This window comes from Hakea prostrata, chromosome 2 (assembly GCF_041222555.1).
Source record: "Hakea prostrata isolate BN-2017 chromosome 2, UWA_Hpros_2, whole genome shotgun sequence".
NCBI lineage: Eukaryota > Viridiplantae > Streptophyta > Magnoliopsida > Proteales > Proteaceae > Hakea > Hakea prostrata.
In genome coordinates this window covers 21,136,039-21,208,127 of record NC_142601.1, presented here as the reverse complement: position 1 = coordinate 21,208,127, position 72,089 = coordinate 21,136,039, and the positions used below count along the sequence as shown (strand labels likewise).

Sequence of the window (72,089 nt, the reverse complement as noted above, 5' to 3'; positions counted from 1 at the left end):
TGTGGGAGGCATGGTCCCTCGATTCTTGATCCTTGGACTGTGGATCACATTTCCGGGTATGCCAGATAGGGTACCGGCTGGCTGGATGTGACAGATTGGTATCAGAGCCCAAGATCAAGTGGAACCCTGACCACAAAAACAATGACGGAACATTCTGAGTCACGGATCCAAAAGTGACTCAAGTGCTCTTAGAGGTGAATAATAGATAACTCGGGCTAGCAACCAAATTAATGAAGCACAAATTGAATTTTGAATAAGATACAATAATATAAACAAAATAACTGAACTTCATTAATCACATAAGAGAGTTTTACAAGTCTGAAAAGAAATACATCTAAGAAAGCATAAAAGGAAACTCCTAGTACTATCTCTCTAGGTGATCGACTTCGACGATCTGTCTGATCTCTCCTAGATCTGAACTCCTCCTCCAGTCGTGCAAACCTCTCACCTAGGGTGCACATGTATAACTCCATCCTCCTCTGTCCAGCCTCTATAGCCTTCTGACGAGCCTCGATCCTCTCAAGTATGGAATGAATCGATGACTGATGAGAAGCCACACCTGGAGCCTCAGAAGTTGTGTGAGATGGACCTCCGACCTCAGAGAATCGTGGAGTAGGAATCTCCTCGTGCCTCAGAATCTCATTCTGATCCTGATCATCATCATCCCCATGCTCATCATTGTCCTCATCACAACTATCATCACCATCATCATCGTCGGTATCCTCATCCTCTGAGTCATCATCCTCTGATGCCTCATCGATGTCATCCTCATCCTCTGATCTGGCGGCATCATGGAGCCCCATCTTTCTAATCAACCATGAGCCGATGTCCTCACCTATGTCTCGGCCTTGAATCACTGATGTATCCTCCAAGTCCACATCAAAGTGCTCAAAAATACAAGTCAAGAGTCAATCGAAAGCCAAGTTCCTGCCCCAGGAAACTCAATCCGATCAATCATGACGTTCTGCATGATGTATGCTAAGTCTATCTACAGTCCAGTGTACATGCTGTAGATAACCAATGCCTCCATCGCCGACACCTTGCTGTGGTGCCTTGCCTTCGGAAGGATGTTTCACTCGACGATGCGACCGATAACCCGAGCTGAAGGACGCATCACGGTACCACTCCGGGGCATATAGCAGTTAATGTCATCCCATAGAGTCATGGATACCTCGTATGTCTCATATGGAAGAAGAGCCTCAGTGATGTATGTACCGGCGGGAATTCACCAACGGGAATGTCGTACAATCGGGACATCCAAGATGCGAGCCAGTGTCCTAGTAGTGAAACTGATCTCCCTGCCCCCAACCATAGAGTCCATGATGATCCTAGAACCATCTCGTGGGTCATCCTCGATACGGTATGTCAGGTTACTATAGAAGTACCTGACGAGATCTGGATAGACCGGATATGCCGTAGTGTACAAATGAAGCCAATCCATAGCCTCCAGTCTCTTTCGTATGTGAAACATCTCTAGGTCATCCACAACAACCAACCGTCCATGCTCGATCGGTATGTCATGGAAGTAGTACTCATGTAGAAACTCAGCCATGGGAGTGGTGAAATGCTCCTCGTCCGTAACCTCCGACCGGGGAACGTGTCCTCGACCTCTATCAGCCCATCACCCTCCTCTAGGCATAGTGGATCTGTTGAAACAAAGAAAGAATTTCATTTGGATTAGTCCCAGTGTGTAATTGCTAAATGAAGGGCATTTTCGTAAATTTTTGACCTTGGTAAAATTTCGAATCGATCATTCTAACATGTGCATAAGACCTGGATAAACATGCTGGAACACTTTGTTTGGTGAAAATCCATCATTTTGGCATCTTCAAAGTGAAAATTCAGCAAGTAGGAGAGAGAAAATCCCTCTTTGGGCTTGCGTTTAGGAAATTTTGAAAATTGGAATTTGACCAAACGGAAAGTGGGAACACCTTTCCCATAGTGAATCAGTCATGTAGAAATTTGTTTCATGTTAAAATTCATTTTGGTTTGAAAATGGAACAAGTTTTTGTAAAGTTGGATTTTTGTGAGATGAATAGTGATTTTGGAACCAAAGTGTGTGCAATCTTGTGTTTTAAGCTTAATCTTGCTTGGAAACTAATGGGAACATGTTTCTAAACACCCCTATGCATGATCCTAACCATTAGCAACAAGCATTGTTCAGTTTTTAAGAGAAACACATCAATGGTAAATGAAAGTTTCAAGAAAAGAGAAGAAGAAAGAGAGTTTACTTGTATAGATGATCAAAGGAGACTTGCAAGTGTTGATGGAGCCTTGAATCAAGCCTTGGAATCCTTAGAAACCCTAGAGAGTCGTTTTCCCCAGAGCCAAACTCGAAATGGTAGTGTGAGAAATGAAAACGAAAATGAAATGAGAAGTGGGCCCTTTAAATCTGATTTTTCGTGCAGAATCATTTTGGTCGATACCATCGATCAAGGAGCATCGACCAAAATAGGTCATTTTGCTGCCTTGGGCTGTTTTGGGAAAATTTTGATTTGTGAATTGATTTCCTTGGATTTTGACCAATGTTGACTTATTTGCTTACTATGTTGATAGTTCTAACCATGATTTGAGTATCCTAATCTTTGATCAAGTTGTTTTGACATATTTGAATTTTGGTGTCCTTATCTTTGATTCTTGCAAAATGGTCCTACTTAGAAATCGTTTCGTTGGGTCTGATAGCGCCGGAAAGGAGGAACCACCTGCTGGAGGCTCTGACCAGCAAACGCAGGAAGATAGCCACACCACGAATGGCATTCCTGGTGCCCCCGATATCGGAAGTTTTAGAGATATCGCCAGCGTCATGACCAACATGATGCAACAGCAAGCTGCCTAATTTAACCAGATGATGGCTGGTTTAGCTACCCTTCACAATGAGAACTGTGCCGGAGTTGGGACTTCTAGTGCCGCAACCCCTCTTGTGGAAAGATTCATCGGGACACCCCACACCCGTTTGATGGAAAGTTTCCTAAAGTTACAAGTGCCTTCTTTCACTGGAGTAACAAAGGACACTCTCTTTTCAAACAAGTGGCTTCGAGAATTGGAGAAAGCCTTTAGACATTTGCAATGTTCGATGCTCGAGAAAGTGTTGTTTGCGAGAGCGAAGCTTCAGCATGAAGTTGATGCATGGTGGACCTCTACCAGGCCCATCCTCGAGAATCTTAATGCCGGTGTTGTCTCCTCGGAGAAGTTTAAGGAAGCATTTTGCAAGAACTACTTTCCAGAAGCCGTAAAAGATGCCAAGGAGGCCGAGTTCATGGCTTTAGTGCAAGGTCCCTTGTCTGTGCTTGAGTATCGGCAAAAATTTGAAGAACTTTTGTTCTTCCCCCCAAATCCATAAGTCCGATGATGCTAAGGCGAAAAAGTTTTTCAAGGGTTTGCGGCATTCCATTAAGGCATACCTCACAGTCTTGCCTCTGAAGGGTTATGCTCAGGTTGTCCAAAACTCAAAGAAGCTCGAAGAAAATGAGAAGGAAAATGCTCGAGTTCAGAGACCCTGGCAAGCTAGGCCCCCTGGCTTTGTAGATCGCATTGATTGGCGCTTTGCTAGACCTGCTCCTTACCCTGCTCCTGCCTTTCAGCCGAGGAATTTTGGCCAGAGTTCTAGTTCTTTTCCTGTGGGCCATCATGGTCAATCCAGTGGAGTCAGACCTTCGAGAGTTACACATCCACCTAGACCTGGGATGGTGAATCCTAGGCCTACATTTCAGAGACTTCCCCCTATTGCAGCTCTTGTTGGACAGAGAGATTCCACCTTGCTTCCTCTGCAAGCAGACAGGCCATTATGCCCGCTTTTGCCCAAAGAAACCAGCCCAACCTTATGCTCCAGTCATGAAGAGTGCTCCTGTTCCTGCCCCTGCCCCTTCCTCTGGGCGAGTATTCAGCATATCTGGTGCTGAACATGATCCTTGCCATGATGTTGTCACAGGTACATTGTTGGTTGCTTCTTTTCCAGCATTTGTTTTGTTTGATACGGGTGCATCCCATTCATTAATATCATCTACTTTTGCTTTGAAGACTAACCTGACACCTCGGTGTTTATCTAGTTGTTTGTCAATTAGTACCCCTGTTGGGTCTGCTGTTAAACTAGATAAAGTGTTAGAAGATTGTCCTGTATTAATTTGTCGAAAGAACCTGAAGGCAAATCTAGTGTTGTTTGACATGAGAGATTTTGATGTGATCTTGGGAATCGATTGGTTGACATTCTATAATGCCATAATCTTGTGCTCTTCAAAGAAGATCCAGTTTCGAGTGGAAGAGAATTTAGTTTTCGAGTTCAAGGAGAGAAGGGAAGAATTAGCAAGAAGACCTTGACCGCTTTAATGCAATTCCATGCTTTAGTGGAAAGTGCTTCACCTGGAAGCAAGGTCAAAGAAGGGAAGAGAGTTGAAGAAGTCAGAGTTGCTTGGTGATTTTGCTAATGTATTTCCAGATGACTTGTCAGGATTGCCCCCTGATAAGGAAATTGAGTTTTCCATAGGCTTAACTCCTGGAGCGGCTCCGGTATCTAAAGCTCCGTACAGAATGGCACCTACCGAACTAGAAGCGTTGCAAACACAATTGAATAAGTTCTTAGAGAGAGGTTTTGTGCAGCCAAGTGTATCGCCTTGGGAGCTCCAGTCTTGTTTGTAAAGAAGGATGGTAGCATGCGTCTGTGCATTGATTACCGGGAGTTGAACAAGCTGACGATAAAGAATAGATACCCGCTGCCCCGGATTGATGATCTTTTCGATCAGTTGAAAGGAGCGGCTGTATTCTCAAAGATTGATTTGAGATCGGGATATCATCAGTTGAAAGTGAAGTCAAGTGATATCTGTAAGACGACGTTTAGAACAAGGTATGGACATTATGAATTTAGAGTTATGCCTTTCGGCTTAACTAATGCTCCTGCCGTGTTCATGGACCTCATGAACCGAGTATTTCATGATGTCCTCGATAAATTTGTAATCGTTTTCATTGACGACATCTTGATCTACTCAATGAATGAGAAAGAGCATGCGAAGCACCTGAACTTCACATTGCAAAGGTTGAGAGAAAAGAAACTCTATGCTAAGTTTAGCAAGTGTGACTTTTGGCTCTCAAGGGTAGTATTTCTCGGCCCTGTTATTTTAGCATAAGGTATTTGTGTGGATCCTGAGAAGGTGCAAACAGTTGCTGATTGGGAAAGACCGAAGACCGTAACTGAGATAAGAAGTTTCCTTGGATTGGCGGGATACTATAGAAGATTTATTGAAAACTTTTCTAGGTTGGCTGCTCCTATGACTAAGCTAACTAGAAAAGAAGAGAAGTTTGTGTGGACCAAAGCTTGCGAGAAGAATTTCAAAGAGCTAAAGGTTAGATTGACAAGCGCTCCGGTTTTGACTATACCTGATAGTTCCGGTGGATTGACAGTCTACACTGATGCTTCCAAGATCGGTTTGGGTTGCGTGTTGATGCAACATGGTAAGGTAGTGGCATATGCCTCTCGGCAATTGAAAGATTACGAGCGGAACTACCCCACTCATGACTTAGAGCTTGCCGCCGTTGTCTTTGCTTTGAAGATTTGGAGACTTTACCTGTACGGTGAGAAGATCGCCATCTTCACGGATCATAAGAGTTTGAAATACTTCTTCACCCAGAAGGAGCTGAACATGAGAAAAAGAAGATGGTTAGAATTGGTCTCTGACTATGATTGTGACATCCAGTACCACCCAGGTAAAGCAAATGTAGTTGCGGATGCTCTTAGTAGGAAAAGCCAAAGGAAGGATTTAGACTTGAATGCTTTGAGTCGGCCTTTGTTGTCATGGATGGAAAGATTCGGTTTGGAAGTGGTTCCTAAGGGTTTGGATTTTGTTCTTTATGCCATGACTGCAAGATCCACCCTTAGAGACAAAATTGTTGCTTTGCAAAGTTCTGATCAAGAGTTGAAAGAGAAGATTGAGAAGATTGCCTTGAATTCAGAAATGGACCCTGCTTTTAGTACATCTATGGATGGTACCTTATCGTTTAGAGGTAGACTCTATGTGCCTGCTATTGATGAAATCAAGAAGGAAATATTGAAAGAAGCACACCAGTCCATCTTTATAGTACACCCTGGAAGTACCAAGATGTACAAGGACTTAAGGGAACATTTTTGGTGAATGGTTTGAAAGCTGACGTTGAAGATTTCGTTGCCAAGTGTGAGACTTGTCAACGTGTGAAAGCCGTTCGCCAACCTCCGTCTGGATTACTTCAGCCCCTTCCTATTCCTAGTTGGAAGTGGGAAGATATCTCATTGGATTTCGTGACTAGCTTGCCCCGAACAAGTAAAGGAAATGACACTGTGTGGGTGATTGTTGATAGGTTGACCAAATCAGCCCATTTTATTCCTATGAAGATCACTTACACTTTGGATAAGCTAGCTAGGCTTTATGTAGACAATGTAGTTCGTCTACACTGAGTGTCTGTGAGTATTGTTTCTGACCGCGATCCTAGGTTCACCTCAAGGTTTTGGAATGGTTTGCGAGAAAGCCTTGGGAACCCAATTGAATCTCGAGTACAGCTCATCATCCACGGTCTGATGGACAATCTGAGTGGACAATTCATATATTGGAAGACATGCTTAGATCTTGTGTGGTAGATATGGGTGGAAATTGGGATGAACACTTAGCTTTAGTTGAGTTTGACTATAACAACAGTTATCAAGCAACAATAGGCATGTCTCCATTTAAAGCTTTGTATGGTAACACTTGTTGGACGCCTTTGTATTGGACTGAGACATGTGAAAGAAAAGTCTTGGGTCCAAAGATGATTGAAGCTACAAGTGATATGGTTGACATGATTAGAGAAAGGATCAAGTCCGCTTGGTCTAGACAGAAATCTTATGCCGACAAGAGAAGAACCGACTTAGAATTTCCAATTGGAGAGAAAGTTTTCCTCAAAATGTCACCTATGAAAGGGGTGACGAGATTCAATGTGAAAGGGAAGCTTTGCCCTCGCTTCATTGGACCTTTTGAGATTTTGGAAAAGGTTGGACCTGTAGCATACCGCTTGGCCTTGCCCCCATCTCTTGCTAGAGTTCACAATGTGTTTCGTGTTTCAATGCTTCGAAAGTACATAGAGAACCCGGAACACATACTATAGCAAGCACCCGAAGGACTTAGTGTCGATCTTTCTTACGATGAAAGACCAGCGGAGATCCAAGACAGAAAGGACAAGCAGTTGCGGAATCGACCATTCCTTTGGTGAAGATTCGATGGAAGAACCACACACCAGAAGAAGCTTCTTGGGAGAAGGAAGAAGACATGAAGGATAATTTTCCTCATCTTTTTGGAAGCACAGGTACGCTTTCAATTTCGAGGATGAAATTTTTTTTAAGGGGGGGAGAATGTAAAATCAAGCCCTATCCTAACCCTGACTCTAACCCGGATCCACTGTTGTTTTTTAGTCTGAAGACCCAAATCGGTGGTAGAAGAGACTTATGGACCCTTTTGATTGATAATTATAAGTCGGAGATCGAGCCCATGGACATTGATGATGATACCCCTTACTTGAGTACATTGTCGGTGTTTAGTGGAAGTCTGCACATTGGAGAAGAATGATTTAGTTGAAGTACCTAATAGACTCCCGTGCACAATCCGAAGGTATTCCCCGAAACTAGACTTCTTGATTGAATTATAGAAGAAAACCCCATTCAATTGGACCTTGTATAGCCCTCCAAATCCCTGTCCGAAGTTGCTGATCAAAACCTGATTTTTCTATTGAATCACATTTTGGTCGATCCTCTTTGGTCGATGCCATCTTCCAAGGACCATCGACCAAAGTTCCCCAAACAGACAAGTTAATGATTCTTAGAATATTCTCCATTCTATTTATACTAGCCTCGTGTTTTGAGCCCTATTGCAATCATTATCACTCATGAGAACGTGGGGAGAGCTTCCCAAAGCAACTCCTAGGCATTTGTGAAGAAGATCACACCAAAACTCATTGTTAATCATTGTTCCTTGTCTCCATCTACAACTACAATGTATGATTCATCAGTTCCACTCTCTATTCTATTCTTTTCTATCCCTCTTTTGCTGTTAAGACCTTGGAGATGGTGCTACAACCTTGCAACCATCACTCCAAGTGTCCATTCATGCTTAACCTATGATCCTCTCACTTGTCTATTGATGCTATGCTCCTATTTCAAGCCTTGCATATACATTCTTTGATTTTCTCCTTAACTTCATGCCTTCTTGTACAAAACTGAGGTATATAGTGTGCTATGTACATGTTTATCACTAGCATATGATCCTAATTAAATTCCTATAAGTTTCCTTAGCTAATGCATGCCCTTTCAATGTCAATGCAATCAATTTCAACTCATGCTATGATGCTTGCCTCTTGAACTTAATAGCTCAATTTGGCGCATTCTATTTAGACCATTAGGTTATGTTAATTCCTTGATTTGTAGTGTCCTCTTACTGTTCTTAAGCATCCCTCCAAGTTCCGGATCTATCCGAACCCCGGAAGACCAATTTCGGACCAAAATCCCCAAAACCCACTATTCTGTCCCGAAGACGTTTTGGTCGATGCCATCGACCAAGGACCATCGACCAAACTTGTTGCTGACAGCAACCTCATCCGGTTTTGACCCGTTCGACATCCGATCTTCTTGATTTCATCTCTAACCTTTTATTTATGTTTGTTTAGGGTCTTAACACTACTTTTGGATCATTCCTTGGTAATTCTTGATTCATCATCAACTCAACCTAAGGTAAGGATGGTTATTTCCATAAACACTTAGGCCATGAACTTATGTTTGGTGCTTGTATTTAATGAACATAGTCTTTTAATTGCTTTTGATTATTACAGGACTCCTATACTTGTTTTAGAACAGTAGTATTGTGATTTCTTATACTCTTGTTAGAATGGTTTATTGTTCTTGTATTTATATTCATGATGGATCAATTCAATATTATTATTTAACTTGTATCATGATGATGTATCAATTGTATGAGATATGATGGACTTGGGTATGCGATTGCCTAGGTATAACTTGGGATTGGGGAGTGTCCTATTGACACTTTTGTCCTTGGGCATCGAAGGGAATAGTATGGGATGTTCTCTGAAGGTGCCTATCGACACTTTCCTGGGTTATTGGATGACATACATAGGATTGTCTACTGATGTGGCTAGGATTGTCCTTGTCGTGTCAAACCTGAATCAGAAGGGCATTGAGACCGAACGACCCGTGGTAGTGTATGGTTGGATGGGCGATCAAGAACGGTAACCAACCCAGGAGAGGACATGAACCATGCTACGGATACTCGAAAGGGGCCATTTATTGGTAGGGTTGTAAATAGCTAGACTTGGGCTCACAGACGCTCAAGACTGGTAACCAACCTGTGAGAGGACGTGAGAGCTTCCCGTTTACTATTTGTGGATGACCAATAGGGTTGATGAGTCTGTAATCCGGGATTACGCTGATTATAGTGTGAAGGATATCGTAAAGGACCGCCTGGGGCGAGGAATGGACGTATCTAGATCTGAGTTGATATGACTAAGTAGATGACTTGCATTGGGCTAGGCTTTACCGCGACATGTGCCAATACTTATACCAAATGGTGATGTGAGAGAGCGGTGACCGAATCCCCTACCATGGTTTGAGAGGACTTCACCCAATTACCACGGTTGTCTCAAGATACGGAATTGGTTGAGGGAGAGTGACTGACGACCCAAAGAAGTATGGTGCTATGGCTTAAAGCATGTCTACCATAGAGACTAGCATTCCTAGAGTTAGAATCATATTTGCATCATATGTCTCATATCACATTGCATTATGTTATGATCTGTATTTGTATGATTTTAAATTATGGAATAACTGCATTGCTGAGCTCTTTTGAACTCATTCCTTTTGTGCAAATGTTGTTAGATTTTTCCGCAAGTATTGAAGACTCTGATGGCACACTCTACGAGACGGACTTTGATTCCTCATACTACCCTCCGGGTGGTAGCTACGGTGAAGATCAAAGTTATGGGGCCAAAGAGAATTATTCTATGTTCCAGGGTTAGCCCCACTATTGTGAGGGAGCGACCGTGATGGGCTTTCTTTGTCCACACCTATGAAGAGACAATCATTAGAATAGAAGAAACCCTTGTCTAGTGCCCCATTTCCCTGGATTATTGTTGAACACTTTGGATATGTAATTAACATTCTTGGAGTTACTCTTTAACACATGGATTGTAACTTAACTTGGTTTTACTATCTTTCCGCTGCTTTGAGAGAGTGACTTTTACTCATTTTTCTCATTCTCATGATTACACTTATACACTTGGTATTTTATATTTCTGTATTTTGATTAGTTGATCTTATCTTATTCTTGATATCTATTATTTGTTGCTTTTACCTTGATTATTATTGTTCATGATTGTATTATCGTATATGTGGGAGGCATGGTCGCTCAATTCTTGATCCTTAGACTATGTATCACATTCCCGGGTATGTCAGATAGGGTACCAGCTGGGTGGATGTGACAGGGCGTGTATGAGGAATTTGGACATGTGGCACGGATCCAAACCATTCATTGGATGTTGGCTCCATGTACCAGTTTTTAGTGCCACAACCTTCTATTTTTAATTCAGAGTTGAAGTGTTTTTGACTTGGCAAAGTCATAAGAAAAAGAAGGATTTTATTAGAAGGATTGCTAGGTTGATAATGACCGGCACCTCTTAATGAAGAGGTTGAAGTCACAAGTTTGATGCTCCTAGTAGTATATGTAATAGTCTGCACCCCTTAATATAGAACTAACAATTTCCAAAAAGGGATAAGAAGGATTTTAAAATTTAGAGCAAATTTATGCCATTCGTCTCTACTTCAACTCTATTGACGAAAATTCCCTTACTCAAACTTTCACATCTGGTTCCCCCAATAAACTAAACTCTCACCTCTCCTCCTTTGATATGTTTAACTATCCAAGTTAACCCTATATTTTCCTAATCCAACTTTTTTTTTTTACTTTCAACTTCAATCGGTTCATATTATCTAGTTCAAATTTACTACTTGTGCCGCCAAACTATCATCATCTTCTTAATACTAAAATCAACTTCTTAAAAAGAGGAACAGGAAAAAGGAAGAAAAAAAAAGAGAGGCTGAATCCATTTTTAACTCGCCCCCCAAGATATTGATAATGGGGACCTCCAAAATAAAAAAATAAAAAACACAAATTTTGAGAAAATTTTTTTGGTAATAAATTTTTAATTTCTCTTGTTGTTTTATTTGTTTTGGTCCAACGAGGGGTTTTTTTTTTATAAAAAAAAAAACATTTTTTTTTTTTTTTTTTTTTTTTCCCTTTTTCCCCTTTTTTAATTTTTAAAATTTGTGTGGTTGTTTTTTTTTTTTTTTTTTTTTTTTTTTTTTATTTTTTTTTTTTTTTTTTTTTTTTTGTTGTTTTTTTTTTATTTTTTTTTTTTTCCCCCTGTTCGAAGGAGGAGGGTTGGTGCGTCGGGTCGGCAGCCGGCACCGGAAAAATCTAGCCAAACCTTTTTTCATGGATTCGACCTTATATGATAAAAGCTATGCTAGGGCGTTCCCCGACAAAAGAAGCGACGCTCTACACTATGGCCCGGGTGTAGTGATAAGTGGGCAAGGGTTAGCTAGGGCTCCCCGTAGCGACGTCGCATCGGCCCGGATCGGTGATAAGTAGCAAGGGTTCCGGTGACGAGTCGGGTAAAGAAGCTAGTCCATAAGCGTAGGATTAGATTGGCATCTTGGAACATAGGATCTTTAACTGGTAAGAGCTTAGAATTGATTGATGTTATGAGGAGAAAAGGATTAATGTAGCTTGCATCCAAGAGACTAGATGGAGGGGTAAAAAAGCCAAGAGTTGGATGACTTTAAACTTTGGTATACTGGGGATAAAACAAATAAAATGGAGTGGGTATAATAGTGGATAAAGATTTAAAAAATGATGTGGTGGATGTTAAAAGAGTGGGTGATAGGATTATTGCTATCAAGCTGGTAATGGAGAAAGAATGCATAAATATAATTTGTGCATATGCACCTCAAGTAGGATTAGATGAAAGTCTAAAGCTAGAATTTTGGGAAAGTATGGATGGATTAATGCAAGGAATTCGTCAAGGAGAAAAGATTATTATAGGAGGTGATTTAAATGGACATATTGGAAAAGATCAAAGAGGATATGAGAGTGTTCATGGAGGAAATGGTTTTGGAGAAAGGAATGAGGAGGGGATTTCAATTTTGGATTTTGCTATTGCTTTTGATCTATCTATATTAAATACTTACTTCAAAAAGAGAGATGAACATTTAATTACTTTCAAAAGTGGACAGCATAGAAGCCAAATAGATTTCTTCCTAACTAGAAGGCTGATAGATTGTTGTGCAAGGATTGCAAGGTGATACCGGGGAAAGCTTAACGCACAACATAGACTTGTGGTCTTGGATATGTGCTTAGTCCCAAGAACACATAAAAGGTCCAAGGTAAACTATCCGAATAAGATGGTGGAATTTGAAAGGAGAGTACTCTAAATCCTTCATTAATGAAGTAGTCAAACAAGGAAAATGGGATTTTAAAGGGGATACCAATGCAATGTGGAATGAGATGGCTAGTGTATTAAGAAGGTGGCTAAAGATGTTCTAGGTGAATCAAAAGGAAAGACTCATTCTTATGAGAGGTGGTGGTGGGATAGTGAGGTTCAAGTTGCCATTAGGAATAAAAAAGCTAGTTTTAAGGATGGCAAAGAATAAAGATGTTGAGGATCTTCATAGGTATAGGTTGGATAGAAATGAAGCTAAGAAAATTGCAGGAAAAGCAAGGGAAAGGAAATATGAAGAGTTGTATAATAAATTGGGCACAAAGGAAGGGGAAAAATCTATTTATAAGATAGCTAAGATGAGGGATAGGAAGAGTAGAGATCTTGTCCATGTTAGATGTATTAAAAATGGAGATGGTAAAGTATTAGTTTGTGAGGAGGATATTAAGAAAAGATGGGAAACCTATTTCTCTAGTTTACTAAATGAGCATTCTTCAAGCACTTAGTTTGGACGATACACTTTTCACCAAGCACCAAGGTCCGAACTTATATACGTAGAATTGATGCCGAAGTAAAAGAAGCTTTAAGGAGGATGAAAGGAAGCACAAGGTCCGATGAAATCCCAATTGAAGTATGGAAGAGCTTAGGAACCCATGGACTAATTTGGTTGACTAAGTTGTTTAATAAGATTATGAGCAGGGAAAATGCGGATGATTGGAGGAGAAGTGTTGTGGTTCCAATTTACAAAAATAAAGGAGATATTCAAAGTTGTAATAACTATAGGGGCATTAAATTGATGAGCCATACGATGAAATTATGGGAGAGAATAATTGAAAGTTGAGACACTTAACTAGACGGAGAACCAAGGGTTTATGCCAGGAAGATCTACAACGGAGGCTATTTACTAATTAGGAGACTTATGGAAAGGATAGAGAATGTAGGAAAATCTTCATATGGTATTTATTGACCTAGAAAACTATGATAGAGTCCCTAGAGCTTAATTTGCAAGTACTAGAGAAAAGAAGGTTGCAAGTAAATATATAGATATAGTTAAGGATATGTATGATGGTTCGGTGACTAGTGAGAAGGGGGGACAAAGTAATGAATTCGATAACAGTTGAGCTACATCAAGGGTCAACTTTAAGCATATCTATTTGCATTGGTAATGGATGAATTAACCAAAGACATTCAAGATGAGGTCCCGTGTATGCTTTTTGTGGATGATATTGTGTTGATTGATGAGACCAGTGGGGATTAATACCAAATTAGAATCATGGAGATTAGCTTTGGAATCAAAAGCTTTAAACTTAGTAGATCGAAGACGAATATTTAGTTTGTAACTTTAGTCATGATCGGATGATGAGGTGGTGATACTGACGATAAAGAGATTTCAGAGTGATTGTTTTAGGTACCTAGGTTCAATCATAAGTAAAAGAGGTGATTTGGAAGATGAGGTTTCCCAAAGAATTAAAATAGGGGGATGAAGTGGAGAGGTGAGTGGGGTCTTATGTGATCGGCGTATTCCATTAAAGCTTAAAGAAAATTTTATAGGAGTGTTGACAGCTATGATGTACGGTGGAGTGTTGGGCTATTAAAAGAATCATATAGATAAAAGGTAGAGAAATGAGGATGCTAAGATGGATGAGTGGCAAAACAGGATGGATAAGATAAAACGATCATATAGAGTGGGTGGGAGTTGCTCCCATAAGTGATAAGCTTAGAAAGTCGTTGGTGGCACGGCCACGTTCAACGGAGACTAAAAGCTCCTATACGGAGAAGTGATATAATCCATATTGAAGGAACTAGAAGAGCTAGGGTGCTAGAGGTTGTTGTTGTTGTTGTTGTAGAGCGTAGGATAGGGCCTTCTGTTTGCCTTCTCCATTGACGTTTGGTACCTTCTCCTCTCCACCTTTAGAGAGGAAGAAAAAAAAATAAAAAAAAAAAAAAAAAAATAGTTATTTATGGCTCTCTCTCTCTCTCTCTCTAATTTCTATTTTTCTCCAATGGTGGGACACCCTATGCTCTTTCGCCTCTCTATTTGCCTTGTCCATCTCCACCGACCCTATTCTACTCCCTACCTCCTCTCTCCGTGAGGGTTGAGAAGGAAAAAAAGAGGTCGGAGTAGATGCGAAATACAGGAAGGTTAGGAGGAAGTATCTCCGTGGAGGCGCCGCGAGAGTTGTGTGGTGCCAGGTGTCTGGCCGTGGCTGTTGTTTCCGCCCTTGAGGCGTGTTATCTTCCGTGGCATGTCTAGCCACAAAAGTCTCTGAGCGTGTGATGAGGATATGTATGTGTGTCGTGAATGTTGTGTGGTTGAAACCACTTCTAAGTGGGCTCAACATCCAGGACCTGTCTATGATGAGACATTTGGTACTCACTGTTTGGATGAACCTTGTGTTTCAGCATTTATCTTTGTATTTCTTTATTATTGTGCGTTTCTCAGTCATGAATGAAGCGTCATACAAAAAAAAAAAAAAAGGAAAAAAGGTATATCAACACCTCCATTTGTAACTGGTAGTTGTAAAACTAAAACTCCAAACTACCCTAGCTAAGAATATTTTTATTTAAACCATAACGTAATAAAAGTAAAAACAAAACCTCAATAAAAAATTATAAAACCAAAACACAAAAAATCCAAAATATAATATAAAACAATACCATCTTAATACAAACAATAAAAAAACTACATCAACAAATAAAAATGAATAAACAAAAAAGGTATGTGTAAAATAAACACATACACATTTGGGAATGTGTAAATTGTATGTGGCTAATAAATAAAGATGGGTAACAAGCATGGAAAAGTAAAGGGAAAGATACAAGGGGAAGGTAAAAAAAAAAAAGGGAGAAAAAAGAAAGAAAACCAGAGGACGGGGAAGACCAAAGGGGTGTAAGCTATCAGGGGCCAACAATTTTTTTTTTTTTCCTTTTTCTCTTTTTTTTTTTTTTTTTTTTTTTTTTTCATTTTTTTTTTTTTTTTTTTTTTTTTTTTTTTCCCTCTTTTTTTTTTTTTTCTGGTGTTTTTTTTTTTGTTTTTTTTTTTTAAATACTATCCTCTTATCTCGTTTTTTTCCCTTGTTTTTTTTTTTTTTTACTTTTTTTTTTGAGAATGTTTAGTTGGTCCTAATAGACTCTGCACAATCCAAGGTATTCCGAAACTAGACTTCTTGATTGAATTATTGAAGAAAACCCCATTCAATTGGACCTTGTATAGCCCTCCAAATCCTCTGTCCAGTTGCTGATCAAAACCTGATTTTTCTATTGAATCACATTTTTTTGATTCTCTTTGGTCGATGCCATCTTCCAAGGACCATCGACCAAAGTTCCCTCAAACTACAAGTTAATGATTCTTAGAATATTCTCCATTCTATTTATACTAGCTCGTGTTTTGAGCCCTATTGCAATCATTATCACTCATGAGAACGTGGGGAGAGCTTCTCCCAAACAACTCCTAGGCATTTGTGAAGAAGATCACACCAAAACTCATTGTTAATCATTGTTCCCTTGTCTCCATCTACAACTACAATGTATGATTCATCGCTTCCACTTCTTCTATTCTATTCTTTTTTATCCCTCTTTTGTGTTAAGACCTTGGAGATGGTGTTACAACCTTGCAACCATCACTCCAAGTGTCCATTCATGTTTAACCTTATGATCCTTCACTTTGTCTATTGATGCTATGCTCCTATTTCAAGCCTTGCATATACATTCTTTTGATTTTCTCCTTATCTTCATGCCTTCTTGTACAAAATTGAGGTATATAGTGTGCTATGTACATGTTTATCACTAGTATATGATCCCAATTAAATTCCATAAGTTTCCTAGCTAATGCATGCCCTTCAATGTCAATGCAATCAACTCAACTCATCAGATGCTTCCTCTGAACTTAATAGCTCAATTTGGCGCATTCCATTTAGACCATTAGGTTATGTTAATTCCTTGATTTGTAGTGTCCTCTCACTGTTCCTAAGCATCCCTCCAAGTTCCCGATCTATCCCAACCCCCGAAGACCACCCCGACCAAAAATCCCCAAAACCCACTACTCGTCCCGAAGACGTTTTGGTCGATGCCATCGACCAAGGACCACCGACCAAACTTGTTGCCGACAAGAACCCCATCCAATTTGACCCGCGACATCCGATCTTCTTGATTTCATCTCTAACCTTTTATTTATGTTTGTTTAGGGTCTTAACACTACTTTTGGATCATTCCTGGTAATTCTTGATTCATCATCAACTCAACCTAATGGTAAGGATGGTTATTTCCATAAACACTTAGGCCATGAACTTATGTTTGGTGCTTGTATTTAATGAACATAGTCTTTTAATTGCTTTTGATTATTACATGACTCCTATACTTGTTTTAGAACAGAAGTATTGTGATTTCTTATACTCTTGTTAGAATGGTTTATTGTTCTTGTATTTATATTCATGATGGATCAATTCAATATTATTATTTAACTTGTATCATGATGATGTATCAATTGTATGAGATATGATGGACTTGGGTATGCGATTGCCTAGGTATAACTTGGGATTGGGGAGTGTCCTATTGACACTTTTGTCCTTGGGCATCGAAGGGAATAGTATGGGATGTTCTCCCAAGGTGCCTATCGACACTTTCCGGGTTATTGGATGACATACATAGGATTGTCTACCGATGTGACTAGGATTGTCCTTGTCGTGTCAAACCCGAATCGTAAGGGCATTGAGACCGAACGACCCGTGGTAGTGTATGGTTGGATGAGGCGATCAAGAGGTAACCAACCGTGAGAGGACATGAACCATGCCACGGATACTTAAAGGGGCCATTTATTGGTAGGGTTGTAAATAGCTAGACTTGGGCTCACTGTACGCTCAAGACCGGTAACCAACCCCGTGAGAGGACGTGAGAGCTCTCCTTACTATTTGTGGATGACCAATAGGGTTGATGAGTCCGTAATCCGGGATTACGCTGATTATAGTGTGAAGGATATCGTAAAGCGACCGCCGGGCGAGGGAATGGACGTATCTAGATCTGAGTTGATATGACTAAGTAGATGACTTGCATTGGGCTAGGCTTTACCGCGACATGTGCCAATACTTATACCAAATGGTGATGTGAGAGAGCGGTGACCGAATCCCCTACCATGGTTTGAGAGGACTTCACCCAATTACCACGGTTGTCTCAAGATACGGAATTGGTTGAGGGAGAGTGGCTTGACGACCCAAAGAAGTATGGTGCTATGGCTTAAAGCATGTCTACCATAGAGACTAGCATTCCTAGAGTTAGAATCATATTTGCATCATATGTCTCATATCACATTGCATTATGTTATGATCTGTATTTGTATGATTTTAAATTATGGAATAACTGCATTGCTGAGCTCTTTTGAACTCATTCCTTTTGTGCAAATGTTGTTAGATTTTTCCGCAAGTATTGAAGACTCGATGGCACACTCTACGAGACGGACTTTGATTCCTCATACTACCCTCCGGGTGGTAGCTACGGTGAAGATCAAAGTTATGGGGCCAAAGAGAATTATTCTATGTTCAGGGTTAGCCCCACTATTGTGAGGGAGCGACCGTGATGGGCTTTCTTTGTCCACACCTATGAAGAGACAATCATTAGAATAGAAGAAACCCTTGTCTAGTGCCCCATTTCCCTGGATTATTGTTGAACACTTTGGATATGTAATTAACATTCTTGGAGTTACTCTTTAACACATGGATTGTAACTTAACTTGGTTTTACTATCTTTCCGTTGCTTTGAGAGAGTGACTTTTACTCATTTTTCTCATTCTCATGATTACACTTATACACTTGGTATTTTATATTTCTGTATTTTGATTAGTTGATCTTATCTTATTCTTGATATCTATTATTTGTTGCTTTTACCTTGATTATTATTGTTCATGATTGTATTATCGTATATGTGGGAGGCATGGTCGCTCAATTCTTGATCCTTAGACTATGTATCACATTCCGGGTATGTCGAGATAGGGTACCAGCTGGGTGGATGTGACAGGCCATGTATGAGGAATTTGGACATGTGGCACGGATCCAAACCATTCATTGGATGTTGGCTCCATGTACCAGTTTTTAGTGCCACAACCTTCTATTTTTAATTCGAGTTGAAGTGTTTTTGACTTGGCAAAGTCATAAGAAAAAGAAGGATTTTATTAGAAGGATTGCTAGGTTGATAATGACCGGCACCTCTTAATGAAGAGGTTGAAGTCACAAGTTTGATGCTCCTAGTAGTATATGTAATAGTCTGCACCCCTTAATATAGAACTAACAATTTCCAAAAAGGGATAAGAAGGATTTTAAAATTTAGAGCAAATTTATGCCATTCGTCTCTACTTCAACTCTATTGACGAAAATTCCCTTACTCAAACTTTCACATCTGGTTCCCCCAATAAACTAAACTCTCACCTCTCCTCCTTTGATATGTTTAACTATCCAAGTTAACCCTATATTTTCCTAATCCAACTTTTTTTTTTTACTTTCAACTTCAATCGGTTCATATTATCTAGTTCAAATTTACTACTTGTGCCGCCAAACTATCATCATCTTCTTAATACTAAAATCAACTTCTTAAAAAGAGGAACAGGAAAAAGGAAGAAAAAAAAGAGAGGCTGAAATCAATTTATACTTACGACTCTCAAGATATTGATAATGGGGAACTTCAAGAATTAAACATTAGAAGCAGCATATATTGAGATAATTTTTCGTATGAAATTTCTAATTAATCTCATGTTGTTATTGAACTTGTTCAAGCAAGCTGGACTATTTATATAAATCAAAAAACTATATCTTGCTTGTAATGTTCTTTCCTTAAGTAGCCCATTATCAATGTCTTAAAAGTTGTAGGCTCAGTGTTTTATTTCAGTTTTTTTTTTTTTAAGAAAATTTTATTTTATTTTACTTTGATGGAAGTTGATTTCAGCATTTTAGAAGCTGTAGGATACAACTCAACCAGTGTTTTGCTGCCGGTCCCAAGCCCGGGTAAAGGAGGAGGGTTGGTGCGTCGGGTCGGCAGCCGGCACCGGAAAAAATCTAGCCAAACCTTTTTTCATGGATTCGACCTTATATGATAAAAGCTATGCTAGGGCGTTCCCCGACAAAAGAAGCGACGCTCTACACTATGGCCCGGGTGTAGTGATAAGTGGGCAAGGGTTAGCTAGGGCGTCCCCTGTAAGCGACGCGTCGCATCGGCGCCCGGATGCGGTGATAAGTAGGCAAGGGTTCCCGCGCCGTGGACGAGTGCGGGTAAAGAAGCTAGTCCATAAGCGTAGGATTAGATTGGCATCTTGGAACATAGGATCTTTAACTGGTAAGAGCTTAGAATTGATTGATGTTATGAGGAGAAGAAGGATTAATGTAGCTTGCATCCAAGAGACTAGATGGAGGGGTAAAAAGCCAAAGAGTTGGATGACTTTAAACTTTGGTATCTGGGGATAAAACAAATAAAAATGGAGTGGGTATAATAGTGGATAAAGATTTAAAAAATGATGTGGTGGATGTTAAAAGAGTGGGTGATAGGATTATTGCTATCAAGCTGGTAATGGAGAAAGAATGCATAAATATAATTTGTGCATATGCACCTCAAGTAGGATTAGATGAAAGTCTAAAGCTAGAATTTTGGGAAAGTATGGATGGATTAATGCAAGGAATTCGTCCAAGGAGAAAAGATTATTATAGGAGGTGATTTAAATGGACATATTGGAAAAGATCAAAGAGGATATGAGAGTGTTCATGGAGGAAATGGTTTTGGAGAAAGGAATGAGGAGGGGATTTCAATTTTGGATTTTGCTACTGCTTTTGATCTATCTATATTAAATACTTACTTCAAAAAGAGAGATGAACATTTAATTACTTTCAAAAGTGGACAGCATAGAAGCCAAATAGATTTCTTCCTAACTAGAAGGACCGATAGATTGTTGTGCAAGGATTGCAAGGTGATACCAGGGGAAAGCTTAACCCGCACAACATAGACTTGTGGTCTTGGATATGTGCTTAGTCCCAAGAACACATAAAAGGTCCAAGGTAAACTATCCCAGAATAAGATGGTGGAATTTGAAAGGAGAGTACTCTAAATCCTTCATTAATGAAGTAGTCAAACAAGGAAAATGGGATTTTAAAGGGGATACCAATGCAATGTGGAATGAGATGGCTATGTGTATTAAGAAGGTGGCTAAAGATGTTCTAGGTGAATCAAAAGGAAAGACTCATTCTTATAGAGAGACGTGGTGGTGGGATAGTGAGGTTCAAGTTGCCATTAAGAATAAAAAAGCTAGTTTTAAGGCATGGCAAAGAACTAAAGATGTTGAGGATCTTCATAGGTATAGGTTGGATAGAAATGAAGCTAAGAAAATTGCAGGAAAAGCAAGGGAAAGGAAATATGAAGAGTTGTATAATAAATTGGGCACAAAGGAAGGGGAAAAATCTATTTATAAGATAGCTAAGATGAGGGATAGGAAGAGTAGAGATCTTGTCCATGTTAGATGTATTAAAAATGGAGATGGTAAAGTATTAGTTTGTGAGGAGGATATTAAGAAAAGATGGGAAACCTATTTCTCTAGTTTACTAAATGAGCATTCTTCAAGCACTTATGTTTCGGACGATTACACTTTTCACCAAGGCACCAAGGTCCGAACTTATATACGTAAATCGATTTTGCCGAATGTAAAAGAAGCTTTAAGGAGGATGAAACTCGGCAAGACACAAGGTCCCGATGAAATCCCAATTGAAGTATGGAAGAGCTTAGGAACCCATGGACTAATTTGGTTGACTAAGTTGTTTAATAAGATTATGAGCACAGGGAAAATGCCAGATGATTGGAGGAGAAGTGTTGTGGTTCCAATTTACAAAAATAAAGGAGATATTCAAAGTTGTAATAACTATAGGGGCATTAAATTGATGAGCCATACGATGAAATTATGGGAGAGAATAATTGAAACCCGTTTGAGACACTTAACTACGATGTTACGGAGAACCAATTTGGGTTTATGCCGGGAAGATCTACAACGGAGGCTATTTACTTAATTAGGAGACTTATGGAAAGGTATAGAGAATGTAGGAAAGATCTTCATATGGTATTTATTGACCTAGAAAAAGCTTATGATAGAGTCCCTAGAGCGTTAATTTGGCAAGTACTAGAGAAAAGAAGTGTTGCAAGTAAATATATAGATATAGTTAAGGATATGTATGATGGTTCGGTGACTAGTGTTAGAACGTGGGGGGACAAAGTAATGAATTCCCGATAACAGTTGAGCTACATCAAGGGTCAACTTTAAGCCCATATCTATTTGCATTGGTAATGGATGAATTAACCAAAGACATTCAAGATGAGGTCCCCTGGTGTATGCTTTTTGTGGATGATATTGTGTTGATTGATGAGACCCAAGTGGGGATTAATACCAAATTAGAATCATGGAGATTAGCTTTGGAATCAAAAGGCTTTAAACTTAGTAGATCGAAGACAGAATATTTAGTTTGTAACTTTAGTCATGATCGGCCAGATGATGAGGTGGTGATACTTGACGATAAAGAGATTTCTCGAGTGATTGTTTTAGGTACCTAGGTTCAATCATAAGTAAAAGAGGTGATTTGGAAGATGAGGTTTCCCAAAGAATTAAAATAGGGTGGATGAAGTGGAGAGGTGCGTCCGGGGTCTTATGTGATCGGCGTATTCCATTAAAGCTTAAAGGAAAATTTTATAGGACCGTTGTTCGACCAGCTATGATGTACGGTGCAGAGTGTTGGGCTATTAAAAAGAATCATATAGATAAACTCAGTGTAGCAGAAATGAGGATGCTAAGATGGATGAGTGGCAAAACTAGGATGGATAAGATAAGAAACGATCATATTAGAGTTGGGCTGGGAGTTGCTCCCATAAGTGATAAGCTTAGAGAAAGTCGTTTGAGGTGGCACGGCCACGTTCAACGGAGACCTATAAATGCTCCTATACGGAGAAGTGATATAATCCATATTGAAGGAACTAGAAGAGCTAGGGGTAGACCTAAGATAACCTTAGGAGAAGTGGTGAGAAAGGATATGTATAGCTTAGGCCTTGTATCTAGCATGGCCTCGAACGGAACTGATTGGAGGGCAAGAATCCATGTAGCCGACCCCATTTAGTTGGGACAAGGCTTATTGTTGTTGTTGTTGTTGTTGTTGTAGAAGCTGTAGGATACTTGGCCGCCTCTCTATTTGCCTTCTCCATCTCCAGCCCCACCCCTGTTTTGCTGCCTCACCTCCCTCTCTCCCTCTCTCCTGTGACCGGTTTAGAGAGGAAGAAAAAAACAAATTAAAAAAAAAAAAAAAAAAAAACTCACAGTTTCCCATTCTATTCGGCTCTCTCTCTCTCTCTCTCTAATTTCTATTTTTCTCCAATTGGTGGGACACCCTTGTCTGCTCTTTCCGCCTCTCTATTTGCCTTGTCCATCTCCACCCCGACCCCTATTCTACTCCCTCACCTCCTTCTCTCCCGTGAACGGTTTAGAGAAGGACAAAAAAAAAGAGGTCCAGGTAGATGCGAAATTCGGTAGTGCATTCTGCATCTCTGAAGGTTTTATGCTGCCGGGAAGTATCTCCCGTGGATCCGGAAGCTTTGCTACTGCGAGAGTTTCGTGTTGCCGGTGGTCGCGGCGCCATTGTGTCTTGGCCGTGGCTGTTGTTTCCGCCCTTGAGGCGTGTTATCTCTCCGCCTTTGTGGCATGTCTATGCCACAAAAGTGTCGCCTCTTTGAGCGTTTGTGATGGAGGATATGTATGTCGTGTTCCTTGTGCTTAATTGTTGTTGTGGTTGTTACAACCACTTTTCTAAGGGATTGGGCTCAACCCATTCCTTAGCCTGTATGACCTTGTCTATTGCATGTATGACATTTGGTCACTTTCCATTCCCTGTTTCGGATCGAACCTTGTGTTTTCATGCATTTATCTTTTGTATTTCTTTCTTTTATTTATTGTGTCCGTATTTTCTTTCCAGGTTCATGAATGAAGCTTTTCAGTTTCATACAAAAAAAAAAAAAAAAGGGAAAATCACTTACCTCCCCCCGGGTTACAAGGGGATATATCAAACACCTCCCATTTGTTAACTTTCTCGGTTAAGTTTAACTTTTACCGTTAAATATTTTTCTAAAACTCCAAACTACCCTTTAGCTAAGAATATTTTTTATTTTAAACCATAAATTACTGTAATCACCCAAATAGTTAAAATACTAAATTACCCTCAATTAAAATAATTATTAAAAACCAAAACACTATAGTTAAAATCCAAATTATATTTAATTATTAAAAGCCCAACATACCATTTTTCTTTTTTTAATTTTATCAAACAATTAAAAAAACGTACTACTATCAACTAAATAAAAAATGCAATTAAAACTAAAAAAAGGGTATGTTGATAAAATTAAACACATACTACTATTTTGGGTTTTTTTTAATTGTTTGATAAATTTTTGTATGTTGGGCTTTTAATAAATAAAGATAATCTGGGTTTTAACTATAGCATTTTGGTTCTTAACAATGATTTTAATTGAGGGTAATTTAGTATTTTAACTGCAAGGGTGATTACGGTAATTTAGGTTTAAAATAAAAAATATTTTTAGCCAACAGCAGTGTGGAGTTTTAGATAAATATTTAACGATAAAAGTTAAATTTAACCTAGAAAGTTAACAGATGAGAGGTGTTTGATATATTTGCCAGGTAAGAGGGGAGGTAAGTGATATTATCCAACTAAGAGGGGGTGTAAGTGCTATTTGTCCAGCTAAGAGGGAAGGTAAATGATATTTACCCAAAAAAGAAAAGGATACTTCAGTGTTCAAGTAATAAATTTAAGTTGAAAGAGAAAAATTGACTAGGTTAAAAAAATATAGGGGAAGTTGGGAATTTAAAAATAGCAAGGGAGAAGTAGAGGTGCAAGTTTGGTTTTCTAGGGAAATCAGATGTGAAAGTTAGAGTAGGGAAATTTTAGTAAATAGACTAAGTATAAGGGAGAAATAAAAACTTGCTGTAAAATTTATCTTCATTTCACATTTTTTCCTAATCTAATATTAATAACTTAATCAAAATGTAATTACTTCCAAGAACAAAATATTGGTATTTCACATATAGTAAGGGGAACAAAAGGGTCTATCTATAGGCAAATTTCAAAAATTAGGGGAGAGGTGGGCCATGGCCACCTTGGCCTAGGATAGCTCCCCTCCGGTCTGAGCATTGATAAAGTGAACTAAAAAAACTAATAGGTGAATTCCTCTTAAATGTGAGGTGAAGAGGTATGGGAGAAAAAAATTATAAGCCATATTTCATCTAAAACACAAAGAAGATTTTTATTAAAAAAAAAAAAAGAAAAACCCTTCCCCAGCGTTCATGGCAAAGTCAAAAAGGAAAAAAGAATTTTAACAATCATGAATTGGAAAAATAGTAACGACTAAATCCAATTGAGAATCTACCAAAAAAAATCCAATTGAGAAAAAAATAAAATACTCAAAAGACAGGGAAGAAAATAAAACTAGATAAGAAAAAAAAAATCAGAAACCTTTTTGATAAGTTCATGGTGAAGTCTAAAGTAAAAGCATAAAAAAAAAATCTAGAGAATCGTGAACAGAAAAAATGGCTATTGTTTAGAAATAACTTTCAAGTCCAATCGAGTAAACGATAAAATATTCTTGTCCCGAGTGAGTCATAAAAAAAAAAAGTAAAATATTCATGTAAAATATTCTTGTTCAAATTTCCAAATTCATCATTTACAAGGTAATTTCTAATTCACATGCTTTGCTTTTTAGTCCCACATCGAAAAACTCACAAAATGTTTGCCTCTTTACAAATCTAAGCTCTACAATCATCAATAGCCGAGCTCAGTAGCGTGAGCTTGTAACCAAGTGGGGCATTAAGGTGATTGAATGTTGGTTCAACTCTTGTTGGGTTGGGTTGGTAGGTGCAACAACCGGTTTGCCCGCTCCAAGTTAGGAGTTGAACTTTGTAGCTTGGGCGAAGGCCTAGGCTTCATGGTTCCTAAAGTGGAGGGTAATGCGCCAGGCTGGCTTCACAGAGCAGCGAGAACCTCCCGCTCTTGATGGTGGAAGGATAACAAATCGACGTACCATCAGCCCAGGTGCCCCAAGAGATGGTCCCAATCAAACAATCACCTTTTTTGCATCTCTTCTTAATTCATGACATGTAGAAAAAGGCCGCCCCTCCATTTGACCTGATACCTGCTTTTTAGCTACAAATGTTGCAATGATTAATTCCACACCCTTACTAGTCCTATAACCATGGTTAATTCCATACATCTTCGAAAAGCTTCAAATCGACGCTTGCACCATGAAACATCACAATTGTCATTGGTAAGATACCAAACCCCTTTTTGGCAACTGTTATTCCCAATATTAGGCTTGAAGGCTCTTTGTTGTCATGTTTTTCTTCGATAATGTTGTTGCCATTGTATCAACGCCAATCATTGTCTCGATGCCTCCCGGAATTTCCAACCCCCTCCCGCTGAATCAATAGTGTTGTCGTCGCCAATGCTATTGTTGTGCTCTAGCCTTACTAAGTGGAGAAAACCCCTCTTTCATTAAAGCTATCCCTTGTTCCTCCTTCATGCCTAATATGGAAACCCTCTTGCCTAAGTTAACACATACGACTAGCTCTTGTAATCCTTCCCTGCCTTCCGTCCTAGGTCCCAGTCCTATATGCTCAACCCTCCCTAGCTTGCGTACCTCTTTTGCGATAAACAATTCACTAACTTCCTCTACCCCCTACCTCCTTGCTTCATCCAGATCGTATCTCTATCCCTCCAAACCACTTACTTCAGCACTCAATCTTCTCAATTGGTCCCTGCCACCAACACCCCCCCCCCTTTAACTCAAGAATCATCCAACCTTCTCACCCTAATGGGGCCCCCACCTTCACCCCGTTTGAGCCCATCCCTTAAACCTCACAACCACTTTCTTAGGCCTTATCACAAACTACCCACCCTCTCTTAATCCCCCTCATTCCCTATCACCTTAGCCCACTCCCAGCCTCTAACCCAATGCCAAACTTTGTCTCAACCTAAACCAAACCCCGACTATCATAGGTATGATTCCCTCTTAAGTGGGCCTAAATCCTCACTCCCTTTTCCCACTTCACCTAAGCCCTTTCTAATCCCTCCAACCCAAGCCCATATTTCTCCACAAACATCTAGCCCACCCTACTCGTTCCTACCTTCCCCCTCCCTCAGTCATTCTCTTCTTCCCATTCATCTATTGTTTTTGACCCTTCAAACTAGGGATCACCAATTTTTCTTAAGAGCCTAGATAACCCCATCATGTCTCATCCACCTGTCTCCTCTGATTGTGGGAAACCTATCTTTAAGTAATATGGACCTCTCGCCATTGTGCAAAAGGACATCCTTGGAGGCTTTTGTTGTCACACCCCACCTACTGGTATCGGTTCCACCCGACAACCCGTGGGTGCGATCCGTCACAGGATCCACGGTTTTATCATCAATAATAAATGCAAGTGATAATAATCATAAGCAAGAACAAGTTCGAATAATTAATTAAAAAGGATTATAGGAGTCCAAATAATCCAAAGGAATGAATCAAAAAGAAGAATGAAAGAAATTAAGTTCCAAAATTTATCGAGTTCAGCAGAAGCAATAAATAAACTAAAGTAGTTTTATTCCAGTAACTCGCTCATGGGCTATAGCCTTTGCTTCAGTTTTAACAATATAGGGAGTTCTCTAGCTTCGCTCCAAAGACTTCTCAAAATGCTGAGCAATCTGTCTCCTTCTGTCGTCAATGGGTACTATAAGCGCACTCCATCCATCCGTAGGAAGTTTCATGACATACATCTCCGTCTCCCACTGACGGTACCACATTCTCTTCACAGGAGTTGCTCTAGTCATAAGAAACCTCTCTTGATTCGGTAAACCCAATTGTATAATATAATATAATGTAACATACAAAAAAAAGGAATGAGTTCTGATGAACTCAGTAAGGAAAACACTTCTCACATACATATCGACAACAGATCAAAGTAACATATATGTAATGAATGTTATGCAAATATATGAATGCATTTAGAATCTAACTATGTAAGTCTCTACATGATTGATATGCTTTAAGATATAACACTAGCCCTCCTCTGGGTAGGTTTAGTCATTATAATCCTTTACAGACTGGTTACCTCTTTTAGGATCCTGAGAAAAAGGGTTCAGTCCTCAACAATCAACCATGGCTGGGGTTTAGGTCAACACTCTCTTACCATGACCATTGGCATAAGTACTAGTGCATGTCGGGGTTTCTAATCCAATGCAAAGTCATACGGTAACATACTACATGTAGTCCAGATACTTCCCCTATGGCACCAACCAACTCTGTTTAGTTTTTTTCCCTACTTAGGAATGAGAACCCTCACAGACTGGCTACTGTTGTTGGACTCCATTCCCTAACCCTATGGTCATCCACATATTGTTGGGGCGGATGCTCTCAGCACCCCTCACGACTCCCGGCCACTCCTTGGATATCCATAAGCCCAAACCCTAACATATGCAACCCTACCAATGCATGATCAACAATGGACTACTAAATCTCCGCATCGACTGGTTACCATTGTAGGATGAAACAGAGTCACGTTATTATTATCACAGGTCATTCGGCTTCAATTCCCCTACCGAAATAGTAGTAGCATGTATGGGTACCTAGCCATGCAATCTAGACTCCCTAGATATATCAACCAACAATCATAGTAGTGCTGGGCATCAGTTAGCATGTGTCCCATCAGTGGCGGAGCCACGTTGGGACAGGAGGGGCCATGCCCCCCCCCGGATTTTTGGAAATTGTAAATATCCTTGTTTTTTTTCTTTATTTCTCTATCTTTAAATGTGAAATACCATTATTTGGCCCCCCTCCAAAAATTAAAAATAAAAATTTAAGTTAAAGATGATGGGTATAAATGTCATTCATAATCTTTATCTAATGGTTATCATTAAATCCCTAGTTTTAAGGAATAAAATGTTAAATTCTAATAAAAAACTAACTCACGATCCGTGAATTTCTCTTTATATATTCTCTACTATTTTCATTTCAATTTATTCTCTCATGAATCTCCTCTTTTATTCCTATTTTTTCTCTTTTTTTCTCTCACACGTCTCACAAAATATTGAAGTAGTTAGCAAACTTTGGAATTTTCCTAAATCTTCTCCACATCAGATATTCACTCTCTTTCTCAAATTATTCCTTTCTCTCTCTCTCACACTCATGAATTTTTTATTAATTTACCTAATTTTTAATGTACACTTCACATTAAAATATAATAATATATTCTGAGATGTGACCTACAATGGGTCCCACATTGGCCCACATACATTCGCCCCCCCAATGTTCAATCCTGGCTCCGCCCCTGTGTCCCATACCACAACCCTTTGATATCCCAAGCAATGGATACCCTTCATAATTACATCATTTCATCAACCAGTATAGCATAACCATTCATTCTATATCACAAAGTAATAAACTACACATAAACATCATCTGTAGCATACATTCAACTACTAAGTAATGAAATATACAACTACAACAAGTTATAAGAGCAATGATGCATGTAAGAATTATACAGTTCATCATAAAACATATTGTCGCATATATAAGAATGTGTCCTTACCTGTGAATATGTAAAAGCTTACTAAAATGCAAGTAGACCTCACCCACAACAATTCCAGAGAACCTCAGAGATCACCTAATTATAGAGTTGCAAAAATATATAGAAGACATGAGTCAAATCAGAGCAATGACAAACTTCTAGAGCTATTGTGAGTCTGTGACCCAGCGTGTCGCTTGGGCGGTTGGCTGGGTCAAGCGACCACCCCTGTTCTAGACTACTTCTAAGTCCGAAATTTTGACTTTTGATATCCTAATTTTAATCCGATTTCGAGAAGATTTAAATCTTAATTTCGTCCTTAAGGAGCCTACAACACAAGCACGAAAAAAGACCCTAAAATTCTAATGATTCAATATTCAAATCATCTCCTTCAATTAAATCTATCTTTAATTCGAATGCAAGGATCCATTTTCGAATAGGATCTAATCAAAATCACTGATGGGGAATAGAATCAACACAATTAAATAACCACCAAGCCAAGGGGAAGTAGATCCACACCATTCAAAGGGATGAGGAAAGAAAATAGAGAGTGTGGGATCACTTACCTTCACTTGACTTGCAAATCTCACAAAGGATTGGATCTTCTTCACAAACTACGCTTCTCTCACCTTCCAGCACGTGTTCTCTGCCTCCTAACTGTCCGCAGCAGAAATCCTGAATAGAATAATGCGTAAAAATGTCGGGGTTACCTATATATATGGGACTGGGGGCAAATTAGGGTAAAAATCCCGCAAGTAGACATGGCGGTTGCTTGGTCAATCAACCGCCTTAAGCAACCGCCCCCTAGTACTTTCAGGACTTGGGTGCTTTGCTCAAGGGGTTGATCCCCAACTCAAACCTAACCCTATACAACATGTGGGGAGTTTTTACTTTGGTTCCGGACATCTTCAAACACACCCTAAATCTGACTGGTAATCCACTTTCTCAGTAAGGCAAGTTCTTCATCAGCAGAATCCATATCCATGGACTCAGGGTATGGATAATGGACTTCAATCTGGATACTCCACAAGTTATTCTGGCTGGACTTTCGGGTTATCGAACCTGCAATACGGATCCCGGGTTAGAATTAAGGGGATTGTTACATCTGTGATTGAAACCCCTACCTTTTCGTATGTCTTGGACCACGATGGTTACAGGAGAATGAATTGTATTACCAAGTGGCATTTTTAAGCTATGGAGATTTTCTTGATGATTTCAAATCTCTAACAAAGAAGAGAAAAAGAAGGGAGAGGAAAACTAAGATTATTTTACCCAGTTTTACAATTTTCCTTTAGTTCAAAGTATACACTCTCTATGATGGTTGCAAGAGAAACTTATTGCCTATAGTTGAGCATGTATTTTCTTTGTTTTAGTGGGCTTCCCTTCTCTCCCCCCCCCCCCCTCTTTTTCCCCTTTTTGGTCAATGAATTCATTTATTCATCAAGAGAGAATAAAATATTTATGTCTGAGAGTCATGATTTAGAAGGTAATTTTAAAGATAAAATAGTCATCTTCCATGCTTACTCTTCAATCAACGTTTAAAAAGTAATTTCTAATTCCTATGCCTTTATCTTTAGTCCTACATCGAAAAACTTTCAAATGTTTGCCTCTTCATAGATCTAAGCTTTACAACCATCAATTGCGGAGCTTTGTAACATGAACTTGTAACCAAGCGGGGCTTCAAAGTGATTGAACGTTGGCTCAACCCTTGTTAAGTCGAGTTTGAAGGTGCTAAAATTGGTTTGTTTGGTCCAAATCAGGAGTTGACTTATGTGGGTTGAGCGAAAGCATAAATTTCGTGGTTCCTAAAGTGGAGGGTAAGGCGTCAGGTTGGTTTCATAAAGCAGCGAGAACCTCCCGCTCTTGACGGTGAAAGGCTAACAAGATAATGTACCTTCAACTCGCAGTACCCCAAGAGATGATCCCAACTAAATGATCACCTTTTTATACTCATCAATGAACCCATGTTATAGAAGAGGATGAATCATGTGAAATCCAAGGAAGGTTTTGCCACATGTGGGATGGAGGGCAATGCATCAGGCTGGTTTCACAGAGCAGCGAGAACCTCCCACTCTTGATGGAGGAAGGATAACAAGCCAATGCACCTTCAATCCGTAGTACCCCAAGAGATGATCTCAATTGAACGATCACCTTTTTAAACTCATCAATGGGCCCATGTTATAGAAGAGGATGAATCATGTGAAATTCCAAAAGGGTTTCCCTAGATACGTGTATGAGGAGTTTGGACATGTAGGATGGAGGGTAATGGGTCAGGCTGGTTTCACAGAGTAGTGAGAACCTCTTGCTCTTGACAGTGGAACGATAACAAGCTAATGCACCTTCAATCTGTAGTACCCCAAAAGATGATCCCAATTGAACGATCACCTTTTTAAACTCATCAATGGGCCCATGTTATAGAAGAGGATGAATCATCTGAAATTCCAGAAAGGTTTCCCTAGATACTTGTATGAGGAGTTTGGACATGTGGGATGGAGGGTAATGCTTTAGGCTGGTTTCATAGAGCAGTGAGAACCTCCCGCTCTTGACGGTGGAAGGATAACAAACCACTGTATCTTCAACCCATAGTACCCAAGAGATGATCCCAAATAAACGATCACCTTTTTATACTCATCATTGGGCCCATGTTAGAGAGGAGAATGAATCATGTGAAATTCTAGGAGGGCATGTATGAGGAATTTGGACATGTGGCACGGATCCTAACCATTCATTGGATGTTGGCTCCATGTACCAGTTTTTAATGCCACAACCATCTATTTTTAATTGAGAGTTGATGTGTTTTTGACTTGGCATAGTCATAAGAAAAAGAAGGATTTTATTCAAAGGATTGCTAGGTCGATAATGACCAGCACCTCTTAATGAAGGGGTTGAAGTCACAAGTTTGATGCTCCTAGTAGTATATGTAACAGTCCGCACCCCTTAATATAGAACTAACAATTTCCACAAAAAAAAAAAAAAAAAAAAAAGAAAAGAAAAAGAAAAAAAAAGAAAAGAAAAGAAAAAGAAGAAGAAGAAGAAGAAGAAGAAGAGAGAAGAAGGATTTTAAAATTTAGAGCAAATTTATGCCATTCCTCTCTACTTCAACTCTATTGACTAAGGGCGTGTTTGATAACGTTCTTAAAAAAGGTTTCTTGCTTTCTTTTGTTCTTTGGGAACGGAAGAACAGGTTAGAGGCGTTTGATAAAACGGTTCGTTCTTCTTTTCTTTAAGAACGCACCAGTCAGAAAAGTGATCTAAAAAACGCTTTTTGCAGAACATAAAAAAGATGTTTTTACCAAAGAACAGAAACAGAAGTGATAAAATTGGTTCAAATTGAAGCCTTAGAACAAGTTTATCAAACACCAACTTATTTTTCAAAAAAAAAAAAACACTAACATATTCTATTTAGTGTTTTAAAAATATTTTCAGAAGGGATTTATCAAACGCCCATTTTCAAGTAAAAGAACGGTCTTTTAGCATAGAAACATTAAAAAACGGTTTTACATAAGAACTGGTTTCTCAAAACGGAAACGTTACCAAACGCATACTAAAATTCCCTTACTCAAACTTTCACATCTGGTTCCCCAGTAAACTAAACTCTCACCTCTCCTTCTCCCTTGATATGTTTAACTATCCAAGTTAACCCTATATTTTCCTAATCCAACTAGTTTTTTTACTTTCAACTTCAATCGGTTCATATTATCTAGTTCAAATTTACTACTTGTGCCGCCAAACTATCATCATCTTCTTAATACTAAAATCAACTTCTTAAAAATAGGAACAGGAAAAAGAAAGAGAAAAATCAACTAGGTTAGAAAAATATAGGGGAAGTTGGGAATTTAAAAATAGCGAGGGAGAAGGAGAGGTGCAAGTTTGGTTTTATGGGAGAATCAGATGTGAAAGTTAGAGTAGGGAAATTTTAGTAAATAGACTCTAAGTATAAGGGAGAAATAAAAACTTGCACTAAAATTTATCTTAATTTCACATTTTCTCCTAATTTAATATTAATAGGGTAAACATCACTTACCTCCCCTCTTAGCTGGACAAATAACACTTACACCCCCTCTTAGTTGGATATTATCACTTATCTCCCCTCTTACCTAGCAAATATATCAAACACCTCCCCTCTGTTAACTTTCTCGGTTAAATTTAACTTTTACTGTTAAATATTGTTCTAAAACCCAAACTACCCTTGGCTAAATATATATTTTATTTTAAACCCTAAATTAACATAATCACCCTATCAATTAAAATACTAAATTACCCTCACTTAAAATAATTATTAAAAACCAAAGCACCATAGTTAAAACCTAAATTATCTTTAATTATTAAAAGCCCAACATACCTTTTTTTTTTTTTTTTTCAAATTATCAAACAATTAAAAAAACACTTACTACTATCAAGTAAAATTAAAAATGCAATTAAAATAAAAAAGGTATGTTGATAAAATTAAACACGTACTACTATTTTGGGTTTTTTAATTGTTTGATAAATTATTTAAAAACAAAAAAGGTATGTTGGGCTTTTAATAATTAAAGATAATTTGGGTTTTAACTTAGGTGTTTTGGTTTTTAAAAATTACCTTTTTTTTTTGGTTGCCAACCCCGGATTCCAAGGCTTTGCCCTGACTAATCCGGTGTTCGACCCGGGTCGCACACCTGGCTGTGGTGGATGAGTCTCCCAGCGGGGATTTTTTGCATCCCCAAGGTTTCTATACCAGAACCTTGCTAAGCAGACCAAGCTGTAATTTAGTATTTTAACTGTTAAGGTGATTACGGTAATTTATGATTTAAAATAAAAAATATTTTTAGCCAAGGGTAGTTTGGGGTTTTAGAAAAATATTTACGATAAAAGTTAAATTTAACCGAGAAAGTTAACAGAGGGGAGGTGTTTGATATATTTGCTAGGTAAGAGGGGAGGTAAGTGATATTTATTATAAAAGGTAAAACAAAATATTTCAATTCCTTAAGTGAGATTTACATATAGGTATATTTATAGATTACAACCCATATCAAACCTATCATCATAACCGTACACTTGTCTCTATCTCTATATCCCCCCTCAAACTAGGCCGGGAAAGCAAACCTAGTTTGGTACATAAAATCTGAAATTCTCTGCGAGGCAGAGGTTTAGTGAAAATATCAGCTAATTGACGATTAGTAGATACATAACGAGTAATCAAATGCCCGAGTGCCACCTTCTCCCGAACAAAGTGATAATCCAATTCAATGTGCTTTGTGCGTGCATGAAATACAGGATTAATTGTCATATGAAGAGCACTCATATTGTCACAATATAAAATTGCTGGAGAGGACTGAGGAATGCCAATATCTTGAAGAAGAAAACTAAGCCAAGTCAGCTCAGCTGTTGCGGAAGCCATAGCCCGATATTCAGCCTCGGTACTAGATCTAGAAACCGTAGGCTGTTTCTTAGCACTCCAGGAGATGCAATTGCTACCTAGAAATGTGCAATAACCAGTTGTGGACCGTCGAGTAGTGGGACAGCCAGCCCAATCTGCATCAGCAAACCCATAGAGCTGAAAAGAACTATGATGATAAATCTGAAGACCCAAATCAATAGTGCCTTTAACATAACGCAAGACACGCTTGAGAAGTGAAAAATCACTCATAGTAGGTCGATGCATCGCTTGGCAAATTGAATTTACAGCATAAGAGATATCTGGCCGTGTCATAGTCAAATATTGAAGGCTCCCAACCAAACTGCGAAAATTTTTGACATCGGGATAAGGAGTAGAATCGACAATAGTAGATGAAGTGTGAGACACCATTGGTGTGGGCATGGGCTTTACATCTTCCAAAGAAGCCCGATGTAATAAATCTCTTGCATATTTAGATTGAGAAAGAAAAAGTCCAGATGACGTAGTAGCCACTTCAATCCCAAGAAAGTAATGTTAGGAGCCCAAATCTTTCATAGCAAAAGGAGTACTAAGATGGGAGATGAAATCCATCATAAATCCCATATCATTCCCAGTCAAAACTATGTCATCGACGTAGAGAAGAAGAAACAAAATCTTCCCATTTGCCCGATAGATAAACAATGAACTATCAAACGTCGAACAAACAAAACCAAACTCAAGAAGAAAAGTGCTAAAGCGATCAAACCACGCTCTTGGAGCCTGACGTAGCCCATACAACGAACGGTGTAATTTACAAACTGCATGAGGCTTAGCTGTGTCCACAAATCCAGGTGGCTGGGTCATATAAACAGGTGTGGTCAAGAAACCATGAAGAAATGCGTTCTTGACATCTAATTGTCGAATTTGCCATCTCATCATAGTTGCAATGCTTAAAACAAGCCGAATAGAACCAGGTTTAATCACAGGACTAAATGTTTCAAAGAAATCTACCCCTTCTTGTTGGGTAAAACCCCTTGCAACTAAGCGGGCTTTTAGTCTTTCAAGAGATCCATCAGCCTTGAGTTTGGTCTTAAAAATCCATTTACAGCTAACCACATTCATTTGAGTAGTACGAGGAACTAAAGTCCAGGTCTTATTTTGATCCAAAGCACTCATTTCGTCTTTCATAGCAAAAAACCATCCAGAATCAGCCAATGCCTCTTTGATTGTACGAGGCTCACGTGGAATACTAATAACAGCAAGTGCATATTTTGGATTAGGTTTTATAAGTCCAGCTTTAAATCGGGTAACCATTGAATGAGATGGAACAATATGTGGTTGGGCTAAAATTGAGGGAGAAACATAAGGCTGCTGAGCGGGGCTATGGTCAATGGACTGAGAAGCATAAGGCTGCTGAATAGATTCAAAGCTTGGTGGCCCATTTGAAGTATTATGCACAGAAGCTGTTACACCCAAAACAGAATTAGGTGTAACACCCACAGGAGCAGAATCTGTACAAGCAGAGACAACCGGTGCTGAAGAAGACATTGGAACCACGACATCCATATCATCAAACCATGGTTTTATATGTACAGAATCGTCAAGACTACCCGCAGCAATTACCACATCATTTCTAGAATCAGGAGAATCATCTTTATAAGAAACCCATCCACCGAAATCACTAATATGTAACTCAGGTTTACCAGAAAATGCAGAATTTGTAGTAGAACTGAATGGAAAATAATCTTCATCAAAAACTACACTCCTTGAAATGTAAACTTTACCAGTAGCACGATGGTAACACCGATAGCCTTTATGCTTGTCACTATACCCCAAAAATACACACAACATAGACCGAGGATCAAATTTATTCTTGGCATAAGGCCTCAAATATGGATAGCAAGCAGATCCAAAAACCCTTAAAGCAGAGTACTGTGGTGCTTGATCAAAAAGCAACTTTAAAGGAGTCTTCATACCAATCGTTTGTGAAGGCAGACGATTAATCAAAAACTACTGCAGTCAAAAATGCTTCAACCCAAAAACATAAAGGAACAGAAGCATGAAACAACATGGCTAAGCCCAATTCAACCAAGTGCCTATGCTTTCTCTCAACAATGCTATTCTGAGCAGGAGTACCTCTACAAGACACATGATGAATAATACCACTGCTAGCTAAAAATTTCTGAAACTTCCCAAGACAAAATTCTCCACCTCCATCAGATTGAAACACTTTAATTTTCAAGCTAAATTGGGTCTCTACCATGGCTTTAAATTTTAGAAAGCAATCAAAGAATTCAGACTTATGTCGAAGAGGGAACAACCAAGTATAGCGTGAAAAATCATCAACAAATAGAGCATAATAGCAAAATTTCTGAACACTAGATACTGGTGCCTTACCCCATAAATCACAATGTATTCTGTCAAGAGGAGCAAGAGATCTAGTGAAAGAACTAACAAAGGGAAGTTGGGCATTTTTACTCATCTGACAACTGCTACAAAGATGCCGAGATTTACAACTCACACGAATCAAACTATTGGTCTTCAAGAAACTAGTAATACGGGGGTAAGGATGGCCTAATCGCTGATGCCAAGTATCCTCTGAAGCAACACAGAAACGAGAGGAAAAGAAAGCTTGATGTCCTGTAACAGCACCATTATTGTCAAAAACATACAACCCATCTCGCTTACTCCCCGATGCCAATATTACTCGACTGTGATGATCCTTAACAAAGAACCCAGAATCAGTAAACTCAATCAAGCACCCAAGATCATTTGTTAACTTTGAAACAGAAATCAAATTTTTCTTAATATCAGGCACTACCAGAACATCATGCAAAGGGATCACTGAAGTACCAGCAATCATAGTAGCAGAACCTCTGTGAGTAATAGGCAGACGAGCAGCGTTGCCAACCATAAGAGATGAAGAATGAGTAAGAGGAACAATTGAAGAAAGAATACTTGGATCAGAAGTGACATGATCTGTAGCTCCTGAGTCTGGAAACCAGCGATTATCTTGAGAATCATTCAATTGAATAGCTGCCAAAGCTTTCGGCATTGACCCAGCTTGATATGTGTGATCAAAACGATTCCAACATCGAAGAGCATCATGTCCCAACTTCTTGCACACTTGACAACGAATGGTAGAGCGATGAGTAGAGTCTTGATTTTCTTGAACAGAAACATCAGATCGAGTAGACTGTGGAAAACCCTATTTTGAGAAGAGAAGGAACCAGAGAACCGACCTCCACGACCAAATCTACTCCCTCCTCTGAACCGATTTCCAGCATAGCGACCATCAGTAGTTTTCCTTTCAGTCTGAACCGAAAAAGCCATATTGGAATTTGGAGAATCCCCAAGAATTCCTCTATTTCGCAAGTCATGGCTTTGAAGCAAAGGAATGACCTCAGCGTATGAAGGAACAGGGGGTTTTAGCATGGTTGTAGCAAAGGAATCATAAGACGATCCCAGATTTGTAAGCAATAGAAACACTTTACGCTGATCTGCAACAGGTTTTCCAATCGAAGCCAGTTTATCGCAGATGGTCTTGAACTGAATCAAGAAATCAGCAAGAAGCATGGAATCTTGCTTGCGCAAGAAATGGAGTCGCGAGAGAAGCTCAAATTCGCGTGCTTTAGAGACTTGAGAAAAAGCATCAGAAAGAATCTTCCACAGATTGAAAGAAGACGATGAACCAACAGCCAAACCAAGAACACCCTCACTTAGGGTTCCTGTAATCCACGCTTTCACAAGCCGATCAGTTCTGAGCCAAGCTTTATACGATGGATTGATATAGTCATCACCAGCAGCAGTTCTGAGAAGACGATCAGGTGCTGGAATTTCTCCGTCGACGAAACCCCATAGATCTTGGCTTTCAATAAGAGATCGAATCTGAGTATCCCATAAGAGATAATTTTCAGAAGTTAATCGCATAGTCACAAAGTTTGTAACATTTAATCCACTGGGATATGGAAATAGAGAATCAAAGGAAGAAGAAGAAGCCATGAGAAAACGCTTCCAGCAGAAGAAAGAAAGATCTTGAACAGAAAGATCTCGAACAGAAAGATCTTGAAGAGAGAGAAGTCAACACTCAACGGATGATACCATATTAGAAAAGGTAAAACAGAATATTTCAATTCCTTAAGTGAGATTTACATATAGGTATATTTATAGATTACAACCCATATCAAACCTATCATCATAACCGTACACTTGTCTCTATCTCTATATTATCCAACTAAGAGGGGGTGTAAGTGCTATTTGTCCAGCTAAGAGGGGAGGTAAGTGATATTTACCCATATTAATAACTTAATCAAAATACATTACTTCCAAGAACAAAATACTTATTATACTCATAAAAAAGGGGCCAACCCATTGCATACCGATAATTATTGGGCATGGAATAGGTCTACTTCTCTTTGTCCTTACATGTTCCATTATTATCAATGGAATGAAATAAATGCTTACCTATTCTAACAAAAGAAAAAATAGCAATAATAATTAATATTTACTCGTGTTCAAAAATAAGCGTGGTATTTAATTTCTAGAAGGGATCAACTTATGTAAAGTCTATTTTATTTGATAAAGGAGTATTTCTATAGTTTGAATTCCCACCTCACACCACCATATAAATGCAAGAAATGGTATAACCCATATTGTATTTGCATGATCAATATAAGAAATAAACAAACACAATTCTTAATATAAGAAATAAACAAACACAATTCTTTGTTCATTTGCAAGTACAATTCAAGGTGACACCCTTGTTATTTGTCATGCAATGATGGTGTATGCAAATCGCAATGGTTATAGAGAATTGTGAATCGCGTCAGACAACAAAGAGGTCATTGATACGATGAAGCAGCTCTCTGGACCCCCACCTCCCCCATCCGAGCTTCTATTCATTCTTAGGATATAGAGGAGATGAGTGATAATTTCTTTTTGGTCAAATAATCATTTATATTAAGCTCTCTAATGTAAGATGCCTAAAGGCCGAAAAAGTTGGATCTACAATGAAAGATGGTGGGAACAACCACCAAACTTAAGAAATTCCAAATATGAGAGGTATAGGTAGAATATGAGTGAAGAGAGTATTCCTTTCACCTACCAAAAAGGTTGGGTATGAGAGGGTTTTAAAATGGTATCCATGTTATTTGACTTTATGAGGGTAATATGGTCATTTTTCTCATGACTTAACGAAATCATAGATGGAATGTTAGGCAACTTATGATTATTAAAACATGCAATCTGTAATTTTTAATAAACATTTATATTAATCTTTCTAAGGTGAGATGGCTAAAAGCTGAAAAAGTTGGATCTATGAGGAAAGGTGGTGGGGACAACCACCAAACTTTAGAAATTTCAAACAGTAGACCTTTTAGCTAAGCAATCTGATGCATGGTTATCGCTCCTATTAATATAACAACAATACAAAGACTGAAAACATGAAGAAAGTTTAAAAACCCCATCAACCAACCCAATGCTTAAGCATTCCAGGTTATTTGGCTTCTATTAAGTGCACACATTGCTTCCTTGCAATCTGCGTGATGATTTTCAAATAATTTAGTTCATGTTTATCCTAAGGCAAGCAAATACTATTGCGGAATCTGGCAACAAAGGCCCTACCATTTTGTTTGGCTCTTGAGTCCCACATCGAAAAACTTTCAAAATGGTTGCCTCCTTATAGCATGAGTTTGTAACCAAGCCGGGCATCAAGCTGATTGAATGTTGGTTCAACTCTTGTTGGGTTGGATTAGGAGGTGCCAAATTTGGTTTTCCCTATCCAAGTTGGTGCCAAATTTGTTAGAACCAGAAGACCAGAGGCACAGTACAGACAGACCAATTACAGAATCAAAAGAAATAAATATATAACGTATTCTTTATGTCAGAATCACTTACCCGAATGTAGTAGAATGAGCGAAAGGAAAACAGCACGAACTTTCACAAGGTGAGTTGAGGTGTACGAACCGTACTTTTCCTTAAGGTATTTGAACGCCCCCTTTATGCTGCTGGGTTTGACTTTGACGTTCTTACCTCCAAGATACAATAACTCCTAGATCCGAAGGCAGCACTCCAACAGAGTCTACTTGCAAAGGAGATCTGAAGGTAATACACAGCACCGAATGAAGAAAACAAAAGAAGGAATTTTCTAACACTAGATTTTCGAAATTCTGTTTTTCACCAAAAACGGAATAGAATCTTGTTCAGAGCTTAACATCTATTTACTGACTCGTATGGACACCTTCAGAGGGCTGCACATGTACGTAAGGTCACCTGCAAAGGGTTGTGACTGTATGATCAGTCACCTCCCTACTGCAAAACCCAAAATTGGGTTTTCTAGATCCATGACCCACGACCCCAAGTCCAAGTCCCATCATAGACACTTAATATTATTTATATAATATTATAGTGCCCCATGGCTTGGTTAGACTAGGGTCTACGGACCACTACTGCAACCACGCCCGACTTGGTCCAGCTCGTTGCATGCGTGTGATCCACACATAGCTCTCTACTAGCATACACCCCACTTAGGAGCTATATATGATTATATAATCATATAATCATTAGCTCCATCCGATGTGGGACTAAACATATAGGGTAAATTAAATTACCTAATATACATCCAGAAGAGTCCTATAGAAACAAGAGTCCTAAAACAAAACTAGGGAGATAGAGTTTTAATGATTTTGAAACTTATCTAAATAGTATATTATATTATATTATATATTTTTAAAACAAAATCCAACAAAATTTGGTTTTCTCAATCGAATAGTCACCTTTTTACACTCATTAGTGTCCTACATATGTTCTGGAAAAGTATTTTAGTTGTTATGTGAAAATAAATATACTACATATAGTATTTAGGTCTTAATTGCGGATTTTGCTTGGGTGTTGCGCATTGCAGCCTATAGTCAAGATCAAAACTCGTTTCGCAGTTAAATTCTACCAAAAAGAAACTCATTTATCCGAAAAGAAGTGAAACAAGTGTTCAATATTTTTTCTCGACCACAAATTTTGATCTAAACCATAGTTTGTATGGTGTGCGGCAGCACTGAAGAATTCTACTTGAATGCACCTAGTTTTTCATCATTGACCATTGCCGAAAAGTAATTTCATCTTGAACAGTTCAGATCATCTTGAAGTCATAATTTAAAGAAAGATAGGGAAATGTGCCATGCCAGTGTCGAGGTGTTTAAACTGAACGTCTCCTCATAATCAAGCCCATATTGTTGAGTGAACCTTTTTGCCACTAAGTGAGCACCGGACCCCTCCTGTAAACCCCTTTTTAAAAGCCTTATGAATGGCAGTCTTTGAACGACTTTTCTAACTAGTCACATTTCAAACCGTAAACTTGCATATTGGGTCGTAAATTGGCACATTTATTGCAATACCTTAAGAGGTATATATACAAGATATACAAAAAATGCCTACCTAAAATGAAATGCAAAATACAAAAAATGTCTACCTAAAATGAAATGTACAAAAAAAAGGTATTTACAATCAATTAAAAAGGTGTAGAATTAATCAATCAGTTAGCTAACATAAATGATATTTTTACCATCAATTAATTAGCTAACAGATTGGAGGGAACAAATAAAGTAGATTATTTTTGACTATCAATCAATTGGCTAGCAGATTGGAGGGGGCAAATAGGGTAGATTAGTGATGTGAGTTGTCATCAATAAAGATGGTATTACAAGATCTTTGTGCAAAGGAAAGCCAATTGGAGGGGGCAAATAGGGTAGATTAGTGATGTGAGTTGTCATCAAATGAAGATGGTATTACAAGATCTTTGTGCAAAAGAAAACTGGGAAAAAATCGTCTGCTGTGCACATCTCTCTGCAGTGCCCAGCAGTGCGGCAGCAATGAGTGGCACGTGGAAAATGCAAAACATGCGGTTGAGATTAAAACCCCTAAATTATTGGATCTAACATTTTATAAAAATTCAACCGGGTCTTTTTACCTAAAAAAGAAACCCGAGTCTTTTCATGAATGTTGGGAAGAACTCTTCGGTGAATTCCCATGGCATGTGATCAAGGATGTCTCCGGTGGGGAGGTTTGCTCTCACATTCCCTTGTGGTGTGGGTGATGATGACTCTTTGATTTTGAGGAAGATGAAGCCGAAGCAATGGAAGACCATTTGCGAACCAAGTTGGGTAGAGGCTGACGAGTCCCCTGTTTGCAGTTGGGACGTGAGGGCAGATATCGGTGTAGACATTCAGGTGCTGGCAGTCACTGAGTAGTTCAAGATTAAATCTTGCCGGCAGATCGTACACAAACACTTGCACACTTCCATCGCAGACAGGAACTGAATTTTTTCTCAGTGAGATTCCTGATTTAAATCTGCCTCCACCGCCTACTTGTGATTATAATTCTGTTCAGGTCTGAGATTATGTTGTGGAAGTTACACGAACCAGCAATGTTACTCTGTTTCTATCTTTGAACTCTTGCTTTCACTGAGAAATTCAGGTGCTGTACATTACAGAAATTCATCCGCTGTGGATTTTTATTGTGGAATGATGGATACTATAAATTCAGGGTTTGAATTTGGACAATTGAAACGTGTAAGTTCTAGTGTTCATCGAGTTCCATGGATCGATAATTTTACTCTGTCTCTACACTGTCTTGCTTTAATGGATGAATTCGGGGGTCTCGACTATACAGAAATATTTTACTGTGTTTGTAAGAGACTCTATCGCTTTTTTCCATGAGTAACAGTGTGGATGAATCTTTGAGTGTTGGAATTGGAAGGGAAGAAGCAGAAGTAGAGAAGAAGGAACCCAATGAGAAAGAAGATGAGCAAGGAGAGAGAAATTTTGAGGAGATCGTTGCTGTTATCCTTGAATTTGAAGGAATAAGAGTTTCTACCTTCATACACCACCTTCGAACTTGCAGATCGAAGCTTTCTCAACAACATTATTGTATTTAGCTGGTGCTGCTTCTTTCTCAGTTCCTCTTGAAGGTCTTTGAAGCCAATGAGAAGAACAGGATTCCGGTGAAACCCTGTCGGTGCGAGAGAGAGAGAAGAGAAGCGAGTGATGAGCACACGGTTTAGAGAGGTTTTAATCGGGTTTTTATGGCGGGTAGAAGACTAGATCCATTTAACCTTAGTTTTAGAGAGATTTTAATCTTAGCCATTCAATTTGGATTTTTCACGTGTCACTCATTGCTGCCGTGCTGTTGTGCATTGCAGAGAGATGTGCACAGCAGAAGATTTTTTAACAAAAAAAACCATATATTAAGTTATTATAATTTTAGGGAAACAAAGATTTTGCATATTTCAATTTGTCTCTAGTCTTCAAGTGAAAGAATAGGAGAGGAAGGAAAGAAGGAAAAGTATTGTCTCTGGATGTATAACAGGATGGTGATAATTCTATCCAAATGTCACCTCCATCACTTATTCAGGAGCGAGGGTCACCTTTGAATATTAACAAGATAGACTCCCTTAAATGAGCAGTTAATTTTACTTTTGATAATTAAAATTGTCACAAGGATAGATGATAGATCCTAACCCATATAGTTGTTGTTCAATCTAGACCATTCCTTCTAGCTTTACAAAATGAAGGACTAAATGTTCTCTGCAGTTCTCTATAATTTAGGGTTTACTTCTATATGATAAAATCTTATACAATTATATATTGTTGAGTTCTCATGTATCTTGTGAGACTCTATTCATTGAAATCTTCCAATGGTATAGGTAAATTAAATATTAAAGAAAGTAATGTTATAATGCATCTGAAAAGTGCCATCTCATCTCATGCTATTTTGAAATTACATTCTAACAAGAATGATTGAATTGAATTGAATTCGCCAATGGTAGGTTAGTTGAGTGGTTAACAATCCAAACTCTCATGGAGAGGTCTTGGGTTTGCACCCATCCAACGGCACATATATTAGTAATATATTCTCCCTCCCCTACATAAGATCAACTCGCCAATTTCAAAAAAAAAAAAAAAAGAATAACTGAATTGGACATCTAACAGCTAACAATTTCATATGAACAATAGTTAGCTTAGGCTAAAGAAACCCTATTCGGACTAGACTCAAGTCCCTAGTGAAATTGCCAATGCAGAGCTATTCTAGTGGAGAAACCAACACCCCTTAGTGAAGAGGTCGTGAGTTTGACTCTTTCTAAAGCATATTAATATCCCTATCCCCCTGGTTAATAGAGCCCCTTTGTACCAAAAAAATAAAAAGTCCCTTGTGAAATTGAACTAATTACAATTTGGTTAAAAAAAAAGTCAACTAGGTTAGTGGGGTGTTAGTTGTTAGTTGAAGCAAGAGATGAAGTTATCCATTTATGCAAAGAGAGAGAGAGAGGGACTGTCTCCAATCTCAAATAAGGGTGTCAATTGCGTATCGAAACCGTTTAACCGTATCAAACCCGCCACTTACTGTACTGTTCAAAATTGGTGTCAATTGCATATTGAAACTGTTTAACCGTATCAAACCGCACCGTACTGTACCATTCAAAATTCAATACAATACGGTACGCACCGAAACCGAATTTCTTTGGTACGGTTCTGGTTTTAGGTACTCATACCGTGACTACCGTTGTTATGTACCGAAATCGTACCGAATTGGTACCGCACGAAATTAAGAGATATAAAATGTAATTTTACAATTAAAATACTTTACCTTTTTACCCTATCCCTAATTCCCTGTTTCAATTTTTCATTTCATCCTTCACTCCTCTTCTTAGATTTACTTGTTTTGCCTCTATTTATTAGATCTACTTGTTTTGTTAAGTTTGGCAAGAGTTTACCAAAATTGTATCACACTAGATACCATGTTTAAACAGATTTATCGCATACCGCTGTGATACCATGTTTAACCAAATTTATCGCATACCGCCGTGTTGTATACGGTTCTGATTTTTAGTATTCAAAATTTTTTTTTTGTGTAATATTCAAAGTTGGTACCATACCAATTGAAACCCTATTCTCAAAGAACAAGATTAGAACAAATAGTAAATTGCTTCTGTTGAAAATTACTGATAATTTAGATAAAAAAATGGGGTGAGAGAGGCTCGAACTCTCGACCTCAGGATAACTCAGACAGCTATGAGACCTACGCGCTAGCCAACTGCGCCACCACCCCTAGCTGTGAGTTTGTCATCAGCAAGGTGATTACGGCTCTATCTCTCCCCCTTCTTGTTAGCTTTATCCTTTTTTATTCTTTTTTGACGTTTAGCTAACTCAAGATAAGAAGAGAGGACTTTGCTCCACAAAACAAAATATTGAAAAATGACAAAGGATCATCTTACCTAAACCCCTAATTGGATGGAAAGACATGTGAAAGTCCATTTAAAGGAATAGAGAGGTTAGTAGAAGAGATATAAAATATGATTCACCTGGTCCATTGTTTTGGAAAGCCAAAACTTTTCAAATTTTTTCTATAAAGTTCCATTCCAATTTGTCAAGTGCATTGCTCATGTCTAATTTGATGGCCATCAATCAAGTAATAGTGTGACCGAACTTTACCTTTTGAATTTATAACTAACGGACAAAGCTTAAATTAAGGTACTAAGAGGAATCAAAATACTCCTATGGATCTGACCTTTAAGAAAAAGAAGAAGATAAGCGGGAGAGAGCGAGAGAGAGCGAGAGAGAGAGAGACCAAGATAATTGGCTAAAAGCATAGACATGCCAAAACTATACCCAATTGGTAGTGGCCACCTTTTTTGTTAGAACCATTAATGAGTGAAAGGAAATGATGAATAAACCCTTAGTTGTATTATTCCATATCTTATATCTTATAATATAAAATAACGAACGGAGGAAGAAAGAAAATGAAACTTAAAATTCCTTTTTTAAAAGAGACAACTTTGTAAATTCACAAAAGATTAAGGGCAAGATATGGATTATGAAATTATCTAACTATGACTAGACAAAATTTGCTAAACAGAGTATACTATGGTGCAAACTTAAGAAATACTTTGGGGAGAGTCACCGCCAATTTGGCATAGTCTTAGGGTATTTATGCTTCCAATTATCTTGGGTGTCTCTAAATTTTTTCCTAAATTTTTTTATTTTAAAACAATGAGGAACCCTAATTTCTAGATTGTTCTACCTTAAATATGTTTAGTATTTCGGTGGATCAACCCATAAATTTTATTATAGTGTTTGATTATAAGTAAATCCAACATCTAGGTCCCTCATAGATATTGCACTCTTGTGACCGGAACATCTGATTTCCACTGTCTTTCTCTATTAAGCTGCAGGGTTTTACTAGAAGCAATGGCCTTAGGTAAGGCTACCCCCAGCCCTTACTTATTTCTCCTGATGATGGAACTCTTCTTTAGGTTTCTGGTTGAATATAGATCCTTGAATCTCTTTAAAGGCATTAAGGTAGCTAGGAGGGCCCTTGAGGTTACTCATCTCTTCTTCATTGATGACTTTGTCCTTTTTTGTCAAGCCAATAAGGAGGATGTCCTGGCTGTGAAAGTAGTGATTCAACTGTTTTCTAACCTTACTGGCCAAGTCATCAATTCGGAGAAGAGTGAGGCATTTTTTAGTAGGAATGTGGCTCTTGCAGACAGGACTGGACTCCTTCAGCTCTTGGGGTTTAAAGAGATGAACAAGAATGTTGTTATTTAGGAACCTTCTAGAGCCAAATCTAAGTAATCTCAAACCATTACTTGCTAAGATGCATAGGGAGCTCCCGACATGGAAATCCAAGTCCCTGTCATGTGTAGGAAGAGGTGTTCCAATCCAATCTATTATCCAATCCCTCCCCTTGTATCATATGAATTGTCTTGCTTTCTCCAAAATTGTTTGCACAACTGGATAGGATTTATCAATGTTTTTGGTAGGGTGCTCCTCAAGATGGAAGGAAGTTGTCTCTCATGCCTGGGATAAGTGTTGCTTACCCAAATAGTTGGGAGGTCTCGAGTTTAGGAAGATGGAGAATTTTAACAAAGCTTTACTCCTGAAGCAGGGATGGCGGCTTCTCATAAGTCCCTATGCTATGTGGTGTCAGATTCTTAAAGCTAAATATTTTCCATCCACCTCCTTATTTAATCCTCAAATTACCCAAAAGCCTTAGATCAAAGACTTGGAAAAGCTTATGCTCTTTTGTACCTTAGTTTGCAAGAATGGTTTTCATATATTTGGGGGATCACAAAGATATGTCACTCTAGTTTGATCCATGGGTATAATGTATTTCGAATCATAAGATTGTTGAGATTAATTAACTTTGATCCTCTACCTAGGGATACCAATGTTGCTGAGATGGTGGACAACCAGCATGCCTTGACTTTTGGATATTAATAATTGCTTCGAATTTGCCATTGTTAATCTAACTACCTCTATCTCTCTTACTACAACTAGTGATTTTTGGAAATTTGATATGTAATCCTTTGGAATTTTCACATCTAAAGCTAGCTAGTCAAGCATTGGTTTTGTCTAAGCATCCCTCCTTGAGTAATGCATTTACTGCTTGGTGGAAGTTTTTCTTGCAGCTCTCTATTCCTAAATTCAAAGTTTTCTTTTGGCAACTTATACATGTTGGCAAGGGCAAGGGCGAAGCTAGGATTGAACATTTAGGGGGGCGAATAATGAATCTGGATCACCTCTCCGTTGAACAAGCATTAATGTCTTTTCACCATACATATTATGTGGGCTGATGTGGGACCCACTATGGGTCCCACCTTTAAATTATTTTATTACATTCTAACATGGGATGCACATTAAAAATTTAGTTAAATTAATAGAAGGACTAAAATATAGATAACACAATTATAAGTAAATTATATTTTATATATATATATATATATATATATATATATATATATATATATATATATATATATATATATATATATATATATATATATATATATATATATATATATATATATATATATGAATAAAGCATAAAAGGTCAAAATTGTGGGAGGAAAACTTTAAGAAATCATGAAAGAAAAAGGTGGGAAATGTTATAAAATAAAGAAAAAAATACAGAATACAAAGAAAAATTACAAGATCAGTTCAACACTTATATTGAGTTAGTCATTACATATTTATAATGGAACTACCATCTTCTCTGGTATGGTAATATCAGAGTCTACAAAGAAATACAATATATGATTCTCTCACACAATAAGATTATCTTGATATGGAAAGATAGATTACCACCCAAGATAGAATGTGCATAGAATGGAAATATTGACTACCAACATTGTGTAATGAGATGGTTGTGATCTTCACCAATATTGCATCCTAAGGTAGTTGAGATCTTCAATTGGAAGTACAATCTCTTTGGGGGTAATGGACATCCATAAATAAATATTATTTATAACACTCCTCCTTGGATGTCCATCAATAGATAATGTACCTCGTTAAAACCTTACTAAGAAAAAACCCTGTGGGAAAAAATATTAATGAAGGAAAAAGAGTATACACATATAAATAATACGTATTGGTAGCTGCCTCATTAAAAACTTTACTAGAAAAACCCAGTGGAACAAAACCATGGTGAAGGGAAAAAGAGTGTAGTACGTATTTTACTCCCCCTGATGAAAACATCATTGAGTATCTTTGAAGACGTGCACTCCAATATCATATACCAGCTTCTCAAAATTTGAAGTAGGCAACGCCTCAGTAAATAAACCTGTCAAGTTTATCACTTGAACGAATTCAATGAACATAGATTTTACCATTTCATTGAAGATCATGAGTGAAGAAGAATTTCGATAAAATATGCTTTGTTCTATCTTCTTTGATGTATCATCCCTTCAATTGAGCTTTGCATGCAGTTTTTTCTTCATATAATATTGTTGAAATTTTTTCTTCTAGTAGAATATTACATGGTTCATGAATGTGTTGTATCATTGATCTTAACCAAATGTATTGTCAATTTACTTCATGAATCACTATTATCTTTGCATGATTTCAAGAAGAACAGCAAGAACAAGAACAAAAAAAATAAGAGAACCTGCAAAATCTGGGTGGCCAAAAGAAGATCCAAAGAAGGTGTTGCAGCCGCTTCTAGTGGCAAAATTTTCTCAGTGAAGAAGAACTTTTCTACAGTGGATTCGACATATGCAAATCAAAAGGAGAAGACCTTACCTGCAGGAGAAAATACATCCAACAATGAGAGAGAAAGAAGATCGAGGGAAGAAGATGGAGTCGCAGGAACGATGGGAGAATCTTGGAAACAAGTCTTGGGCAACCATATTGAGAACCGGGTCTAATAAATGGTTATTTTTTTGTTAAAATGGGTCATAAGATGGGTCACTTTCACTTAAAACCCTGCCTTCTAATTTGAGCCGTTCATTAAGAATAAGCCACGTGTCAATTTGTGGTGCCACACTGCTATGCACAGCAGGGAGATGTGCACAATAGAGGATACTTTTCCTTTGTTTTTCGCCCACATGCAAAAACATGTTGGGAACTTTTGCCTTTAATGCTTGATACAGGATAATTTTGTGGCTCACATTTTCATGATTGGACTAATTTTATTCAAGAAAAATTTAAGGATTGTGATGACATAAATAGAATAAATCAAATTTGGAGTGATTTATGTTGGTGTATATGGTATACTAGAAATAAAGCTTTATTTTGTGGTATTGATGCTTTGGTTCTCTACTCCATGAATCATTTTGCTTCTCTTTGTGTAGATATCTATAACACCACTGATAGCCCCTTGCATGTCAGAATCCTTCAAACTCCTAGTATGGATGCTCCATTGGAGGAAGTGGATTATTTCCAAATTTATGTCGATGGAGCATGGGATTACAATACTCACAATGGAGGTCAGGGATGCATATACTTTGGGATGCTAAAGGAGGTTTTATTGCTGCCCATTGCAAGAATGGTTGTGCAAGCTCTACTACACTTATTGAGCTTTTGACAATTAGAGATGGACTATTATTAGGCAAATCTTTGGGTGTCTCAAACATCCAAGTTTCAGATTGTCTACCGGTGGTGCTTGCTCTCTAAGGATTTAACTAATTGCTTGATTAGATAAATCATAGTTTGGTTTTTGAAATTCGTAGGATTGTTAATGACTTCACTTTTGTGCACTTTAATTTTATTCCTAGATATAGCAATACTTTTGCTAACTTTTTAGCAAAGGGAGCCTGTCACTTATCCTTTTCTAGATCATGGTGGAATATTCTGCCTCTCTTTATGGTTGATGTTTCATTATATATCAAGAATTAAAAAGCAATTCCATTAAGTAAGACAATTTAAGCCAAGAAACTTGGACGATAATAAGGAAACATCAACCATAAAGAGAGGCGGAATATATATAGTAAATTGACACACTTTATTTCAATACCTTAAGAGGTATATATTCAAGATATACAAAAAATGTTTGTCTAAAATGAAATGTACAAAGAAAGTATTTAGAATCATTTAGGAAGGTGTAGAATCAATCAATTAACTAGCTAATATAAATTATATTTTGACCATCAATCAATTAGCTGGCAGATTGGACGGAGCAAATAAGGCAAATTAATTTTTACCATCAATCAGTTAGCAGATTGGAGGGGGCAAATAAGGTAGATTAGTGACGTGAGTTGTCATGCTAAGACTCCCCCAAAGTTGGAGCATGGAGATTTCGAACACCCAACTTGGATATAAGCTGATCAAAGTGTTCACGCCCAAGTGATTTAGTAAAAACATCAGAGATTTGTTGACTTTTGGCAATTTTGACTGGCTGAATAAGACGTAGTTGAAGCTTCTCTCATACAACATGGCAATCGATCTCGATGTGCTTTGTACGCTCATGGAAGACAGGGTTTGCAGCAATGTGGGGAGCGGCTTGATTGTCACAACGTAAAGGAATTGGATGGAGAACAGGCAATCTAATGTCACATAATAGGTAAGATAACTAAGTGAGTTCACATGTGGCAACAACCATTGCCCGATATTCAACCTCATCTGAAGAATGGAATATTGTAGGTTGTTTTATTGTCTTCCACAAAACAAGGCTAGATCCATGGAAGGTACAATAGCCAATTGTAGACCGACAAGTCATTAGACAAGTGGCCCAATTTAAATTACAATATGCTTAAGGGTGAAGTGTTGAATCAATAGAAAAAAAAACAAGCCTTGACCAGGGGTAGCCATAAGATAACGTAGAAGTCGATGAGCAATGTCTAAATGAGGTTGGTTGGTGCATGAATTGACTAAAAATGTTTACCACATACACAATGTAAGGCCGAGTACCAGTTAGATAGATTAATTGACCAACCAAGCGTCTATAAGTGCTAGGGTTAGCAAGAATATCACCCATTAAATCTGTCAATCTAAGATTTTGCTCCATTGGTGTATCGGTGGGACGAGAGCCAGTAAACCCACGATCAAATAAGATATCTATGACATGTTTCCTTTGACAAAGATAAAGTCCCTTGGTAGAATGAGTAACCTCAATACCCAAAAAACACTTGAGCGTACTAAGGTCCTTAATGTAAAAATGTTGGTGAATCATGGCTTGGACAGATTGAATCAAAGTATTGCTAGAACCAGTGATGACAATGTCATCCTCTCGATGTCTCAATGTGAACAAAGAGTAGTCCACTTGGGGTTAGAGAATCCAAATTCATGTAATCTAGTGGAGAACTTAGTGAACCATTGTCTAGAGGCCTATTTGAGTCCATATAAAGACTTATGTAGGCGACACACTAGGTTCTCCCCCTTTTGACGATAACTTGGTGGGGGAACCATGTGAACCTCTTCATCAAGATCTCCTTGGAGGAACACATTGTGAACATCCATTTGGTGTAAAGTCTAGCCACGTGTAGTAGCAAGAGCAAGAAGGACAAGTACAATTACAAGTTTCACCACAAGGGCAAATGTATAAAATCCTCTAAAATCCTAACTCGATAACCCATCGTTTCAAGTCTACAAACCTAAAGTGCAAGTAGAAGCAACTTTGGACCATCTGAGTTGAGACTGGAAGTTCGAAAATCAAACTTATGGACTTGGATGAACTAGAAGAAGACCCGGTCACCCTAATTGATTTCAAGAGGAGAAAGAAAGTCAATCCGGAAGGCATAAAAAGGAAATTTTGGCATGCACAAAAACCTATGTTGGAGGACTCCAATGCCAAGGCAAAGTATACAATTGATCTAGAAATGTTTAGAGGATTTTACACGTTGAAGCCCATCAAAAATGGTTTAGCATGTGAAAGATATAGGGCTGGTTGATTGGGGTGGGTGATTTGGTTTGACCAACCGCCCCCTGCCAAGAAAAGGGCAGTTTTAGGAATTTGAGTAAAAAAAACCCTATTTTGTTGCTTTCTCACCTCATAATTGATTTTGTTTTATTCTTTTTTTTTTTTTTTTTATGCTAATGGGAGGCTAAAAGCGTGGGAGAGGAGAAGACCTTGTAATTTAGGGAGATTCTTGCATGTGAAGCAATGCCAAAGCAAGGTTTGGGAGGATAATTGCATGTGAAGGTAAAAAGAAGAAACCCTTCATTCCAACTACTTTTCATAGTATTTATGATGGATGTTTTTAATATTGATGGTAGTTGTAGAAGTTGGGATGAATTGAAAACTCATTCTTGTTCCCCATTATGTTTTCCAAACCTATTAAGTGATGAATCATTTTATCTTTTCCATTTGAACCCAATTCATCCTCTTTGAGATGCCCGTGGGCTGCTCTCTGATAATCAAATTGGGGCTTTTTTTTATTAAGAACTAATTGGAATGTTTGGAAGATGTTTTTGGGATAATACTATTATCTGATTAAAGTCCCAAACAACCCCCCAAAAAAAAAAAAAAAAAAGAGTTGATTTTGAAAAGAGCTCAAAATAGAGTGATTTGATCTCATCCAAGGGGTAGACAACCAAGGGCGGTTGACCTGCCTTGGGAGGCTTGACTTGTCGCCCCCTATCCGAGAGCGCAAGTTGGATTCGTATGACACTTGTTTTGATTTCCAACTTAAACCTAACTTAGTCTTTATGTTTCTTAAGCTACTTGTATCTTATTTACAGTCTTGAATTTGTGGATTTCTTGGACATTTGGAGATCATTCTTGTCATTGAAAGGTGAGGAACACATTATCTTATATTGTGTATTTGACTTGATTCTATTTTTTGTTATTACAAATGTCAAATATCTTCTTATGAATTGCGAGAGACTTTGCACAAATAAAAGGTAATTTGACGTTTATGTTTATATTACTATTTGATTCATTTAGATGATGATTGTGAATTTAATGTGTTGAAAGTTTGGTGGTAGAATATTATATATATACACCAACCCGAGGTTGTGGATTTACCCATTACTCCTTATGCCTATGCATCCACTTAGACTCACTAGGTGCATGGTCAATAAGTGTCTAAATGTATTGGTTAGTAACCTTGATGAGTGAGACTACCCTCTCAGCAGGGGTATTAAAGTTGAATGACCTGTGATGGGCAGTGGTTGGGTCCTGTGAGCGTCGTACATGCCACTGTTATCATGTAGTGGTAGAGTTGCATATGTCAGGGTTGGGCTCATAGGGCGTGCAAAAGACGGTTTGAGTGCCATGAGGAGATATGAGAGGCATCTACCCCAATATATGCGGATGACCATAGGGTTAAGGAATGGTACTCCAAAAGATGGTTTGAATGCCATGAGTAATATAATTCCTAGGTGGAGAAAGATACTGGATCAAATAGGCACGAAGCATGAGGAAAGGTATCTAGACCACATGTAGCACGAGACATAATTGACCTTGCATTTGGGCTAGACTTATCCTTAACATGTGCCAGTTCTCGAAAAAAATGGTGTTGGTGAGAAAGAATGGTGACCTAATCCCCAGCCACAATATAATGTGACTTAATCCCATTGCCGCAAAGAACCCAAAAAATGGCTTGAGTGTCGTGAGGAAGAGTGACGAGACTGCCTAGAGGAGGCTAATGTTGTGACTTAATGTTTGTTTACCATGGAGACTTCATTTGTTAGATTCTAGGATCATGCTTGCATATTAATTTATTATCTCATTATATTATATGACATATTTATGTGTGCGACAAATGCGCAATTTATGATTATGTTAATCTCATTGAATTCTAAGGAACTCATTTATTTATATATAGGGATAATTACTATTGGCCCCCTGTACTTTGATTTTATTACTACTGTATCCCATGTACTTTTCAAAATTACTAATCCAACCTTTAACTTTGTCTACAATTACTATTGCCCCCCTACCGTTAAGCTCCGTTAGTTTACTAATGATATGGCACCTTTATATTTTCTCAAAAATCCTAAAATACCCTTATACTTATCTCTTTACTTATTTACCCTTTTGTCAAGTTACAGTAGTACCCTTAATTAAGGGAGAAAAAAATAACTATAATCCGTTTTATTCTACAAAAAAAACCACCAAATAAAGAAAGAATGATTGAATAAAACTCAAATAAAAACCGAAGAGGAAGGAAAATTGAATTCAACTCAAATTGGAAACTAAATATCATCTAAAATATTTTCAAAATAAATGAAGTTTAGTGAAGGTGGGAAACCAAATCGGATTTGGATTTTGCCCATTTCTTTAATTCAAAATAACTGAAGCTTATTGAAGGCGGGAAACCAAATCAAATTCGGATTTTGCCCATTTCATTAATTCAAATAAATGAAGTTTAGGGTAAAATTGACATTTAATATCGTTTTTATAAATGGATAGCATCGTCTTTTGATTTCTTAATTTTAATGAAGGGCAAATTAGACATTACATATTCAAACTTAATGGCTACTTAACACCGTCATAAGGAAGGGGGCAACAGTAATATCATAAAGAATAGGGTTTTATTAGTAATAAAATCAAACTATAGGGGGGCAACAATAATTATCTCTTATATATATATTTTCTCTTAGATTCTACTATAGGTTATAAAGAGTCTTATGAGGGACCAGCGGGGTAGGACACAGAGGTACATGGAGAGTTGTGTCCTTGCTTGGACTGTGCTTATGAGTCCAACCCTTCTGAGGCTTTGGAGATGTCGTTGGAGGAAGTAGTTGCCTTAGTCATGATTAGTTACATTCTGTAGTTGTTTGTTAAGCAGGGGTTACTTAGACTCTTAACTTTCTTTGATAACAATACTCAGACTTTCGCTGTTAAACAATTTCTTTATTTTACACTCTGATTTTGAATTCATTAACTTTGATTATGATTCTGTAATAACTTAATCATTTGAGACTTTAATTCTATTGCTCTTGGATTATGTTATATGGTATTGTATTGTTATGGATTGGCTGTGAAATTGATCCTATAGTGTTGTCACCCCCACGGATATTCGGGTATGTCCGAAACTGGCTAGATGGGGTGTGACAAAATGTGTTATGATAATCCGCACCTTCAATTTGATTGTATCTTTTGGCCACCAAACGAGTTTTGTAACACTCAATGGTGCCACCTGAATTCTATTTAATGTGATAAACCCATTTAGAGACATTGGGCTTTTTGCCATGTGGTAATGGAATAAGTGAGCAAGTGATGTTATTGGATAGGGCTACAATTTCAAATTGCATAACATCAGCCGTTCTTGGCTTTTCATTGCTTCAACAAATGTCATAGGTTCAACAACATCTGAAAGTGAAGTTAGGAAAACAACATGGGGTGGGGAGAAATGGGAATAATGTAAAAAATTAAACAAGGGTGTGGTGTACCTAAACCATGATAGGATGAAGATGATTGGGATGGGGGTAATGCACAATCATAATCCTGTAAATACCTTGGGGGCCGTTGTGATCACTTCAGACTATCACTAAGAACAATGGGTGGTGGGGAAATAGGAAGTGTGGGTTGACTAGGTTCCATTGGTAGAGTGTGGACAATACTATCGGTTTCAAATGCAGTTTCTGAAATGGTTAGGGTTACACAGGGGAACCAACAGGAGATGTGGAAGATAGGAAAGAATAAAGAAAAATAACATCACAACTGACTATTATCTTTTTGGACAACAGATCAAAGATGCGATAACCTTTTTTTTCCATAGGGATATCCAATAAAAATTCCAGGAGAGGCCCTTTTATCAAATTTATGTAATGGAGTCATGCTCTTAGCAAAACACAAACAACCAAACACACCCATATGGGAAAAGGTTGGGATCTTATTAAAAATACCTCATAATGTGTCTTACCATGAAGTACAGGGATGGGAAGATGGGAAGATGATTTATGATGTAACAAACAGTAAGAATGCAATCCCCACAAAATTCTAATGGCAAATGAGCTTGGAAACATAAAGCTCTTGCACTATTTAATAAATGTCGTTGTTTGTGTTCTACAACCCCATTTTGTTGAGGGGTGGAATTGCAATTGGATTGGTGGAGAACACCATGGGAGGCCAAAAATTGATTGGTGGGTGCATTAAAAACTTTAATTATCGGAATGAATGCATTTTATGAGTGTTAAAATGAGTTTGAACCATAGCAAAAAATTGAAGAATGAAATGATTCACCTCATTTTTTGAGGCCGTTAAATATATCCAAGTACTTCATGATTAATCGTCAACAACTATTAAAAATAACGGGCATCAAACATAGATGTTAAGCGATGTGGTCCCCAAACATCAAGATGTAACAATTCAAAACAAGAGGAAGTATAAATGGAGCTATTAGGAAACAGTAGTCACATGTGTTTTGCCAAAGGACAGATAGTACAAGTACATTTTTTTGATAATACAATGTTAGAATCCAAACACTTGAAAGAAGACGTTGAGCTGAAACTAGGGTGGACTAATCCCCAATGCAAAGGTCATAATGTCTACCATGGGCAGCAGAGACAACAAAAGATGGAGGAGAAGGTAAGTACAGGTAATAGAGACCACCAAAATGTTTACCCATTGTAATAATCTTCATCGATTGTTGGTCCTAAAATACACAAGAAGCATAAGTAAATGTGATAGAACAATTGGTGGTAGCTGTTAGCTTACTAATGGAAATAATATTATGCTTAAAAGAAGACACATGGAGGACATTATGGATAAGCAAATGAGGTAGTAAACAAATAGTACCAACATGAGGAACATGGACTACCCATCAGGAAGTGCAATAAAAAAAAAAATGAGGGGTTGGGATTTGAATTGGTAGGGAAAAAGAAGGAAAAAGAAGATCAAATACAATGTGATCTATTGCACCTAACTCCAATATCCAAGTAGTGGCAGAAGTAGTATTGAAACACATCAGGTTACTTATGAAATTTATTAAATTAAGGATGAGTACCATAAGGAATCAATGAATGTAGTTGTTGATCACTTTCACTTGAAGATGCTATACGTGGTGCAGTAGGGGCTGCAAAAGCCTCAATAAGTATAACATGGGGAAAGGATTCCGAAGAACATTAGCTTAGGATGATACCATGTTAAACTTGCATATTGGGTAGTAAATTGGGACACTTTATTGCAATACCTTAAGATGTATATATATGAGATGTACAAAAACTTCTACCTAAAATAAAATGTATAAAAAATGTATTTACAATCAATTAAGAAGGTATAGGATCAATCAATTAGCTAGCAGATTGGAGGTTGTAGATTATTTTTGACTATCAATCAATTAGCTAACAGATTGGAGGGGGCAAATAAGATAGATTAGTTATGTGAGTTGTTATCTAGGAGATGGTCTTAAGGACCACTTTTTTATTGTCACAAATGAAGATGGTATTACAAGATCTTTGTGCAAAAGAAAAACATTTAATAACTTATTCTAATTTTAGGGAAACAAAGATTTTGCATATTTCAATTTGTCTCTAATCTTCATATGAAAGAAGAGGAGAGGAAGGAAAGAATGAAAAGTATTGTCTCTAGATGTATAATTGGATGGTGATAATTCTATCCAAATGTCACCTCCATCACTCATTCAAGAGCATGGCTCACTTCTGAATATTGAAAAGATAGATTCCCCTAAATGTATTGTGATAGAAAGTCAAGATAAGTAATAATCTTAGAAAATCAAGATAAAGTTATATTCTGCACTAAATAGTACTGGAACTAGACTTGTTATACTCTAATGACATAATCTCTATAGAAGAAAGAAGATAATGTATTTTTGGCCTTTTTATGCTTACATTACTATGTTAGGTTTGAGGTGGGAGTATTATTATCTTGTCAATCCGTTTAAGTTGGTAAATTGCTTGGTATCCAAAAATATGTGTTATTTTGTTACTAATGTTTATGTTAACTCTAGTGTACTTAAGGGTGTCAATTGCGTATCGAAAACGTTTACCCGTACCGAACCGCGCCATCTAAAACCGCACCATACCTTTCAAAATTCGGTATGGCACATACTGAAACCGTTTCTTCGGTAAGGTTTCGGTTTTAGGTACTCATACCGTCAGTATGTACCGAAACCATACTGAATTGGTACCGTACCAAATTAAGAGATATAAATGTAATTTTATAATGAAAACACTTCACATTTACCCTATCTATAATTCCCTATTTAGTTTTTCTTTTGTACTTTGCTCTTCTTCTTAGATTTACTTGTTTTGTCTCTGTTAATATCAAATCAATTGTTTGGTCGCAATTTCATTGAGATCTTAATGAACTAATAGCAAAAGTGGCATGGGTTTGTTTGTACAAAAGTGTATCGCACTAGATACCGTGGTTAAACCGTTTTCCCGTACCAATTAAATACCGAAAGCGTACTGTACCATTTAAATTTGGTAAGGTACGGTTCTGATTTTTCAATATTCAAAGTTGGTACCGTACTGAAACTGTACCAAATTACCAAAACCGTACTGATTAACACCTTGAAGTGTACCTAGAAGAAATATTAAAATTTCATTACTAAGGGCCTTTTTGGTGTCCACTCCCATTCTCATTTTTCTAACATTTTTCATTCTTTTAATTTGTTTGGTGTCTATTTTAAATTCTATTTTTTATTTAAAGAATAGAAGGGGGGAAAATAAACCAAAATCCTTGATAAACTTTTTTCTATGATGAATTATTGGTTCAAAAATCATTCTATTAATTTTTACACAAGTCACTTAAAATTCAAATGCAAATTGAGGGTATATTATTAAACATACATTCTTTTTATGAAAATCCTATTGTTTCTCCTTTTTATCACTCCCAAATCCTAAAAGTTCATTCTCAATTTTTACTATCTTTTATTATCAAATTTTATTTTATTCCATAATTTATTTTAAACAAAAGTAACCAAATGATTTTTCATATTTTTACCAAAAATAAATTCTTATATAACTTCTTTTTGGATAGACAAAATGGAGAATGTGAATTTATACAAAAAAAAAAAAAAAAAAAAAAAATCTAATTCATGATGAAAATTTACTTGGCCATGGTACCATGGTATTTTTCCCTTCACATTGTAAGAGTTTTCTATGTTAAAAATGTATTGCATTGTTATATATTCATTTGTTTGGATGCGTTACTATTATAATACATATTATTTTACATTTAGTTCTTGATGTATATCTCCATTATTCAAAAACAAGCATGACAGTGACCGTTTTTCCCAACAAAATGCAAGCTCTTAAAATGAAAAATACGTATTTACACAAAAAAAGGAGACTATATATGAATGAAGGGAAAGAATGAACACGATGGTCGACTACAAGGGAGTATGCAAAGAAAGTTTTAATATTGGAGGGATAGATAATGACATAATCTCTATACAAGAAACAATTCCTATTAACCGTCTTCCTCTGTTCTCCACCAAACAATCCCAGTTGTATCATGGAGGATCCAAACATGCTTGCTGCTGACTGCATTGTCATCTCTTGTTGTTTCCCCTGTTTCATCTTTCAGATCAACTTTCTTCTGCTCAGACTTCCTTGCAAACTGGTGCTAATCTCAAAAAGATTTGCTTTAAAAACAATTGGAAAGAGAAAGAAAGGAGAGAAGACTCGGGGGAGAGATGGAGTTTCATACATATCGAAACTGTTGAGTGTCCAAGGAGATCTTTCGACAGTTAGGACAAGAGGGTTTCCTTTCAATTCCGATCAAAGTTGTGAGCTCACTCTTTCCGAAATTGAGAAGGTTCTGGGAGATTTGTGCCAACAAGGAGAGTTTGCTTTCGGAAGCTTTTGGAGAAGGAATGAGGAATCCAGAAACTCCTTAGCCAATGTAATTCAGGAAGAATCTGAAAACGTTATACATTACCAAGTTATTGAATTGAATAGTTCCAATGTGTAAGGAGCTTTCACGGGAGGGAACAAACCCAAATCGTTCATAGGATGTCGGCCGCATATACCAAAGATGGGTCCCACAACCCATGGAGGACCAGATTTGTCCCAAGTCTAGATTCTCTATCTTGACGGGTAGAGGATTGTGCTTCCCTTAGAGTCTTTCATCACACATTCAAGAGAAAGTCCATCTCTGAGCATTGATAAAGTGGACCATACCTTGCAACATTATCTTGATATGGTTAAAGATTGTCCTTCCTTCATTCTTTTCCACCATACATTTAAAAGGAGAGTTCACCTTTGACATCGAGGCAAAGTCAAGATTTAATATTGGAGGGATAGATAATGAAACCACATGAAAAGAGGGTCAAGTGTTTTTACATATTTTAGACATGAAAAGTAAGCCAGTCACTCAAGGGAAAATTTTAAAAATCAAGGGCAGAAGAGAGGGGGGCAATTGTTAGTATTTTACACATGAAAAGAGGTCTAGAGGGGTCTTTCTAGGAAAGTTTCAAAAATTCAGGATTAAGGGCAAATATTGGTATTTCACATATAGTAAGAGGAACAAAAGGGTCTATCTATAGGCAAATTTCAAAAATTAGGAGAGAGGGCAGGCCATAGGCCATGGCCACCTTGGCCTTGGCCATGGCCTAGGATAGCTCCACTCCGGTCTGAGCATTGATAAAGTGAACTAAAAAAACTCATAGATGAATTCCTCCTAAATATATGGTAGAGAGGTATGGAGGAAAAAATTATAAGTTATATTATATCTAAAACACAAAGTATATTTTTATTGGATTAAAAAATAAAAATAAAAATAAAAATAAAAACACCTTCCCAAGAGTTCATGGCGAAGTCAAAAAGCAAAAAAGAATTTTAACAATCATGAATTGGAAAAATAGTAACTAATAAACCCAATAGAAAAAAGAATAAAATACTCAAAAGAAAAGGAAGAAGATAAAACTTGATAAGAAAAATAAGATCGGTAACCTTTTTGATAAGTTCATGGGGAAGTCTAAAGTAAAAGTAGAAAATAATAATAATAATAATAAAATCTAGAGAATCATGAACATAAAAAATGGCTATTGTTTAGAAATAACTTTCAAGTCAAAAAATCGAGTAAAGAATAAAATATTCTTGTCCCAGTGAGTCATTAAAAAAATAAAATATTCATATTCCAATTTCCAAAGTCATCATCTAGAACGTAATTTTTAATTCACATGCTTTGGTTTTTAGTCCCACATTGAAAAACTCCCGAGATGTTTGCCTCTTTATAAATCTAAGCTCTACAATCATATATTGCCGAGCTCAGTAACGTGAGCTTGTATCCAAGTGGGGCATTTAGGTGATTGAATGTTGGTCCAACTCTTGTTGGGTTGGGTTGATAGGTGCATCAATTGGTTTGCCCTCTCCAAGTTGGGAGTTGAGCTTTGTAGCTTGGGCGAAGGCCTAGGCTTCATGGTTCCTAAAGTGGAGGGTAATGCACCAGGCTGGCTTCACAGAGCAGTGAGAACCTCTCGCTCTTGATGGTGGAAGGATAACAAATCGACGTACCTTCAGCCCAGGTGCCCCAAGAGATGGTCCCAATCAAACAATCACCTTTTTTTATACTCAACAATGATATACACCTTTATTAGGTAATAAGTCAATTATATTCTTCTAGCAAATAATTCAAAACATGGAAGTTTTGAATCCATGTCAAGCCTCTGCATCTCTTCTTAATTCATGACATGTAGAAAAAGGCCGCCCCTCTATTTGACCAAATACCTGCTTTTTAGCTACAAATGTTGTGATGATTAATTCCACACCCTGCCTTATAACCATGGTTAATTCCATACATCTTCTAAAAGCTTCAAATCGACGCTTGCACCATCAAACATCACAATTGTCATTGGTAAGATATCAAACCCCTCATTTGCAATTGTTATTCCCAATATTGGGCTTGAAGGCTCCTTGTTGTCACGTTTTTCTTCGATAATGTTATGGCCACTCAAGGGCGGAACCAGGATTCAATATTGGAGGTGGGGGAAAGAATGGAAGTCCAGATTGGGGAAACCTCAATGGTTTTTCGCCACACATAGTGTGGGTCCTTATAAGACCCATTGGGGGTCGCACCTATGAATTATTTTATTATATTAAGAAATACTCACATATATTTTGTGGGGCCCACACATATTTGATAAAAATAAGTAAATTATTGATAATGATTTTTTTTTTCAACAAGATATAGGTAAATAATTCACAAAATTTACCTATATCAGTATAAAAAAAATCAAATAGATTATCTATTTTGTACTGATGCAAATTTACCTATACCTATTTAGGCTTCAACCCTAAAAAGTCAGATGCAAACCAATTTTTTTTTTTTTTTTTTTTTTTAAGGTAAGAGATGCAAAACCAATGGTACTTAGTTACCTTATTAACTAAAGACATTTTATTATTTTATTTATAGTATAAAATCAAATAGAAAAAATTGTAAAAAAAATAAAGAAACAAAGAATATAAAATCAAATAAAGAATAACAAAAAAAAAAAAAATGAAAAAAGAGACGATAAATAAATTGAGAAAGAAAAAGTGTATCTAATTGTGGGGAACATCTTTTCCCAAATTTTCTTTAACCCACACTTATAAAAAGGAAGAATAAATAGGAAAAAAAAAGAGGAGAGAGGAGAGAGGAGAGAGGAGATATGAGAGAATAAATAGGGATTGAGGAGTAAGTTTCTAATTATAAATGACATTTTGAATATCTAATAAGATTTTTTTTTCAAAAATTTCCTTTAATCCACGTTTATAGAAAGAGATGAGAATAAATAGAAAGAAAAGATGAGAGAGAAAAAAGTGGGGAGAATAAATAGGAATTGAGGAGTTAGTTTTTAACTAGAGATGACTTTTATATTCATTATTTTACATTTAAAAATTGTTCTCAATATTGGGGGGCGGCAAATAGTGACATTTCACATGTGAGAAGAGGAAAAAGTGGGAAAATGAAGGAAATTAATATAAAAAATCCAAAAATTAAAGGAATTAATAAAAAATCCAAAAATCCACTGTCTTGATGCCTCCTTGGAATTTCAAAGCCCTCGGGAGAATCAATAGTGTTGTCGTCGCCAATGCTATTGTTGTACTCTAGCCTTACTGAGTGGGGAAAACACCTCTTTCATTAAAGCTATCCCTTGTTCCTCCTCCATGCCTAATATGGAAACCCTCTTGCCTAAGTTAACACATACTACTAGCTCTTGTAATCCTTCCCTTCCTTCCATCCTAGGTCCTAGTCCTATATGCTCAACCCTACCTAGCTTGTGTACCTCTTTTGCAATAAACAATTTACTAACCTGCTCTACCCCTTACCTCCTTGCTTCATCCAGATCCTACATCTATCCCTCCAAACCACTTACTTCACCACTCGATCTCCTCACTTGGTCCCCACCACCAACACCCCCCCCCCTCTAACTCAAGAATTATCCAACCTTCTCTCCCTAATGGGCCCCCCACCTTCACCCCATTTAAGCCCATCCCTTAAACCCCACAACCACTTTCTTAGGCCTTATCACTAACTACCCACCCTCTCTTAATCCCCCTCCTTCCCTATCACCTTAGCCCACTCCCAGCCTCTAACCCAATGCCAAACATTGTCTCAACCTAAACCAAACCCCGACTATCATAGGTATGATTCCCTCTTAACTGGGCCTAAATCCTCACTCCCTTTTCCCACTTCACCTAAGCCCTTTCTAATCCCTCCAAACAAGCCTATATTTCTCCCTAGACATCTGGCCCACCCTACCCATTCCTACCTTCCCCCTCCCTCAGCCATTCTCTTCTTCCCCTTCATCTCTTGTTTTTGACCTCCTCGATTGTGGGCAACCTATCTTTTAAGTAAAATGGACCTCTCCCCATTGTGCAACAAGGAAAACCTTGGAGGCTTTGTTGTCACACCCCACCTGTCCGTATTAGTTCCTCCAGACAACCTGTGGGTGCGATCCGTCACAGGATCCTCAATTTTATCATCAATAATAAATGCAAGTAATAATAATCATAAGCAATAACAAGTTCGAATCATTAATTAAAAAGGATTACAGGAGTCCAAAATACTCCAAAGAAATGAATAAAAAAGAAGAATGAAAGAAATCAAGTTCCAAAATTTATCGAGTTCAGTCGAAGCAATAAATAAACTAAAATAGTTTTATTCTAGTAACTCGTTCTTTGGGCTATAGCCTTTGCTTCAGTTTTAGCAATATAGGGAATTCTCCAGCTTTGCTACAAAGCCTTCTCAAAATCCCGAGCGATCTCGTCCTTTGGGTGCTATAAGCGCATTCCATCCATCTGCAGGAGGTTTCATAACATGCATCTCCGTCTCCCATTGACGATACCACATTCTCTTCATAGGAGTTGCTCCAATCATACGGAACCTCACCTGATTAGGTAAACCCATCTATATAATATAATGTAACGTACAAAGAAAAGGAATGAGTTCGACAAACTCGAGTAAGGAAAACACTTCTCACATGCATATCGACAACATATCCAAGTAAGCATATATGTAATGAATGTTATGCAAATATATGAATGCATCTAGAATCTAACTATGCATATATGTAATGAATATAGCCTTTGCTTCAATTTTAACAATATAGGGAGTTCTTCAGCTTTGCTCCAAAGACTTCTCAAATTGCTGAGCGATCTGTCTCCTTCTGTCGTTAATGAGTGCTATAAGCGCACTCCATCCATCCGTAGGAAGTTTCATGACATACATCTCCCTATCCCACTGATGGTACCATATTCTCTTCACAGGAGTTGCTCTAGTCATACGGAACCTCTCCTGATTCGGTAAACCCATCTGTATAATATAATATAATGTAACATACAAAAAAAAGGAATGAGTTCGGATGAACTCAGTAAGGAAAACACTTCTCACACACATATCGATAATAGATCAAAGTAAGCATATATGTAATGAATGTTATTTGCCATATATGTAATGAATGTTATGCAAATATATGAATGCATCTAGAATCTAACTATGCAAGTCTCTACATGGTTGACATGCTTTAAGATATAACACCAGCCCTCCTCTGGGTAGGTCTAGTCACTCTGATCCAACACAGACTAGTTACCTCTTTTAGGATCCTGAGTAAAGGGGTTCAGTCCTCGTAAATCAACCACGAATGAGGGTTTAGGTCAACACACTCTTACCATGACCATTGGCATAAGTACTGGCGCATGTCGGGGTTTCTAATCCAATGCAAGGTCATACGGTAACATACTACATGTAGTCCAGATACTTCCCATATGGCACCAACCAACTCGGTTCAATATTTTTCCCTACTTAGTAATGAGAACTCTCACGAACTGGCTACCGCTGTTGGACTCCATTCCCTAACCCTATGGTCATCCACATATTGTTGGGGCGGATGCTCTCATGACCCCTCACGACTTCCAACCGCTCCTTGGATATCTATAAGCCCAAACCCTAACATATGCAACCGTACCAATGCATGATCAACAGTGGACTACTGAATCTCCGCATGGAATGGTTACCGCTGTAGGATGAAACGGAGTCACGTTACTATTATCACAGATCATTCGGTTTCAATTCCCCTACCAAAATAATAGTAGCATGTATGGGTACCTAGCCATGCAATCTAGACTCCCTAGATATGTCATCCAACAATCATAGTAGTGCTAGGCATCAATAAGCATGTGTCCCATACCACAACCCTCTGATACCCCAAGCAATCGATACCCTTCCATCATAATTACATCACTTCATCAACCATTATATCATAACCATTCATTCTATATCACAAAGTGATAAACTACACATAACATCATCTGCAACATACATTCAACTACTAATTAATGAAATATACAACTACAACAAGTTATAAGAGCAATGATACATGTAAGAATTAAATAGTTCATTATAAAACATATCATCGCATATATATAAGAATGTGTCCTTACCTGTAAATATGTAAAAGCTTACTAAAATGCAAGTAGACCTCACCCACAACAATTCCAGAGAATCTCAGCGATCACCTAAATATAGAGATGCAAAAATATATAGAAGACATGAGTCAAATCAGAGCAAAGACCAACTTCACAAAGCTACTGTGACCTAGCGTGTTGCTTGGGGCGGTTGGCTGGGTCAAGCGACCACCCCTGTTCCAGACTACTTCTAAGTCCAAAATTTCGACTTTTGATCTCCTAATTTTAATCCGATTTTGGGAATATTTAAATCTGAATTTCGTCCTTAAGGAGCCTACAACACAAGCACGAAACAAGACCCTAAAATTCTAATGATTCAATATTTAAATCATCTCCTTCAATTAAATCTATCCTTAATTCGAATGCAAGGATCCATTTTTGAATAGGATCTAATCAAAATCACTGATGGGGAATAGAATCAACACAATTAACTAACCATCAAGCCAAGGGGAAGTAGATCCACTCCATTCAAAGGGATGAGGAAAGAATATAGAGAGTGTGGGATCACTTACCTCCACTTGACTTGCAAATCTGACAAAGGATTGGATCTTCTTCACAAACTACGCTTCTCTCACCTTCCAGCATGTGTTCTCTGCCTCCTAACTATCCACAGCAAAAATCCCGAATAGAATAATGCGTAAAAATGTCGAGGTTTGCTATATATGGGACTGGGGGCGAATTAGGATAAAAATCCCGCAAGTAGACCTGGCGGTTGCTTGGGGCGGTTGATTGGTCAATCAACCGCCTTAAGCAACCACCCCCTAGTACTTTTCAGGACTTGGGTGCTTTGCTCAAGGGGTTGATCCCCAACTCAAACCTAACCCTATACAACATGTGGGGAGTTTTTACTTTGGTTTTTGACATCTTCAAACACACCCTGAATCTGACTGGTGATCCACTTTCCTAGTAAGGCAGGTTCTTCATCAGTAGAATCCATATCCATGGACTCAGGGTACGGATAATGGACTTCAATCCGGATACTCCACAAGTTATTCTAGCTGGACTTCGGGTTATCGGACCTGCAATATGGATCCCGGGTTAGAATTACGGGGGTTGTTACATTTGTGATTGAAACCCCTACCTTTTCGTATGTCTTGGACCACGATGGTTACAGGAGAATGAATTGTATTACCAAGTGGCATTTTTAAGCTATGGATATTTTCTTGATGATTTCAAATCTCTAACAAAGAAGAAGAAAAAGAAGGGAGAGAAAAACTAAGACTATTTTACCGAATTTTACAATTTTCCTTTAGTTCAAAGTATACACTCTCTATAATGGTTGCAAGAGAAACTTATTGCCTTTTATTGAGCATGTATTTTCTTTGTTTTAGCGGGCTTCCCTTCTCTTCCCCCCCCCCTCTTTTTCCCTTTTTTGGTCAATGAATAAATTAATCATCAAGAGAGAATAAAATATTTATGTCTGAGAGTCACGATTTAGAAGCTAATTTTAAAGATAAAATAATCATCTTCCATGCTTTACTCTTCAGTCAACGTTTAAAAACTAATTTCTAATTCCTATGCCTTTATCTTTAGTCCTACATCGTAAAACTTTCAAAATGTTTGCCTCTTCATAGATCTAAGCTTTACAACCATCAATTGTGGAGCTTTGTAACATGAGCTTGTAACCAAGCGGGGCTCAAAGTGATTGAACGTTGGCTCAACCCTTGTTAAGTCGAGTTTGAAGGTGCTAAAATTGGTATGTTTGGTCCAAATTGAGAGTTGAGCTATGTGGCTTGAGGGAAAGCATAAATTTTGTGGTTCCTAAAGTGGAGGGTAAGGCGTCAAGTTGGTTTCATAAAGCAGCGAGAACCTCCCGCTCTTGACGGTGGAAGGATAACAAGACAATATACCTTCAACCCGCAGTACCCCAAGAGATGATCCTAACTAAACAATCACCTTTTTATACTCATCAATGAACCCATGTTATAGAAGAGGATGAATCATGTGAAATCCAAGTAAGGTTTTGCCAGATACGTGTATTAGGAGTTTGGACATGTGGAATGGAGGGCAATGCGTCAGGCTGGTTTCTCAGAGCAGCGAGAACCTCCCACTCTTGATGGAGGAAGGATAATAAGCCAATGCACCTTCAATCCATAGTACCCCAAGAGATTATCTCAATTGAACGATCACCTTTTTAAACTCATCAATGGGCCCATGTTAAAGAAAAGGATGAATCATGTGAAATTCCAGAAGGGTTTCCCTAGATACGTGTATGAGGAGTTTGGACATGTAGGATGGAGGGTAATGGGTCAAGTTGGTTTCACAGAGTAGTGAGAACCTCCCGCTCTTGACAGTGGAACGATAACAAGCTAATGCACCTTCAATCCTTAGTACCCCAAAAGATGATCCCAATTGAACAATCACCTTTTTAAACTCATCAATGGGCCCATGTTATAGAAGAGGATGAATCATGTGAAATTCCAGAAGGGTTTCCCTAGACACTTGTATGAGGAGTTTGGACATGTGGGATGGAGGGTAATGCGTTAGGCTGGTTTCATAGAGCAGTGAGAACCTCCCGCTCTTGATGATGGAAGGATAACAAACCACTGTATCTTCAACCCATAGTACCCAAGAGATGATCCCAATTAAACGATCACCTTTTTATACTCATCAATGGGCCCATGTTAGAGAAGAGAATGAATCATGTGAAATTTCAGGAGGGCATGTAAAATCCATCCCTATCCTAACCCTGACGCTAACCCGGATCCACTGTTGTTTTTCGGTCTGAAGACCTGAAGCGGTGGTAGAAGAGACTTATGGACCCTTTTGATTGATAATTATGAGTCGGAGACCGAGCCCATGGACATTGACGATGATACCCCTTACTTGAGTACATTGTCGGTGTTTAGTGGAAGTCTGCGCATCAGAGAAGAATGATTTAGTTGAAGTACCTAATGGACTCCCGTGCACAATCCGAAGGTATTACCCAAAACTAGACTTCTTGTCAATTCAATTTGACCTTGTATAGCCCTCCAAATCTCTGTCCGAAGTTGCTGATCAAAACCTGATTTTTTCTGTTGAATCACATTTTGGTCAATCCTCTTTGGTCGATGACATCGACCAAGGACCATCCACCAAAGTTCCCCAGACAGACAAGTTAATGATTCTTGGAATATTAACTATTCTATTTATACTAGCCTCATGTTTTGAGCCCTATTGCAATCATTATCACTCTTGAGAACGTGGGGAGAGCTTCCCAAAGCAACTCCTAGGCATTTGTGAAGAAGATCCCACCAAAACTCATTTTTAATCATTGTTCCTTGTCTCCGGCTACAACTAAAAGATATGATTCATCACTTCCACTCTCCATTCTATTCTATTCTATTCTTTTCTATCCCTCTTTTGCTGTTGAGACCTTGGAGATGGTGCTACAACCTTGCAACCATCACTCCAATTGTCCACTCTTGCTTAACCTATGATCCTCTCACTTGTCTATTGATGTTGTGCCCCCATTTCAAGCCTTGCATATACATTCTTTGATTTTCTCCTTAACTTCATGCCTTCTTGTACAAAACTGAGGTATATAGTGTGCTATGTACATGTTTATCACTAGCATATGATCCTAATCAAATTCCTTTAAGTTTCCTTAGCTAATGCATGCCCTTTGAATGTCAATGCAATCAATTTCAACTCATGCTATGATGCTTGCCTCTTGAACTTAATAGCTCAATTTGGGGCTTTCTATTTAGACCATTAGATTATGTAAATTCCTTGATTTGTAGTGTCCTCTTACTGTTCTTAAGCATCCCTCCAAGTTCCGGATCTATCCGAACCCCGGAAGACCAATTTCGGACCAAAATCCCCAAAACCCACTATTCTGTCCCGAAGACATTTTGGTCGATGCCATCGACCAAGGACCATCGACCAAACTTGTTGCTAACAGCAACCTCAGCCAGTTTTGACCCGTTTGACATCCGATCTTCTTGATTTCTTCTCTAACCTCTTACTTATGTTTGTTTAGGGTCTTAACACTACTTTTGGATCATTCCTTGTTAATTCTTGATTCATCATCAACTCAACCTAAGGTAAGGATGGTTATTTCCATAAACACTTAGATCATGAACTTATGTTTGGTGCTTGTACTTAATGAACATAGTCTTTTAATTGCTTTTGATTATTATAAGACTGCTAGACATGTTTTAGAACAGTAGTATTGTGATTTCTTATACTCTTGTTAGAATGGTTTATTATTCTTGTATTTATATTCATGATGGATCAATTCAATATTATGATTTAACTTGTATCATGATGATGTATCAATTGTATGAGATATGATGGACTTGGGTATGCGATTGCCTAGGTATAACTTGGGATTGGGGAGTGTCCTATTGACGCTTTTGTCCTTGGGCATCGGAGGGAATAGTATGGGATGTTCTCCAAAGGTGCCTATCGACACTTTCCCTGGTTATTGGATGACATACATAGGATTGTCTAGTTGTGTGGCTAGGATTGTCCTTGTCGTGTCAGATCCGAATCGGAAGGGCATTGAGACCGAACGACCCGTGGTAGTGTATGGTTGGATGGGTGCTCAAGACCGGTAACCAACCCGGGAGAGGACATGAACCATACTACGGATACCCGAAAGGGGCCATTTATTGGTAGGGTTGCAAATAGCTAGACTTGGGCTCACGGGCGCTCAAGACCGGTAACCAACCCTTGAGAGGACGTGAGAGCTTCCCGTTTACTATTTGCGGATGACCAATAGGGTTGATGAGTCCGTAATCCGGGATTACGCCGACTCTAGTGTGAAGGATACCGGAAAGGATCGCTTGGGGCGAGGAATGGACGTATCTAGATCCGAGTTGATACAACTGAGTAGATGACTTGCATTGGGCTAGGCTTTACCGCGACATGCGCCAATACTTATACCAAATGGTGATGTGAGAGAGCGGTGACCGAATCCCCTACCATGGTTTTAGAGGACTTTACCCAATTACCACGGCAGTCCCAAGATACGGAATTGGTTGAGGGAGAGTGACTGACGACCCAAAGAAGTATGGTGCTATGGCTTAAAGCATGTCTACTATAGAGACTAGCATTCCTAGAGTTAGAATCATATTTGCATCATATGTCTCATATCACATTGCATTATGTTATGATCTGTATTTGTATGATTTTAAATTATGGAATAACTGCCTTGCTGAGTTCTTTTGAATTCATTCCTTTCGTGCAAATTTTGTTTGATTTTCCCGCAGGTATTGAAGACTTTGATGGCACACTCTACGTGACGGACTTTGATTCCTCATACTACCCTCCGTGTGGTAGCTACGGTGAAGATCAATGTTATGGTGCCGAAGAGGATTATTCTACGTTCCAGGGTTAGCCCCACTATTGTGAGGGAAAGACCGTGCTGGGCTTTCTTCGTCCACACCTATGAATTGACGATCATTAGGATAGAAGAAACCCTTATCTAGTGCCCCATTTCCCTAGATTATTGTTGAACACTTTGGATATGTAATTAACTTTCTTGGAGTTCCTTTTTAAACATGGATTGTAACTTAACTTGATTTTACTATCTTTCCGCTGCTTTGAGAGAGTGACTTTTACTCATTTTTTCATTCTCATGATTACA

General features: G+C 38.0%; 5 non-coding genes across 5 annotated transcripts; 4 read left to right on the top strand and 1 right to left on the bottom strand.

Annotated features, from left to right (window-relative positions):
- The first annotated feature begins 25,325 nt into the window (after positions 1–25,325).
- Positions 25,326–25,627, top strand: LOC149024023 (signal recognition particle RNA). The gene has a single exon (XR_016171895.1).
- A 5,112-nt stretch (positions 25,628–30,739) lies between these two features.
- Positions 30,740–31,042, top strand: LOC149024022 (signal recognition particle RNA). Its single transcript, XR_016171975.1, has one exon.
- Positions 31,043–45,462: 14,420 nt separating this feature from the next.
- On the bottom strand, positions 45,463–45,548 carry TRNAM-CAU (transfer RNA methionine (anticodon CAU)). Its single transcript is given in 2 exon segments — positions 45,463–45,498; positions 45,511–45,548. It is a non-coding gene; the product is annotated as a tRNA-Met (tRNA).
- Positions 45,549–61,833: 16,285 nt separating this feature from the next.
- Positions 61,834–62,135, top strand: LOC149024020 (signal recognition particle RNA). The gene has a single exon (XR_016171928.1).
- Positions 62,136–68,115: 5,980 nt separating this feature from the next.
- LOC149024019 (signal recognition particle RNA) lies at positions 68,116–68,417 on the top strand. Its single transcript, XR_016171976.1, has one exon.
- Positions 68,418–72,089: the final 3,672 nt, after the last annotated feature.